General features: G+C 39.3%; 3 protein-coding genes, 3 long non-coding RNA genes and 1 pseudogene across 6 annotated transcripts; 1 reads left to right on the top strand and 6 right to left on the bottom strand.

Moving 5' to 3' along the window:
* Window positions 1-5,037: 5,037 nt before the first annotated feature.
* Window positions 5,038-9,836, bottom strand: LOC103448045 (superoxide dismutase [Cu-Zn], chloroplastic-like; annotated as a pseudogene).
* A 17,605-nt stretch (window positions 9,837-27,441) lies between these two features.
* On the bottom strand, window positions 27,442-28,804 carry LOC139189105 (uncharacterized). The gene is made up of 2 exons (XR_011572628.1): window positions 28,733-28,804; window positions 27,442-27,697 (listed from the first exon to the last, which is right to left on the bottom strand). It is a non-coding gene; the product is annotated as an uncharacterized lncRNA (long non-coding RNA).
* Window positions 28,805-45,603: 16,799 nt separating this feature from the next.
* LOC103448046 (superoxide dismutase [Cu-Zn], chloroplastic) lies at window positions 45,604-49,691 on the bottom strand. The gene is made up of 8 exons (XM_070807375.1): window positions 49,229-49,691; window positions 48,670-48,731; window positions 48,555-48,594; window positions 48,348-48,443; window positions 48,218-48,249; window positions 47,975-48,050; window positions 47,574-47,627; window positions 45,604-45,828 (listed from the first exon to the last, which is right to left on the bottom strand). Exons 1-8 carry the CDS (start codon window positions 49,506-49,508, stop codon window positions 45,803-45,805), a joined length of 666 nt encoding a protein of 221 aa, XP_070663476.1. The 5' UTR covers window positions 49,509-49,691; the 3' UTR covers window positions 45,604-45,802.
* Window positions 49,692-56,274: 6,583 nt separating this feature from the next.
* On the top strand, window positions 56,275-56,818 carry LOC103448047 (uncharacterized). The gene is made up of 2 exons (XR_011572625.1): window positions 56,275-56,413; window positions 56,766-56,818. It is a non-coding gene; the product is annotated as an uncharacterized lncRNA (long non-coding RNA).
* An 810-nt stretch (window positions 56,819-57,628) lies between these two features.
* On the bottom strand, window positions 57,629-59,003 carry LOC139189104 (uncharacterized). Its single transcript, XR_011572626.1, has 2 exons — window positions 58,018-59,003; window positions 57,629-57,901 (listed from the first exon to the last, which is right to left on the bottom strand). It is a non-coding gene; the product is annotated as an uncharacterized lncRNA (long non-coding RNA).
* Window positions 59,004-59,520: 517 nt separating this feature from the next.
* LOC103448048 (protein DETOXIFICATION 16-like) lies at window positions 59,521-63,153 on the bottom strand. The gene is made up of 8 exons (XM_008387279.4): window positions 62,485-63,153; window positions 61,346-61,890; window positions 61,080-61,166; window positions 60,912-60,968; window positions 60,574-60,812; window positions 60,104-60,222; window positions 59,878-59,964; window positions 59,521-59,793 (listed from the first exon to the last, which is right to left on the bottom strand). The coding sequence occupies exons 1-8, from the start codon at window positions 62,764-62,766 to the stop codon at window positions 59,737-59,739; spliced, it is 1,473 nt and encodes a 490-aa protein (XP_008385501.1). The 5' UTR covers window positions 62,767-63,153; the 3' UTR covers window positions 59,521-59,736.
* A 5,758-nt stretch (window positions 63,154-68,911) lies between these two features.
* Window positions 68,912-71,140, bottom strand: LOC139189103 (uncharacterized). Its single transcript, XM_070807374.1, has 3 exons — window positions 71,048-71,140; window positions 70,522-70,762; window positions 68,912-70,384 (listed from the first exon to the last, which is right to left on the bottom strand). The coding sequence occupies exon 3, from the start codon at window positions 70,250-70,252 to the stop codon at window positions 69,077-69,079; it is 1,176 nt and encodes a 391-aa protein (XP_070663475.1). The 5' UTR covers window positions 70,253-70,384; window positions 70,522-70,762; window positions 71,048-71,140; the 3' UTR covers window positions 68,912-69,076.
* Between the last annotated feature and the right edge of the window lie 949 nt (window positions 71,141-72,089).

The raw sequence follows: 72,089 nt of genomic DNA, 5'->3' as shown, positions 1-72,089 counted from the left end.
TTCTAAGTAGTTGATTAGGAATTGTTTTTACATAAATTATGAAAATAGTCATTGAGGAGAACGACCTTGCATGAGCATTTATACTACAACATCCTTGTATTCTTCAAGTATTTCGTGTGATTTTGCCCCTATTTGCATAGAAGGTAAAAATCTTATCTCATAGGGTAGATTGCATGAAGGTTGGATTTGAGTTTTGTATCATAAAGAGACAATCTCTCTCTCTCTCTCTCTAACGGTAATATACATTTCGCACGGTTTATGTGAGGTGTGAATGAAAAAAGGAAAACTTTATGTGAGAACCTTCTCTTAGCAACTTTCTGAGATTTTTTTCAAGAAAACTTCATCACCATTTTCGATTCATTTCTTACCACATAGATCATAGTCTCTGAGATTCTAACATGGCCTCAGAGCCAGGTTTGGTCGCTTAACACTGGGGAATTGAATCTGTGAAGGAAAAATTTAAAAGTTGAAGAAATTGGTTGCGAGATCTGTGTCTAACATGGCAGGATTTGGAGGTGGTGAGTTGAGAACGCTGATCTTCATCGGCGAGAAATATGAGTTTTGGAGCATAAGGATGAAGACTATTTTCAAGTCTCATCGATTATGGGAGTTCGTTGAAAAGGGAGTAAAGTGCTCAAATTTGAAGGGAGCTGATGAATCTGATGCAAAGAAGGAGAAGGAGGAATCGAGTGATACTGCAACTCTCATGGAGAAGCTCATGTAAGATGCCAAGGCGCTAGGGCTGATTTAGGGAGCAGTTTCCAATGAGATCTTCCCTCAGATCTCTCACGAGGAAACCTCTAAGGGGGCTTGGGATATCTTGATGCAAGAATTTCATGGCGACAAACAGGTTAGAAGTGTTAAATTACAAGGCTTTCGTAGAGATTTTGAATATACAGAATATAAGATGATGAGTCCCTGTCTGTTTATCTTACAAAATTGTTTGATCTGATAAATCAAATGAGAAGTTATGGAGATGAACTGTCTAAAGAGAGAATTGTGCAAAAAATGTTAATTAGTTTACCCTCTGCGTATGATCCTATATGCTCTGTGATTGAACACTCAAGGGATGTAGATGTGATTGAGGTTCAAGAGGTAGTTGCCTCATTGAAAAGTTTTACACAGAGATTGAAGAGACATAATGAGAACAAGATTGAGAGAGCATTTGCAAGTCTAAGTGTGAATTCCAAACCTGCCAATTCTTCTGGAAATCAAGGCAATCGATACCAGAAGAATTGGAAACCAAAATTTTAAAAGTGGGATCAAAAGCCTGCTTATCAATTTAGGAAGCAAATTGCAGCTGTAAAAGGTGGTAGAAACCTTTGCAGGCACTGTGATAAATACCATTATGGAGATTGTTTTCTTAAAGGCAAACCGAAGTGTCATTGTTGTGGGAAAATTGGTCATATTGCAAGGGACTGCAATAATAAGAAAGGTGCTCAAGGTGTTCAACAGCTAAATTTTGCAACTCAGGTTCTTCCCACACCAACCATGTTCTATGTAAATAATGCAGTTGACAAGAAGTTTATTGAAGATGGATGGTATGTGGATAGTGGTTGTAGTAACCACATGACTGGCAGAGAAAATGTGCTAGTTGATATCGATAGAAGCATAAACGCAAAAGTAGAAATGGGAACTGGACAATTGGTTGATGTTATTGGAAAAGAAAGTTTGGTGGTGGACACTATGATGGGAATGAGGTATATCAAAGAAGTAATGCTTGTCTCAGGTCTTAAGGAGAATCTACTAAATGTAGGGCAGATGACGGAGCATGGATACTTTCTGATTTTTGGAGATAATACGGCTGAAATTTATGATGACTGCTCTCGTTCTAATATGGTTGCTAAGGTGCCAATGAGAGGAAACAAAAGTTTTCCCTTGAAACTTCACACAGATTTGCATTTTGCATTAAAAGCAAGTGTGAGGAAGTCAACTTTGATCTGGCATAGAAGAATGGGGCATCTGAATGTCAATAGTTTGAAGTTGCTACATGAGAAAGAAATGGTGCTTGAATTGCCAAAAATTAAGAACACCAATGAAGTGTGTGAGGGGTGCATTCTTGGGAAACATTGTAGAGATTCCTTTCCAAGAGAGACAACAAGTAAGACCACTATTCCACTGGAATTGGTACACACTAATGTTTGTGGACCAATGCAAACTGTTACAAAAGCTGGAAATAGGTACTTTCTCACTTTTATAGATGAGTGTACTCGGATGTGTTGGGTTTACTTTCTGAGATACAAATATGAGGTGTTCAATGTCTTTAAGAAGTTTAAGGCTACTGTTGAACTGCAAAGTGGGTATAAGTTGAAGAAACTGAGAAGTGACAGAAGATGAGAGTATACATCTATTGAGTTCAACAGGTTTTGTGAAGAAATAGGAATGGAAAGGCAACTCACTGTGGCATACTCATCACAGCATAATGAAGTGGCTCAAAGGAAGAACAAGACCATTGTGGAGATGGCTAAGTGTATGATGTTTGAGAAGAAGATACCTCTGGAGTTTTGGGCTGAGGTATTTAACACTGCAGTATATGTCTTAAATAGGTGTCTAACTAAGGCTTTGGACAAAAAAAAATCTCCATTTGAAGCCTATAGTGGAAGAAAGCCAGGAATTAAGCATTTAAAGGTGTTTGGTTCTCTGTGTTATGCACATGTCCCAGAACAACAGAGGCAGAAGCTTGACTTGTCTAGCACAAGGTGTGTTTTTTGGGGTATGGAAGCTGTGAGAAAGGTTACAAGTTGTATAACATTGAATCTGGGAAGGTAATTATATCTAGAGATGTAGTATTCAATGAGGAAGCAAGTTGGGATTGCAGTACACAGAAGGAATGTAGTATTTCAGTTCCACTCACTGAGATGTTTACTGAGAAAGAAAATGAGACTGGTGAATCAAGCTTAACTTGAGCTGAGATGTCAGAAATGAATGGTAAGGCACCAAGAAACATTGATGAAACACAAGTCAGAAGTGGTACTACTGGACAAAGTGAAAGTTCAGGTCCACAGGATTTCGATCATACTCCACTGAAATATAAAAGCATTGTAGAAGTGTATGAAAGATGCAATTTGTACATTATTGAACCTAAAACTTTTGAAGAAGCTGTTAAGGATGAAGCATGGCAGAAAGCAATGGAGAGTGAAATTGCAATGATAGAGAAGAACAATACTTGGGAGTTGGTTAGTAGACCATCTGATAAACCAGTAATTGGTGTTAAATAGGTTTACAAAATCAAGTTAAACCTTGATAACTCAGTGCAGAAAAACAAAGCCAGATTGGTTGCAAAGGGATACTCTCAAAAGCCTGAAATAGATTTCAATGAGACTTTTGCACCAGTTACTAGGCTTGATATAATCAAAACATTGGTTACATTGGCAGCACAGAAAGGGTGGAAATTGTTCCAAGTAGATGTGAAATCTGCATTTTTTGAATGAAGTATTACATGAAGAAGTGTATGTTGATCAACCTCCTGGATTTGTGATCAAGAACAAGGAAGATGGAGTTTACAGACTCAAGAAGGCATTATATGGTCTTAAGCAATCTCCAAAAGCTTGGTATGAAGAGATCAACTCTTACTTCACTAAAGCTGGTTTTCAAATGAGTCCTAATGAAGCAACACTATATGTAAGGATTGCATAAAGTGGAATACTCATTGTTTCTTTATATGTGGGTGATATCATATACACTGGAAGTTCACAAGAGTTGATGATGAAGTTCAAAATTGAGATGATGAAACAGTATGAAATAACTAATCTCGGGATGCTGCACCACTTCTTGGGTTTAGGTGTGATACAAACTGACACTTGCATTTTCTTGCACCAGAAGAAATATGCAAAGACACTATTGGATAAATTCGGTCTCAAAGATTGCAAATCAGTTGCTACTCCTCTTGCAGTGAATGAAAATTTGTCTAAGTCAGATGGAAGTGAACAAGCTGATGAAAGCTTATATAGGCAGATAGTTGGAAGTTTGTTATATTTGACTGCTGCAAGGCCAGATATCATGTTTGCAGCAAGTCTGTTAGCAAGATTTATGCATGGTCCTACTAGAAAACATATGGGAACTGCTAATAAAGTACTTAGGTACATTCAAGGCACACTTGATTATGGTATAACATATGAGAAATGGAAAGAAGCAATGCTTATTGGCTACTGTGATAGTGATTGGTCAAGAAGCGAGGATCATATGAAAAGCACATTTGGATATGCATTTAATCTTGGTTTAGGTGTATTTTCTTGGGCATCAGTCAAGCAAAGCAATGTTGCACTATCCACTGCAGAGGCTGAATATGTTAGTGTAGTATAAGCCACTTCACAAGCAATCTGGCTGAGATTTGTTCTCTCAGATTTTGGTGAAGAACAGGTTGACGCTACACCAATTCTATGTGATAATACCTTAGTTATAGCCATAACCAAGAACCATGTGCATCATCATAAGACAAGGCATATAAACAGAAGATTTCATTTCATTCGAGATGCTTTGCAAGATGGAGAGATCGATTTACTGTACTACAAAACTGAAGAGCAAGCTGCAGATATTTTTACCAAGGCATTGGCCAGTGATCGATTCGAATACTTGAGAAGAAAGCTTGGAGTAATCTCAGCTAAACACTTAAAAGGGAGTGTTGAAATATAAGTGTTTTAGCTGAATAAATTTGTATTTAGTTTTAGTTTACAGATTTAAATGTGAGCCATTGGATTACATTCCAATTGGACAGCTAAGATGTAATCTTAGAGTTAGTGATTTATGTTGACACATGTAACTATCTTATAGGGTAGATTGCATGAATGGTTGGATTTGAGTTTTGTATCATAGAGAGAGAATCTCTCTCTCTAACAGTAATATACCTCTCGCACGGTTTGTGTGAGGTATGAATGAAAAGAAGAAAATTTTCTGTGAGAACCTTCTCTTAGCAACTCTTTGAGACTTTTTTTCAAGAAATCTTCATCACCATTTTCGATTCATTTCTTACCACAGAGATCATAGTCTCTGAGATTCTAACAGGTTGTGGTATTGAAAAGAACAAGTTTGTAAAGGGAATTAAAATATGAAATTACCATCGGCATTAGCAACTATGTTTCCCAGGTCACCCGCATGACAGACTTCATCCTCAGGAGCACCATGTGTCAACTGTTTAGGATTGAAATGTGGTCCTAGTAAGGGAAAAAGAAATTCATTAGAATGGCATCAAAATAAAATCACAAATATAACTACATAATACTATAACCATAAAATTTTAAGCTTGAAATGATATAAAGCCCTACCTGTGGATATGCATCCATTTTGTCGTATCACCATACTCATGCTACACAAGAAAGAAAAACACTTAGAAACAAGTTTACTAATCCAAAGATGAAGAACCTAATTCAAAAACACTCACTAAGTGAAACCCATGAGGCCCGGGGGTAAGTCCAGTAATACGAACATTCACGGTTGTAGGACCTGATAACAGTAAAACACAATCACCAGTAAGCAGTCATTACTCCATCAAGATTATGAGTTCAGATAACACAAGATTTTGAGCATAGAATCAGACCACTCACACACAATTAAAGGAACCATTGAAACAGCATTCAACTAAATTAAATATAATCCAAGTTTGGGAAATTTTGAGTACTCACATTTTCAAATTCTCAACTCACAGAAGTTAAAACTAGAAAAAAAGAAAATCTATAGATTAAACTCTTGCCTTGAGTCCAAACAAGCTACTCACTACCCAAAATCCAGAATTCAATTTCAATTAACCGCGAAAATATCGAACAAACACATAATCTTTTCCACATTTCGATTCTCTTAGACATAAAACAATATGAAATTAAACCTAGCAGAGTTGACCATTTAAGGACATAAACCAATTTTTTGAAAACCCATGTCGGAAAAAGGAAACAGATATCGATAACACAATCATTTACAGAAGGGGGTAGAGTTATATAAAGATACCATTGTTTTCTTGGCTCAAGGTGACGACTCATTCGACATTGGAAATGCCCTTGAGGACAGTGACGACCATGGCGAAGCCAAGAATTGACGGGGGGGGGGGGATGGGTGAAGTTAAAAGAGTGTAAGGTTCAAAAGAATAGCAACAACCAAATCATTTTATATAGTAATGTCTTCCATAATTTATCAATTTAAACAAATTACAATTGTTGCCGACTAGGTTTCATATCATGAAAACGTCGCATAATAGGCTCATATCAATAAAAGCAAATACATCTCTGTCTATGTAAACAAGCATGCTATCACTCAACCATTGATCTCCTATTTTGTTACGCAATGGTGTTTTCACAATCTTCATAGCAGAGAAAGCTCTCTCCACAGAAGCGGTTGCAATCGGTAACACCAAAGCGAATGTAAGAAGCTTATACACTAATATGTAGCTTGCACACCTCCCGGTCTTCACCAACTCCTTTGCAAGATCACCAATTCCTCTCAATGATGAAAACTCACTATGCATCTTCATATCGTGAATGTAATTGTCAAGTTGAATTGGAAGATTCATGAGGTCCATACGATCAAAATCTTGAGAATAAAGTTGAGCTAGACGAACAATTTTTGCTTTGTCAAAAGATGCAAAATTATTCACCGGACTCAAACATACCATACAAAGAAGCAACTCGGTGTTTACCTCATTGAAGCGATCATTCAATTCCTTTAATTATGTATCAAGGACTTGAAAATAGAGGTCCACACGATAGTAATGGAAGTTTGTGAGTCTTGGAGCTTTACGCCTTGATTTTCCAGGTACAAAATGCAAATCCTCCATGTTAGGAACAACAATATCATGCTCTTGACAAAACTTTTGTACATCATCAAGCAAGTCCCCAAAGTCATCATCTCTCAAGGATTGTAGTCTTTACTTGCATACTTCCACTAACGCCATTGCATTCACAATATCTTGATCTTTCTTTTGTAATGCTTGTGATAACTCATTTGTAACTCCCAATATGAGTCTCATAAAAAAAAGGTGAAACACAAAATCAAAAGTTTGTATGTTATGGAATAACTGACTTGTTTCACCAAAATTGTCTTGGTTGGTATCTTCTTTAATCCATTCAAGCACCTCCACCACGGCTTCAAACATGACAATAATACTAACTATAGTACCATAATGTGAGTTCCAACGTGTATCACAAGGATGCATGAGACTATTCTCTTGATTTAACCCTCTATCCGTTTCAAGATCACCAATATCAAGAGCTTTCTTAATTTGTTCTTGTTGTTTCTCTCTAAATGCATCACGACGCTTACACGATGATCCAATTGTATTGACCAAAATACCAGCATTGTTGAAGAAAATGGTGACACCCTCAATTCCCTTTGCAACGGCTACAAGAGCTAGTTGAAGTTGATGTGCAAAACAATGAACATAAAATGCTTGAGGATACTTGTTCAAAATCTTTGTTTTAAGGCCATTTAGCTCACATTTCATATTACTAGCTCTATCATAGCCCTATCTTCGTAACTTGGACATATTCAAATTTGTTGTAGCAAAGAATCTCTCAATAGCCTCTTCAAGCGAGCTACTAGTTGTAGAAGAGACATGTTGCACACCCAAAAACTTTTCAATTGCTTCTCATTTTTTGTTCACATAACGCAATACCACCGCCATTTGCTCTTTAGTTGAAGAATCACGTGATCCATCAACCAAAAGAGAAAAAAAATTCACCTTCCATATCTTTAGTGATTGCATTTATAGTTTCAATGGCACAAGCACGAACAAGATCTTTTTGAATATCAGAAGAAGTATATTTAAGATTCTTGGGAGCATTCTCAAACACAACCTTCCTAACTTGCTCATTATGCTTGGAAAAAAATTGCATAAGCTCCAAATAATTACCTCTATTGTTTGATTTCAACGATTCATCGTGACCACGAAAAGGCAAACCTTGTCCCAACAACCATCTTGTGCACTCAAGTGAGGCACTCAATAAAGTATGATAATTATTGCGAGCTTCATCGGTTTGCTTAATCACAAATGTTTCAATGTGTTGTTTTTGTGTCATCAAATCTTTAGCTTGTTGTACAGCTTTATTATGAAGACTTCCAACACCTCCCTCATGGGCTCGAAAATTTTCGGGTCCTTTCCTCTAATTTGTAAACCCTTTCTCAGTGAAGACATCACTTCTAGTGCTACCCATTTGATCGAAATCACATTTGAAAAGATAGCAATAACGACAAAATGCAGCATCTTTTGATATACTATACTCTAACCACTTAAACCTATCAAACCAACCGGTGATAAAACATCTTTTGTTGCTAACTTTTCTTGGCATAATGTGGTCTCTAGGTTGACAAGGATCATTTTGGAGATAGTGTCTACGAATTGCTTCACGATAATTAGGTAGATAATCAAGCATTCGATGTCTATATCCAGGGTTTGCATGAAGATTAGCCATTATTTCATCCAACTCAGTGGGCTCACTTTGTTGTGAACTACTCGGAATATTCGAAAGAGGAGTTCTTGGAATATTTGAAGGAGGAGGAGGATGACTACTTGGAATATTTGAAGGAGAAGGACTACCCGAAATGTTTGAATGAGGATTTAAGCATTGTTTCTTATAGTATCGTTCCATTAAGTAACTGTAAAATGGAAAGAAAAAAAATTCTTAGACTCTTAATCCTAGAGTAGACTATACTAATATGCATAATAACCCAACCAACAATTCAATTAATCAATACCAATAAGCATATAAATTATTCAATAAATAAAAAATTCATTCAACTAATCATATGAATACAACTAATCAAAAATTCAAATTTTAATTTTCACCCTAAAAAATAATTTCATAATTTCATATCAATCAATAATCATAGAATCATATCAATAATCAATAACCAATAACCATATTAGTGCATTACCATATGATTCTATACTAATTAAACAAAATTCATATTAAATAATTAATTAGGGTTAGGGATTATAAATTAGGAATTAAAAAATTTACCTTTGAAATTGAAGGCTAGAAGTTGGCTTAGTAGCTGGAGTGGCTAGTGTTAGCAGCAAAAAGGCAACATAAATCAGCCAATAGGGATTTATTTTCCATTCCATTGGGGTTGGGCGTTGCTGGGATTTTAGGAGCAGCTTTGCACTCTCTCTATCTCTGATTGGCGAAGGGAGAAATTTGGAATGGTAAAGCATGACACGCGGGCTGACTGAATGAAGGAATGGGGGACACGCCACGCGGTCCCCCCAATACATATATTTATTTTTTTGGTTTTTTTCAAACATTGAAAGTTTCATGTGGAGGGGCCTAACTAATTTGAAATAGAGATAGGACATGGAGGGCCTGACTTTGGGACACGCGGGCCAGACTTTAAATTTTTTATTAATTTTTTTTTACCAGGACCAAAACGACGATGTCGTTTTGGCCTAGATTTAAAAAGAAAAAAAAGAACCCAGTCTGCTGCTGCACGCAGCAGAACCAGTTCCGGTGCCAAAATAGACATAGAGGGGCTGGGTTTTCCGGTGAGGGGATGGGCGAAACCTCGGCTGCAGTTGTGTTTTCCGGTGAGGGGAGGGGCGGTCGCCACTCTTCATCCTTCCATGGCTTCGCCACTGGTGACGACTTTCTTGGTTGCGACGAAGACTGTAAGAGGCTTAGGGGTGGTGGCGGAGGCGGCGAAGGACATGGATTGGGATTTGAGTGGGAGCTTGAGGGAGATGCCATGGAAGAAGGAATGAGGAATTGAGTAAAGGTTAGGGTTTTGGAGTTGGGAGAAGAGAGTGGGGGATGAAAGCATCAGTCTGAGCTGCCATGATCGCCAAAGCTGCTTGCATTGTTAGCTTTGGATTGGTTGGTGGTTGGGAGTGGTTGAGATGATAAAGTGAGAGTGAGGAGTTGCCACTCAGGAGCCTTGGTGTTTTATCTGGGACTTTGGTTCCTTCTGTTCAACATTTTTATGAACATTCTGGGTTTAACAGCGCTCTGTTTTCAGCTCTAAAAGTGGTAACCATACTTTTTATTGTTATTTAAAAAAAAAAATTCATATTAAATACCATTTCGGAGTCGATTGTTTTATTTATTTTTATTTTTAATTTTGGGATAGTGAAATCGAATTTTGAGCTTCTGGTGAACACGTCACAATTCTTAACCAATTGAGCTACACTTTATTTGGTCAAATTTTTAGTTTAGATACCCGCAAAAGATTTGCTGCTATGTCTTTATTATGGAAACATAAACTAGTCACACTTAATCAAAGCATGTCAGGTGAATTGTAGTATGAGAATGATAAAGTTAACTTTAACGGCATGAAACAAAACTACAATCTCAACCCAAATGGGCAAAAGCCCTTAACAATCATCCCATAAAGGCTAGATCAATTGTCAAACACTTAAAAAAACCCTAACTGCTCCCTTTTTTCTCTCTTTTACAGAACCCCTAATTTCCCTTGCTTTTGACGCCGACTTCTTCCTTTGGTTAGGGTCGGCAAGCCCCCTTGGTCTTCTTGCTTGTTTTCTTCTTCTCTTTAGTCTTTTGTTTGTGTCCTACATTGCTCATTTTTCTTTGCTATTTCCCATGCATTTTTTCACCGGTTTTAGCTATGAGTTTCCCATTTTGCTACCTTACTTTTCTTCTCCTCCTCCTTTTTGCCCTTGTTTCACTAACTAATTCTATTTCTGCAACCCTTTTCTCTCACATCCATCTATCCCTTTTTCCCTTACCGACACCTCTATCTGCGACCTCTCCTTCACCTCCTTTTATCCTTACTAAAAATCAGATCTTCGAGTTTTGGACTTGATTTGGGATGTAAATCTTTACTTTACTACCTTTGCTTTACCAGCATGCTGGAAATTTTGGGCTAAGTGTTCTACGACTTCCGTCGTATTAAAGGAATTTTACACATCCCCTTGGCCCTCCCCACCCCCGTGTTATGTCAATTTGGTTCTCATTTTATAGGTGTTGTGGTTGGCGGACAGATTTAGATAGTTTGGTCTGTTGCAGCGCTCTAAGATTTGATTTTTGTTGTGAATTTTCTTTCTTTTTTTTTTGGGTTACTTTAGTTGTGCTTGACTCTCTGCGGATCCTCCTTCACTATGTTTCCTACTTGGTTGTCACTTCGATGGTTGCTAGCGAGAGTTTGGCTGAGGCGGGCTGCTTTTCCAGGGTTGATTTAGGTTGTTTTTTTCTTTGTCATCTGTTTTAAGTATCAGGCCTTTGTCATTGTGGGATTGGGTCTCCCACTTTTTGTCTTAGGCTATTGTTGGCTTTGTAATTTGCTTTAAGTTTAATGAATTCTAACTTTATGTCCAAAATAAAAAATAAAAAAAGTTGCCAAACACTTTAAGAGAATAACTTGACATTTAAGTAGGGATCACTCCTCTCCTGAGAGAAAAGGTCAACTACTTCGTCGTAGCTCAGCCCGAAAAAAAACACCCTAACAAGTAGGGGAACGCTCCTTAGAGTGTCCCTAAGGCCTCACACTTTCTTACATAACTCCATGCTAAAGACTACCTCCTTCATTTAGTGTTCAAAATATAGTAAAACATTCATATGTCTCCTGCTAGTCATCCACCAAAGTGAATATTCTTGCACTTGTAGAGGAGATATTATCCACACGTCGGCCTACATAACATATGTTGTTAGACTTCTCCTTTAGTAATAGTCGCGCCATTTTTTCTAAAACGTCTTCTAACTTAGGCATTGGAGGCCCTTTGACAAACATCATATTGATATTAGTCAATTGGTTTATGGGTTATATTTGTACTAGGTTTTCTGGTCAATCTGCTTGGACATAAATTTGCATAATTTTGCATCCCCAAATTGATGCTCTGAGAATTCTTAAAAATATTCAACGCGTGAGTGAAGAAAGTTAGTTGATTAAGTTCTTATTTAACGACTGTTTTTTATTTCTTTTTCTTTTTCTTGTAGACAATCACGAGCAAGACTCACAACATGCGTTTTTCTAAGAACACTATGAGGGCTACATAATAACTTTAGACACGCCCTACGTAGTGCTATTAGAGTCCGACTTTGCCATCCAACAACACACGAACAAGCTGCACTTGCAGCAGGACACGCAACCCAACCTACGACAACAGTGTGACTTGTTGCAAAAGGCCCTACATTGCAGGCCATGATAGCGTAAACCACACAACGCAAGCCACTATAGCTCGTGTTGTCATGACCAAGGTCGTGACACACCTTAGAACAATTAAGGTGCGTTTGTTTACACTTACTAACATTAACTAGACTAGACTGAACTAAACATTAGGATAGTCCCTTGATTGTTTGTTGCAAGAACTAACTTAAATGAGACTAGGCGAGACTCGCCTAAACTAAACGCTTCACTATGCCGTCTTAGGGAAGCCCCTTAAAATCGGGCAAACTACTAAGACCAGATCTTCTTCGCCCTTCCCCACTTCGCTTCTGTTTTCTTCTTCTTGGAAAACTCCTCTTCGTGCGAGGTCCTATAGATCTGTGGTCTGTACAGGCGAAGAACATCAGCAGAAGCTCTTTTCTGCTTGGAAACTCATTTTCTAAGAAACCCATTTCGTAGGTTTGCGTTGAAGATGAGAAGGATCTCGAGATGCAGGATTTTGTCTACTGGGTCTGTGCAGGCAAAGAACATGGCAGAAGCCGTTTTCTGCTCATAAAATTATTTTTTGAGAAACCCATTTCGTGTGTTAGCGTTGAAGATGAGAAGAATTTCAAGATTGGGGTCTTGAATTTGAGGATCATGATTTCAGATTATTTTTTTGATTTGCAGAATGCAAGCCTCCAAAAATGGTTGAAGATTTTCTCAAGTCATCACTTCCCAATGTTTTTTTTTCTCTTCAGTATTACTTTCATTTTGGTTGGTTCTCTGATTGTTTAATTTGTATATTTTTTGTGTTAATCTAATTGTTTGCTAAGAAAAGTTGATGGGAAAGATTGAAAATTCAAGTTTTTGATTCCTTGGTATACTGCGTAATATTGTTTTTATTTATCGAGTGCATTTTAGTTTGTTAGACAAAAAAATGGAAAGTTTTCCCAATTAAAAATAAAAAATAGTCTTATCTAATCCGACACTGCACCAAACGTTTCACAATTCTAGTATTGTTTAGTCTATGCCAAGCCAATCCAGCTTAGTCGCTGAAGCTAGTCCAGTCCGAGATAGTCCGGTGCAAAAACGCACCCTTAGGGGTCGTAGAAGACCTTGCAATGGGTGTTACTATTTTTCATTGCTTTAATTATTTCTTAGTGAGTGACCTTGATATAAAATATGGTGGCCCCGATGCCAAATTGACACCACTATTGTAAAAGTTATGGGAATGAATGTCCACATGCTTTAGCTAAAAGTGAGGAAGACTTGAGAATAGTAGTGTAATTGTTGTTGTATGATGTTTTTGAAAAAGGAAATCGTTTCCTTTTTTTGGTTCTTCACGGATGTGGCTTTATATAAAGAGCACTTTGTGTGTGATCACAATACACAACAAAAGAAAAGAAGTGAAAGCAATAATATGAATATCCCTCCTTCCTCTCTTTACCTGCAATCTTTTTGTATAATAGTTACGAAACTAAACAATGTGATACATTGCACCCTATTCACTCTTATCCCTAGCAAAGGTTATCTCTTTAACTTTTGCCTATTTATAACACGTTATCAGCATGACTCTTTAACCTTAACTAGTTCTTATTTCCCTTTGTCAAAAAATGCTTCCTCCAAGGATCTTATTGTTCTTCTTCCTCCTCTGCCTCACTTGCTTGATGTACCCTTGCCAAGATCTGCTAGCACTGTGCCTGCTTCTAGTTTTCAATATAACAGTTACTTATAATTTTGATTTCTTATTTGGTGTAGCTCTTGATTACTAACCCAATGTTTATTTATTTTAATTTTACTACGATCAAAGATGGTGCGGTACAATCGCCCATCTTGAACTGCATATTTAATTTTACTGCAATTTTAGGTGGTGCAGTGTAATCGCCCACCTTGCTCTACATATTTAAATTTTCCTACTACTTAAGTGGTGCAGTATAATCGCCCATCCTACGCTATATTGTTTCAATGAGAGTGGTGTGGTACAATCGCCTTGCTCATTAATCCAAACAATGTGTCCCTCATAAAGTCTTTGCAATTTTAGGTTTTGTTATCTTGGTTGTCACTGAACTAACTGTCTTTGCAATTTGAAATATATAATCCAAACAATGTGTCCCTCATAAAGTCTTCATGATATTTTGGTGGGTAGTGTACACCATGCCTAGACATTGACAGGCTAATTAAGCAAACCATATGCACTAGTGGTGTTAAATTTATTTTACTCAATTTTTTATGGTGAGTGAGATAGGTGCATTTACTTACTACATAACTTACCAAAAAAGATATAAACCCACTTTTCTAAATGTCTTTCACATGAATTTCACTTTTATAGAGATGTAGATGTATTGAAACTAGCATAAATGATAAAAAAAAATTGTTTATGATAATTTGATATGTATTAGTGATACATTTTCTAACAACTTAACTTCTGGAATATAATGAGCATTTAATATAGTATCAGAGTTGTTTGTACCATACTTAGGGCCTCTGTATTTAGATCTCGCATAAATACTTGGGAGACTCAAATGTAATTATGTAATAAAGGAAGCGGCAAATATGTAATAAGTGAGGAGCCCTTATTTTATAAAAGGACTCCTCACTCTCCTCATTGAGAGAGGCCAATCCTTAGGCCTGACCTTCACCCTCTCAAAGCCTCACATCCCCTCTCATATTCAGAGAAGCTAATCCTCACATAAGGAAGCTCTATCCCCCTCTCAATCCTCTCACAAACAGAGAAATACAATATCAGTGTGGACGTAGCCCAAACATTGGGGTGAACCACGATACATCTTGTGTTATTTACTTTCTTGCAGATTCACGGTCGGATTTACGTTGTTCCAAGACCTCCGGTTTTATGCATCAACATTTGGAGCTATCTGTGGGAATCGACACAAAAAACTATGTCGGTTCTCTTTCATTTTTTCATCTCACCACCATGAAGACCTCACCACACTCCACCGTGAATCTGCACAACCTGAGATCCTACTCTACCTGCAACCAGGGATTTCAGAGAGACCAGAATATGCAGATGCACAGGAGACGCCACAAAGCCGCCAACCAGTTTATCTTCCTTAACAGTCCAGCTAAAACTGAGCACACGTCCATGTGACTTATGAAGGAGGAGAGGACGACATCGGAGCGTTTCCAGCCGAACTCGCAGAGGGCCTGACCCAAATCCGCATTTCATGAAAACCCAATTTTTCACGGGTAGAGGACAACGTCATCGAGGCGGGAAGGCCGCAAGAGCCTAGTGTGGGCTACACCGAAGACTGGGCTCGAAGGTCGTGGCTTTGGTAGCCATTAGGCCTGCAGTTGTGATTATTAAGACCCCGCCGACATGGGCCTTGTCAAAATCAGTAGTGGTGTGATGACTTCGATGGCATAAATTCAAATTCGAGAGAAATTTGGGATAATCTCACAATCCCACGACTTCATCATCTCAAAAAATGTTCACTGGCATCAAAGATCGGAGATGGTGATTATTCAGGAGAACTCTCTCTGCAACTGCCTCCCTCGCCTTATCCCTTCACTTTTCCACCTCCCTTCTTCAAAATTCCCCAGCCATAGCCGGAAATCCCAGAGCCATTGTATCATGGTGGAGCATCCCAAGCCTCAACGCCTCCCGCTGCGCCCTTACCAACGCCGCGGACCACCACGAACCGCTGTGGACGACTGCGTAGCTCAGCTTCAGCAGTGACCGTGGAATTCGGTACAATTTCGCCTGCGTTTCAATGGCGAAAAGGGAGAACAAAGGAACGAGTTTTTGCCGACCTCGGCTCAGCTGTTGAAGCATCATTTGGCTACTCTCGCATGCGTGCCAAAAAACGGTGCGCTATTTGCTGTCGGAGCCGTTGCTGGAGCCACCGCTGAGAGCGTCACGGCTCCGCTTGACCGCATCAAGATTCTTATACAGGTTTTCTGGGTACTGGAAAGGCAACCTTCCTCAGGTTTTCTGCTGGTTAAATTTCTCATTTAGTTACAAATTAATTTTGAAAATTCGCCAGAAAAGCCGAGAAAATCATTCACCATGGGAAGCAAATTGGGAAGGAGGATAGTCCACTTCGCTAACCCTTCGATTCTCCATTTTTCTACGATCCATGATCACTCACCTCAAATACAAGCTCCGTTGCTCAAGCTCCGACTTCGGCGATCTCTCTGGTGAGCTTCACTATTTTGCTCGGTTTGTTTCTTCTTCTGGTGGTGGGCCAAACGACGTCGCATTTAGGCTTCGGTCCACACGTTGTAGACGTCAACATTCTGCTGCCTCTCAGAATGACTCGTTCGGTCGAGTATCGGCTCCAGGGGAGTGATGATTGCTTCAAATGGGTATAGATGGAGGAATGATGGTTAAAAAGCAGTGAAGGTAAAGCAGGTTCCTTTAAACAGCTGGAAAGTGGTCCGGCACCACGATGATAAAGGAATTCATACATAATGATGCCAAGCTGTTTGTCATCCCACTACAAGGTCCCAACACCAACCAGGCCGAAAGCAAAAGAAAAGAGAAAGCAAAAGCAAAAGCAAAGCAAAAAAACAAAAGCAAAAGTGGAAAAGCATGGCTACCCACTAAGACAATGGCAGAAAGCTAAAAAAAAAATAAAAAATTAAAAAAAAAAGAAAAGAAAAAGAAAAAGCAGACGAGGTGATGACATAATTATGAGCGTGACCCATTAAGCAGGCCCTGCCCCCCGCAAGCACATGTTATCCCACTACCCAACCATCTGCTATACCCACATTCTACAGCAGCTTTTTATTTTTGAATGATGTAATTTATTTTTCTTATCTTTCGGAGACATCTGTATAAACCCCATCAGAGGGTAATAAAAATAAAAAAAATAATAAAAAAAAAAACGGCAAGCCCAAAATAATGGGCTGCAATGTCATGTGGAGGGTGAAGGCCCGTATGCCTAAAAAATTCAGGCCCTCTATTATCACCAACCAGGTAATCAAAAGTACGCCCAGTACTCCAAAATTATTGGACAACCTGCCGTTATTATCACCAACCAGGTGATCAAAAGTACGCCCAGTACTTCAAATTATACATGAGCATTACTCATGTCAATCATACATAAACATTCATGAGCATTACTCATATCAATCATACATAAACATTCATGAGCATCACTCATGTCAACATTCATGAGCATCACTCATGTCAACATCCATGAGCATCACTCATGTCAACATCCATGAGCATCACTCATATCAATCAACATAAACATTCATGAGCATCACTCATGTCAATCAGCTTCAAAAGCTTCATTTACAAAAGCTCTAGCTTCAAAAGCTTCATTTACAGAGCTCTAGCTTCAAAAGCTTCATTTACAGAGCTCCAGCTTCAAAAGCTTTACTTGCAAAGCTTCAGTGCAAGGTATACAAATACCACCTCCAAACAACCGCCACTTCGGCCCTTACATGGATTGAATTTGAAGTCTCCAGCTAACAGACTCTATTGACCGAAGACTTGGGGGACTACATTATGTACCATATATTGGGCCTCATGAAAAATACTTGGGGGATTTAGCCCATTATTTATGTACTAAGGAGCGAGCCCTTATTTTATAAAAGAGACTCTCTCACCTTCATTAGAGAGCACCCATTATTTATGTACTGAGGAGCGAGCCCTTATTTTATAAAAAGGATTGCCTCACCTTCATTAGAGAGCATCGCCGCGAGCATCACTCCTAACCCATCACTTATGTATTGAGGAGCGAGTCTTTAGTTTATAAAAGAGACTCCCTTACCATCAGTAAAGAGTATCTCCGCCTGCTGAGCAACCGCCTCGCCGCGAGCATCAACTCTTAGCCCATCACTTATGTAATGAGGAGCGAGCCCTTATTCTATAAAAGGGACTCCCTCACCTTCAATGCCACAAGCCGAGCCGACCAAGGCAACACAAGCAGAGCAGCCTCACAACATGTGCTACTTCTAGTTGAGCATCATTTCAGATTGGGCATCGCCTCATATCGAGCATCAGTTCTAGACGACATCTAGTTACTTCGGCCCACACATGGACTGAATTTCAAGTCTCCAGCCAAAAGACTCTCTTGACTGAAGGCTTGGGGAACTACTGTTTGTACCATACTTAGGGCCTCCGTATTAGATCTCGTATAAATACTCGGGGGACTCAAATGTAATTATGTAATAAAAGAATAGGCAAATATGTAATAAATGAGGAGCCCTTATTTTATAAAAGGACTCCTCACTCTCCTCATTGAGAGAGGCCAATCCTTAGGCCTGACCCTCACCCTCTCAAAGCCTCACATCCCCTCTCATATTCAGAGAAGCTCATCCTCACATAAGGAAGCTCTCTCTCCCTCTCAATCCTCTCACAAACAGATAAATACAATATCAGTGTGGACGTAGCCCAAACATTAGGGTGAACCGCGATACATCTTGTGTTATTTACTTTCTTGCAGATTCACGGTCGGATTTACGTTGTTCCAAGACCTCCGATTTTGTGCATCAACAAGAGTTTTGCTTGCAAATAACTCCAACCTCCCTGATCTCCCACACATTTTTTATCATTTTCTTACAAAATGGGGTTTTTATCTATATATGTATTAATACAAAAACTAGCTCTTTTTCTGTGTGCACCTTTTATTTTACTTGACAAATCTTAATTATAGTCCAAATTAATTACTTAAATCTAGCTAATTTCGCCAACACTGCTAGAATAATCCAGCCGCCACTAGTTATGACGTAACTATATTTTAAAGATCAAGAATAGTAGGGCAACGACTCTTGGCACGGAAAGATTTATGTGGCCAGTTGGCCGAGGTACGTAATGCAAGGGGGGCAAATGCATGCAGCCATTAATTTGGTGCTGTTGCGATTGGATGGTGGAGGAAAGCAAAGCATGCATTCTTGATCTGTCCAGTTGGAGGATGGCATAATTCAAACCTGATCAACTAATTTCGCCAACACTGCTAGAATAATCCAGCCCGCACTAGTTATGACGTAACTATATTTTAAAGATCAAGAATAGTAGGGCAACGATTCTTGGCGCGGAAAGATTTATGTGGCCAGTTGGCTGAGGTAAGTAATGCAAGAGAGGGGGGGGGGGGGGAGGCAAATGCATGCAGCCTTTAATTTGGTGCTGTTGCCATTGGATGGTGGAGGAAAGCAAAGCATGCATTCCAGTAGGAGGATGGCATAATTCAATCCAAGCCGCAGAGGCGATGTTAGTGGAGGTCCTGCTTCGAGATAATATATATATAATTTACTCAGACTCAGACTCTGTATGGTTTCTGTTTTGAACTTTAACCTATTTTTGCAGGTTCCACACCAAACAAATGGGCATGAGAAAAAGATAAAATCAGCAAAAAAGGATGACCTTTATTTTGCATCCTTCTGATCCGAGTTCATGTATTTAATTATCTGTTTGGTGATTGGCATAAGATGCGTGTTTGAGATGATTAAAGAGACGACTTATGTAGGTAGTGATGCAGTAGCTAGTTTAGAAGTCAACATTTGATTAAAACTTGATTTTAAGTTCTCTTAGCTTAATCAAGGTTTAAAACTTCTTATAAGATAGTTTCAAGATACGATTAGTTAGGACTGAAAAAAAAAAGTATAAAGATGAGAAGAAGGTGAAATGAATAAGTTTGTTTTTTTATATACAAAAAAATGAATAAAACTATAGATAGCTTGCTAATTAAGTAATTACTCAAAGTGTTCGGATGCAAATTAAGTCATAAACTAAACAAGTTTTTTTAGGAGTTGGCTCGCAATGCTAGGAAAATTTAAGAGTATCAGATACGACTCATGGTAAAACAAAAATATTAGGTAGGAATTGTATCATTTTTACCTATACCAAAAAGGAAAAAAAAACATATATCATCTTCACAATACATTAATTATTTTTTTTGAGAAAATGAAAAAACAGAAGAAAATATTCAATGGAGATACGTATTGCATGCAACTACTAACAAATTATTTTGATTACATCCCAACGTCACGAAAGATGACCCAGTGCAGCAATACGGTATTTGACAACACACCAGCCAAAACCCTAATCAAAGCTTTAACGGTGCCAAAAGCAATCTGCCAAATCAGATCTCTCTCTCTCTAAACTCCCTTTCTGGTTGAGTAATTCGTGGGACTAGCAATAGTGATGATTTAGTTTAGTACTACTCTACTCAAAGTCTAGGTGTTTGATGGAAGTTATAACTAATGCAACATAGCAAAGAAGATTATAATCATAATTAATCATAAGATAAGGAGAATAAAATGAGTTGATCAGGTTTGATTAAAAAAAAATGAGTTGATCAGGTTTCTCTCTAATCACAACCACAAGGAATTTGTTTGTGCCAAACTTATATCTTATATTAATTAGGCCCTTACATACATATACTTTTATATAGTTCTATTCTATTATCAGAACCTTTAAATAGTCTTATTTGAAGGACACTTAATGGGATTCATTATTTATCTTTTTAAGATCTGAGCTATTTTATATTTAACTTATCATCTTTAAAAAATGTTAGATAAATATGAAGCCATTTAGACATTCAATTGCAGTGTAGAAAATTGTTGAATATAATGCTTCCAAGAAACCCTAAAATGACTAATATTTAACCCTCATATAGTTTCCGATTTGAGATATCTGTTGTGGAAAATATATTTAATGAAAGACTTAAAGATAGATAGTTTAGAATGTTAAAATACAACTAAAATAATCTACAAGATTGTTCCTCAAATAAGCTTCCATATTTGAGAAATTCAACTAAAGCTCACTAATACTTTATGTTTTATTCTGCTTCGAGTACTACACTCTTAAATACAAATTGTATATTTGTACCTGCCTCATTTCATGATTTGACCACTTTGCCCAACCATAAAACAAGTAAATCCTAATCACAGTCCAACACGTTAATGGGGGGAAAGTAGTCTGAAAAATGAGTTTGATCTTCTCCATATTTATGATCTTTGTGTGGATTAGGCTTATTGACACACCCCGTCCCGAAGGAGGGCATGCTGGCCGTCACGTGAGAGTGACGTAACCATTTGCACAGTACAGAAGCTTTAAGATACAATTTATAAGTTGATACACCCGAAGGTGAGTCCTAATTTTGTCCAATCTGTCAGAACACCGTCAAATTCCTCGTAGTCACCACACCTTTGTGATTCCTGAACCTGGAGGGGCGCAAAACCAAAATTGAGTGGGTCAGTAAAACAATTCTTTTCAAAATCCAAACATTTCTCAAAACGTTGTAACCCCTCTCCGTAAAACATGTATACTTTCCCAGAAATGTAAAATATAAATATACATATATATTCTCAAGACTTCAAGTCATTAACTCAACATTTTCATCATAATTATGCCATGCCACATCATCTCAACATTTCTCATATTAATTATGCCATGCCACATCATCTCGACAGTAATAAGGTATGAATGCATCAACATAAATCATATCAGGTGCAATAAAGTAATCAACCGGAGGCCCTCTATTAGCCCGGTTGAACCTAGAGCTCAAAATCTATCACTCTCACACTCTGCCGGAGTCACTCCGCGTGACCTGTACGGCCTTCTGCACATAAGTTACGCTCTAGTGCTTCTCATAAATCATCTGTGCACATAATCTAAGGTCACCCACCAGTCGGAATCTCACTAACACTCTCGCGACTGGCCTGTCGTACCCACTCCGCGTGGACTGTACGACTAGCATTTACTTGGATCCAAGACGAGCGTGCGATGCGGTGAATACTATAAGCACTAAACTATGGTGCAGGATTTGAGCTCAATATACATCAACATCATCATAACAGAAATAAATACTCACCTGTGCGTCCACCGCACAATTTCATACATATGCATCATAAATCAATTCTTACCTGTGCGTCCACCGCACCAATTCATACATATGCATCATATATTAATTCTTACCTGTGCGTCCACCGCACCAATTCATACATATGCATCATATATTAATTCATGCATGGCATTTCAACTCACATTTCTATATACTTTTCATATCAATTCTATGCATGGTATTTCACTTTCCGTTTTTCCACATAACTCATATGCATTTCATTTTAAACATATTTTCATTTCAATTCAATTTCTGGGAGACGTCAAGTATATATATATACGGAAAACAAAACTGCCCACTCACAGAATACATCGACGTGTCGAAGGTCCCTGAGCCTCCCTTAGCCATGCCCAACGTCCGTATAATCCTCGCCTATACGAGAAGTAACCAAATTAACGTTATTTAACGCATAATCCCACTCTTAGCTAATAACTCCTCATATATTGCTCAAATTGGGTATATGAATATACCACTGTGACCTACACGACGTCACGAACCCGTACATATTTTTAGAAATAATTTTGGACCATGCACGCGCCTCCACGCGCCGGCGAGGCCACGGGTCTACGCGCGGCCCACGCGCAGTAACCCTAACGGAAATCTTTACGACGTCAGGAATATTCCTCAGAATATTCCGTTAACTTCTAACGGTAACCGTTAAAACTGACTAACGGCGTCAGAATATTCCGTCAACCTTGACGGAATATTCCGTCACCTTCAACCTTCAGCTCCGGCGACCGTCGCCGGCGCCGGAAACTGGGTAATCTTTCAAAACCACTATTCTCCTTCGTTTTTCGTCCATTTTTCATGTAATTTATACCAAATTGAAGCATTTAACATGTACAATCACGATGGAAGGGTTTTAAACACTAAAAACCACGGGATCATACCTTCCAAAAATTCCAAAAATCGGCCAAACGTTGAACTCAACGATCCCGACGTCAAAAACTTCCAAACGTTACACTCCGAGCATCCTTGGAACTTCCTTAAGCTCACTGTGATCTTAGTTTGGCCTAAAACAAAGCCAATTTGAAGTTCGTGAACAGTGCAATATTACGGTGACACCGAAACTAGGGTTTTCCGAAGCAAAACTTACCTGAAATGGATATCATCGTGATCGTGGAAGTTCCAGGATTCCAATGGTGATCTCAAACTTGACGTTGGTATAGATTTAGGGTGGTTTTGTGGTGGTCCGTGTGAGTTCGAAGGAGAGGGAGAGAGAAAGTGAGGTCTGAGGGAGAGAGAGAGTGAATGACAGTATACGGGAAATGGGGAGGGTTTTGAGGGATGTGGGGATCCCACTTTCAAACTTTAACATGTTCCTGAAATTCTTGGTCTAAGTTTAAACCCTAAAACTAGTTTAAGAACTTTAGGTTAAACTAATGTCACAGTTATGCACCTTAATCCCGTTTAAGGTTGTATTGGTCATTTCACGTCCTCGGAATTAATAATTCCGGGACGGGCTGTGACAATCTTCCCTCCTTATAGAATTTCGTCCCCGAAATTCCAGCAACCAACTAAATCAACCATACTCCAACAATAGCTTCGAGTAAATCTCTCTCATCCGATTCTCTTTCTCCCACATAATTTTCTACTAAATGATTTCCTTCACAAAGCTTTTACTACTTACTCTGCCTTAATTCTCAGGACCTTCTTTTTCCAATCCAAAGTCGACATTAGTTCCTCACCAATCAGATCCGGCTTAATTCTCAATAGTTGCACCAAAGTCCCATGTAACGACTCTGCCACTTAGTGACAACGCATCGAACACAAAATACATTATGTGCCTTAGCCAATTCTGAAGGCATCACAAACTTGTATGCAACTTCGTCGATTCCTTTAGTGATCAAAACAGACTGATGTTTTCAAGGCTTATCTTGTCTTCCTTTCTGAATCTTACTATTTCTGTTCATGGTGAAATTCCAAAAATATCAAACCATTTACCTTACACACTCGATTAGTGGCATATCCATCTGTTGATCTCTTTTGCCATTCCTGGTTACTTCAGGTTAACTTAATCACCTGAATACTTTGAGGAGACTCATCCATAGTCTCAGGATCTACTAAAACTCTTTCTTGATCGAATCTTTCTCTATTCAGAAGCATTCCATTCACAAGTCAACAAAAACCGACTCACCTGACACATTTCATGGTCCTTATGGCGTTACTTCGGAAACTGCACAACCAACATACTTAAGAAACTCAGCAGTTCCGTAAACCAATTCTTCTTTCCATTTCCACTGCGAACAGAAAATAGTTATCTCAATCCAAAGGCTTATCTCTTTATGCCTCAATCTACTGACCAAATAAAATTGTCGAATGGTATGATAAATCTTATTACTTTCGGAATATTGCAGAAGCTAAACAATGTACTTCGTCCAAAATTGCTTACTTTAAATCCTTAGCATTAGGCACATACTTTTTGTTTTCTTGTATCCACATACCATTTGATTCACGAATCATGTACTCATTCTTTTTCCCTTCTTTCTCTGCCTTGGTTAATTCTTAAATTTCCTCGTCAAACATTTAAGTTTCGAGTACGACCTTACCAAACAGGCCTAACTTGAAAATTAACAAGTATAACTTCTTCTCGATCTTTCACTCTTAACTTTTCTTCCGTTGGTTTTCAATCCACAAGATGATACTCTTGGCAACGTGCCAGACATAAATCTTCTGCAATCTTTTCACCAAGTGTATCAGCTACAACAATTCACGATCACCCTGATCGTACAATCATAATCACTAAGTAATTCAATCCACCTTTGTTGCCTCATATCAAAATCCTTCCGAGTAAACAAATATTGGAGACTATTTTGATTTGTAAAATCTTGCATTCTTATCAACATATAATGTCTTCATAACTTCACAGCAAGAATGGTAATCATGACTTCCAAGTCACCCGTAGGGTAATTCATCTCATGAGGTTCCATTTATCGTGAAACGTATGCAATCACCCTAACATTTGCATCAACATGCCTCCAATACCATTCAAGAAACATCACTAAAAATTTATGATTACCACTATTCTCTGGGAATACCAAAATACGTGCATGAGTGAGGAAATACTTCAGTTGTTGAATCCTTTGCTCACAATTTCCTTCCCACTCATACATAACCTCCTTTCTCAACAGTCTCGTCAATGACAAAGCAATGACTAAAAACTCTTTCACAACCATTCAAGATAGCCTGGTAAGTTAAGAAATTCCAAATCTCAATTACGGCTCGTGGTTGTTCCAAATTCTCAATTTCTGCTATCTTTTAAGGATTCACTTGAATACCTTAAGCAGATATAACAATTCTTAGAATGCCACTTGATTCATTTAACTTTAGCCTTTGCTAAACTTAGCATACAACCAACGTTCTCTCAATCTTTGCTTCATCGACTTAATACGTTTACATGCTCTGCTCTGGCTCAGAATGTACCAGAATATCGTCAATGACAAATGATAACAATTTATCACGACATTCGTGGAATACTTCATCCATAAACTCCTAAAACAGCGTGAGTTTTCTTATAGCATCACCAAAGCTCATAAAAGATCATAACAAATCCAGAAAACCATCTTATGATCAATGTCGCTCAAAATCTTCAATTGGTAATAACCAGACCTCAATCAATCTTTGAAATTATACAAACATCTCTGAGCTTATCAACTAAACATCAGTACACTATCATGGATAACGGTTCTCGATCGTTACCAATTCCATTGTCTTTAATCAATGAACAATCTCTAAGTCCATTTTCTTTCTCACCAACAAACTGGTGCTCCTCAAAAGTGTTGTACTAGGTTGAATAAAACTTTTATCAACCAATTCTTTCAACTGAATTTCCAATTCCCTTAACTCATCATGAACCAATCTTTAACATAAATTTATACCTGGCAACAAATCAATAGTGAATCTCATATCTCTGCCTGAAGGCAATCCAGGTATACTTTCAGGGAAGACATCAAGAAAAGTCTAACCCTTTCGACATTATTCACACTACTCCAAACAACATCATTTAGCACCACATGAACTAAGTATTTTTGGGCAGCCTTTCAAAACAATATCTTTGCTTTCACAGCATAAATAATGGCTGAACTCACTTCACTTTGCATGCCCACTCATTAAGGTAACCTCTGATCATCCAGATCGATGGAAAGTGACTGGTTTCCCGTAATAATCCATCTAGTCACAATTATAACCAACCAAACTAATGGAAATAAAATTAACTGACCCAATACATACTTAATTATTACTGAACATTCTAAATAAGTACAACACTAACATAAAATAATCTACCGGGTTGCTTGCTTAACGAATCCACGAATGAGTTATTAATATTACGGTCTGCAGCCCGCAATACTGATAAATCATCGTTGTCTCGATAAGTAGGCAACCACTCTCAAAGATATAACATACATAATAAGAAATATATCAGCCGAAGTCAACTAGAATGATCAATACGGCTGATTCAACTCTTATCTCAATAATACGTCGGCCGGATCCACTCCGCGTGGTCGGTACGGCCGAGCCTATAACTCACCAATTTCTCATGTGTCAGTCGAATCCACTTCTCATGGTCTGTACGGCTGAACATATAACTCATCAAAGCTCTCTGTACTCACGGTCAATCCGACCAAACTACTAAGTCCATAACTCTGCTGAATCGACACTATGATATCATGGAAAATTGTTGAGTACAACTGATTCTAGGGACGATTCACAATTCTGTGTCCCCTCTGTTCACATAAACACATTCATTAATTTCACACTTCCCAAAGTGTTAATTTTGTACTTGCTGCACAAGGTACATTTCCTTTACTCGAGACACCTTGTCTCAAATATCTGGGATTACCAGTATATCCATCACTTTTACTCTGACCAGCGACATTAAAACCTCAGCTGGAAGAATTAACTCTAGCTTCACTTCTTTCGAAGCTCTGAATCTTTCTATATCCTTGATATGACGAATCATTAACTTTATCGTCTTCTTTTAATTCCCATTCATTTCTTATTCTTCTTTATTCTCGTTGCTCATGTTCTCAGAGTCCTCAAGACTCAACAGCATCTCGTATATTCCTGGTAAGAAGTACAATGGATAGTGGTCACCCAAAATACCACTTCCCTTTTTGCCACCCAGCTTAAAACAACATAACACCTCCACCAAATTAACAACAATATCTGGATGGAATGAGGCAAGTCTGAAAACTTTCTATAATATCCCTCGATCATCACCTTCCTTGTCTCATATTTGTAAACTCTTGTTTACTACCATCGATAAATGCCGGAGGGATAAACTTTTCCTTAAACAAGTCCTTAAACAATTCTCAATCGACTGTTCCTCCGGTGACAACAAATCATACTCCTGTTTCCACCAGGATACAAATTCATAACCAAAACCAGGTAGTCGTCTCGACCCCCTGTCAGAAGGAAGATTCCTTTGACTTGCATAATCTGAAACATCTTTTCCAAATGGTTAAACCGTTATTTCGTTCCCTCGGGTTCATCATTTCATAAGGTGATTCAAATTCAACTCATAACCCGTCTTAAAATGTCCATTTCGATAATATACTGAATCACCATAATAATAGCTTCCCCTAACTACGTGGTTGGCTACGAGGCGGTGTAGTTCTGACAGAATTCACTAGAAACTTCTCAAGATGTCCAAGATTGCAACCATGCTCTGATACCAACTGACACACCCCGTCCCGAAGGAGGGCATGCTGGCCGTCACGTGAGAGTGACGTAACCATTTGCACAGTACGGAAGCTTTAAGATACAATTTATAAGTTGATACACCCGAAGGTGAGTCCTAATTTTGTCCAATCTGTCAGAACACCGTCAAATTCCTCGTAGTCACCACACCTTTGTGATTCCTGAACCTGGAGGGGCGCAAAACTAAAATTGAGTGGGTCAGTAAAACAATTCTTTTCCAAATCCAAACATTTCTCAAAACGTTGTAACCCCTCTCCGTAAAACATGTATACTTTCCCAGAAATGTAAAATATAAATATACATATATATTCTCAAGACTTCAAGTCATTAACTCAACATTTTCATTATAATTATGCCATGCCACATCATCTCAACATTTCTCATATTAATTATGCCATGCCACATCATCTCGACAGTAATAAGGTATGAATGCATCAACATAAATCATATCAGGTGCAATAAAGTAATCAACCGGAGGCCCTCTATTAGCCCGGTTGAACCTAGAGCTCAAAATCTATCACTCTCACACTCTGTCGGAGTCACTCAGCGTGACCTGTACGGCCTTCTGCACATAAGTTACGCTCTAGTGCTTCTCATAAATCATCTGTGCACATAATCTAAGGTCACCCACCAGTCGGAATCTCACTAACACTCTCGCGACTGGCCTGTCGTACCCACTCCGCGTGGACTGTACGACTAGCATCTACTTGGATCCAAGACGAGCGTGCGATGCGGTGAATACTATAAGCACTAAACTATGGTGCAGGATTTGAGCTCAATATACATCAACATCATCATAACAGAAATAAATACTCACCTGTGCGTCCACCGCACGATTTCATACATATGCATCATAAATCAATTCTTACCTGTGCGTCAACCGCACCAATTCATACATATGCATCATATATTAATTCTTACCTGTGCGTCCACCGCACCAATTCATACATATGCATCATATATTAATTCTTACCTGTGCGTCCACCGCACTAATTCATACATATGCATCATATATTAATTCATGCATGGCATTTCAACTCACATTTCTATATACTTTTCATATCAATTCTATGCATGGTATTTCACTTTCCGTTTTTCCACATAACTCATATGCATTTCATTTTAAACATATTTTCATTTCAATTCAATTTCTGGGAGACGTCAAGTATATATATATACGGAAAACAAAACTGCCCACTCACAGAATACATCGACGTGTCGAAGGTCCCTGAGCCTCCCTTAGCCATGCCCAACGTCCGTATAATCCTCGCCTATACGAGAAGTAACCAAATTAACGTTATTTAACGCATAATCCCACTCTTAGCTAATAACTCCTCATATATTGCTCAAATTGGGTATATGAATATACCACTGTGACCTACACGACGTCACGAACCCGTACATATTTTTAGAAATAATTTTGGACCATGCACGCGCCTCCACGCGCCGGCGAGGCCACGGGTCTACGCGCGGCCCACGCGCAGTAACCCTAACGGAAATCTTTACGACGTCAGGAATATTCCTCGGAATATTCCGTTAACTTCTAACGGTAACCGTTAAAACTGACTAACGGCGTCAGAATATTCCGTCAACCTTGACGGAATATTCCGTCGCCTTCAACCTTCAGCTCCGGCGACCGTCGCCGGCGCCGGAAACTGGGTAATCTTTCAAAACCACTATTCTCCTTCGTTTTTCGTCCATTTTTCATGTAATTTATACCAAATTGAAGCATTTAACATGTACAATCACGATGGAAGGGTTTTAAACACTAAAAACCACGGGATCATACCTTCCAAAAATTCCAAAAATCGGCCAAACGTTGAACTCAACGATCCCGACGTCAAAAACTTCCAAACGTTACACTCCGAGCATCCTTGGAACTTCCTTAAGCTCACTGTGATCTTAGTTTGGCCTAAAACAAAGCCAATTTGAAGTTCGTGAACAGTGCAATATTACGGTGACACTGAAACTAGGGTTTTCCGAAGCAAAACTTACCTGAAATGGATATCATCGTGATCGTGGAAGTTCCAGGATTCCAATGGTGATCTCAAACTTGACGTTGGTATAGATTTAGGGTGGTTTTGTGGTGGTCCGTGTGAGTTCGAAGGAGAGGGAGAGAGAAAGTGAGGTCTGAGGGAGAGAGAGAGTGAATGACAGTATACGGGAAATGGGGAGGGTTTTGAGGGATGTGGGGATCCCACTTTCAAACTTTAACATGTTCCTGAAATTCTTGGTCTAAGTTTAAACCCTAAAACTAGTTTAAGAACTTTAGGTTAAACTAATGTCACAGTTATGCACCTTAATCCCGTTTAAGGTTGTATTGGTCATTTCACGTCCTCGGAATTAATAATTCTGGGACGGGCTGTGACACTTATGTGTTTACATTTTAAGGTGATTTCCAATTAATATATTTAAAAAGGTAAAAAGATGGAAATCCCCATCTTGTGCACGTCACGTGCCAATTCCATCAATCTAAATTGACAAAATAGTAGACGTGTCGTTAAGTAAACTACAGTCACAAATTTGCCCTAAAATCATAAAGACTCGAGTAAAATTTGACCTGAACTACTAAGATCAAAAATGAAATTTAACCAATTTAAATTAAGGAAAACTAATGAAAAGAACTTGAAAACTTTAAGTTTTAACGATAAGGACAAAATAAAGGGTAAAGTGAATAGTACCAAGATTGATTTTTTAGTGTAAAAATGTGATTTTTCGTTAAAATGAACAGTACCGAGAGTTTTTCGTTAAAGTTCTCAAATTAAAACACCAGGAGCTTTTCTTTAAATTATTCCGTGATGCCTAAGCAAGATAGCTAGGTCGGGCTGTTCCTATTGATGAGATGTTTGTTGGATCTGGTACAGGTGTAGTAGTTTGTTGGCTACACTTACCAGAATGATGGCATGAATCAGACCAGTCGCCACTCACCGGCTACGTGTTGTTTAAAAATACTGGCTTAATTTGCCTACTAAGCCTACTGTGTCTGTTAGTTTAGGAACTCAGGTGTAAAGCAACTCGTGACTAAAGTTGACTAATCACTATCAACAACAACAGGGTTGGATAGGGTTCGGGGTTCACAATGGAACTACGAAAAGTTAGCATAGCCACAACAATGCTAACATTGTTCAGCTTGTAGCTCCGGTAATTAAAAACATTAATTTACTTTCATATCAGAAGCCTTGAGCTCAAATTTACCAACGTAATTTCACATAAACACATGTTGTTGAAAATTTTGAGTAAAAAGTTTATTGTCCTACATTGGTCATCACTACCAAAATGTTCTTTCACTTTATAAGGCTTTGTTTTTTATAGATAGTGATTAGAGTAATGGATCATGAAAAATGAATTTGGGCTCAACCTTGGGGGTTGGGCTTTGGGGTGTACTAATTAATTTTATATACATTAGCATATGGGCACACACAAAATGTGTGAGAAAATTTTTTGTTTTTGGTTTTTGAAATAGAATGAGAGATGAAGAGAGTGATAGAGAATGTGAGAGCGAGAAGTTTTTAATTTTTTTAATTTTTTTTAATTAGAGATATGTTAGGATTACATGTAGGTGATGTTTTGAAAAAAAATAGCAAAATTTGGTTGTGTGAAATTACATTTCTACCCCATATTTCTTATTCATGTTCTGTTTTAATTAGAGGGTTAAACTGGTAATTTCATAGAATTTTGGTTGACAAAGAGTGTTTTATTAATTAGTAGATATATATATAATTAATTATCAAAAGATGGACCATGGAGAATGAATTTGAGCTCAACCTTGGGGTTCTACAATCCCAAACCTTCTTACTGAGTGAACCACAGAAAATTCACTAGAAGTCAGTTTAAATATTAATTCGTTGTGTTCATATTTTGTTAATTTATTTGTTCACATTTATTATTTATTAGTGTTGATGCACAAAATTAGTGAGGACTTTGGTACAATAGAAAGTGTTAAGTTTGTGACCTTCTCTAGATTGCTCTGGTCACTAGTGTGGATAAGTATGTTAATGGATAGAGATAGGGAAGCAAACACAAGATGTACGTGGTTCACCCAGATTGGCTACGTCCACGGAGTAGAGGAGTTCTCATTAATTTTGAAGGGTTTACACAAGTACATTGGTTCAAGCTCTCCTTTTGTGTGTACTAGTGAATGATTTAGTACAAATGACATTCGGAAATATTGTGAGAGAATGATCTCTATTTATAGAAGAGAGTTTCTAGTTTCACTCTGACATTGACACGTGTCGTGTTGTGATTGGCTTCTGATGTTGACATGTGTCGCGCTATGATTGGCTTCTAATGTCGACACGTGTCGCGCTATGATTGGCCTCCTGGTTGGAGGGAAACTTTTCTGGGTCCTTGACGGTATAACGTTGACCGGTGCTCAGTAGTTTCAGTATTGGTCAAGTATGATATAAACAGTGCTCCCCTAAGTTCCCGAGTGAGGGAAGCTCCTCGGTTGGGGACTTGCAAGATCCAAGCCATTGAGTAATCACGAAACTTCTAAGTACCGAAGTGTGGTATCATTTTCACTTGCCTTATATGTCTCATATGTAGATGTGGCATCTTCTCTGGAAGTACTTTTTCTCCATCCAGGGGTGGTATCTTTAACTAATGAAGATGCACAAGGTAATGTATCAATTTCACTTGAAGCTTACTTATAGTTTCAGGCTTGGTCAAGTGCGATACAAACCCTATAATAGGACTCCCCCAAGTCGCCGAGCCAGGAAATTTGCCGAATGAGGTAACAAAAAAGGTAAGCAATCAGACTTCCAAGCAAGCAACCTGGATCGAAGGTTCGACTTCAGCTTCCGGTTGATTATTCTCCTTCTCCTTGTGTCGTAAACAGCAACAAGGATAAGGAGAAGCAAATGGAGAATAGATGATATGAGATACTTTTGCTTTTGAAGAAGTAACTTTCCACATGCTTATTCTTGAACTGGGCAAGAGTGTTTTCTGGTTTCTTCCAGAGTATAAGGCCAACTCAAGAATTTGAGGGTCAAAACAAGTCCATCAAATCTAAAGTACATTCGACCCTGATGATATGGAATACTTTTGCTGTTGACAAAGTAGTAGATGTATCGGCAGGTGTTCTGTTACGTTTGTCTCCACATGCTTCCTTGTATCCTTCTCACTTGCTCTATATGTTCCTCAGGCAAATGTGATATCTTCTCCGGAAGCATAAGATGTTGAAGATGAGTACTCGAGAGCAATGTCAGGTAAGTAATCAGGCAAGGGGTTCTAAGCAGTCAGTTCCTGACTAGAAGCTTGATTCCAAGTGCTGACTGATTGCTCTCTTTCTTTTTGTCTTGCAGGTAAGAACAAGGCCAAAGGAAAAGACAGGGAAAAAGCATGATATGAGATACTCTTGCTTTTAACCATGATGATATGAGATACTCTTGCTCTGGTGTGGCTTGTTTGCAGAGGTATTATCAGGGGGAAAATAAGCTGAGTATTTCGAGAGACTCTGCTGAGAGTGCCCTCTCGAATGTGAAGAAAAATTGAGCATTTTTTTTTATTTGCAGGTATGCCTGGCTATGGAGGATGAAGGTTGATATATATAGGAATTGTCCCAACAACGAGTGGTAACGCTGTTCCTTTACCTTTCTCGGTCATAGCAATGTAGTGGGAGCTGCAAGATTCACGTGTTTTAACTTTGTCAGAGCACTTTGAAAAAGTGGTCTGTGGTATCTGGAAAGCTGATGTTGTGTGTGAAGATTACAGATAAGCTTTATCCAAGGAAATCTGGCTCTCGAAGTTCAGAGAGCGGTGCATCTTCAATTTTCAAGCAAGCAATCATGTCGGGAACCTGGCTCTCGAGATTCGGAGAGCGGTGCCTCTTCAATTTTTGAGAAAGCAATCCTGTTGTGAGTCTGGCTCTTAAGATTCGGAGAGTGGTGCCTTTTCGATTTTTGAGAAAGCAATCCTATTGGGAGTCCGGCTTTCGAGATTCGAAAAGCGGTGCCTCTTCGATTTTTGAGAAAGCAATCCAGTTAGGAGTCTAGCTCTCGAGATTCGGAGAGCGGTGCCTCTTCGATTTTTGAGAAAACAATCATGTTGTGAGTCTGGCTCTTGAGATTCGGAGGGCGGTGCCTCTTCGATTTTTGAGCAAGTAATCCTGTTGGAAGTGTTTTCTCGAATGTGAGTAAAGGTTGAGCATTTTTACCAGTCTACCTTGTCACGAAGCATAGAGGTTGACACATATAGGGACTTTCCAATTATCAACCAATGGTGTTATTCCTTTACCCTTGTGGGTAATAGTAGGGTAGCTGGACCTTCAAAATTTATGTGTCTAAACTTTGTCAGAGATCTTTGGCAAAGTTATCTGTGGTACCCGAGAAGCTAATGTTACGTGTGGAGAGTGGTGCCTCTTCGAAATCCGAATAGTGGTGCCTCTTCGATTTTTGAACCAACGGCTATGTTGCCCTTTCTTTTATAAGGGCATCAATTGTGTGCAAGAAGTACATTCAGAGAGTTATTGCTTGTAGGAATTTTCCCTTTATTTTTGTACTTCAGAGATTTATTGCACCTCATTTCTCCTTCATCATTTTTGAGAATGTCTTACACATTCGACCGTCATTTTGACTTAAACTTTGGTGAAGAGGTAGCCATGCCTTCTCAAGACAACATATGGTACCCATCCTTTTTATCCCTTACCGGTCCTCTTACCGTTGGGGACTCTGTAATGAAGAATGATATGACCGCTGTGGTGGTGGCCATGAACCTTCTCACTCCAAAAGATAATAGACTACTTTCTAAACGGTCTGATGAGTTGGCTATTAAGGATTCTCTAGCTCTCAGTGTTCAGTGTGCAGGTTCTGTGTCTAATATGGCCCAACGCCTATTTGCTCGAACCCGCCAAGTTGAATCATTGGCAGCTGAAGTGATAAGTCTCAAACAGGAGATCAGAGGGCTCAAACATGAGAATAAACAGTTGCACAGGCTCGCACATGACTATGCTACAAACATGAAGAGGAAGCTCGACCAGTTGTAGGAATCTGATGGTCAGATTTTACTTGATCATCAGATGTTTGTGGGTTTGTTCCAAAGGCATTTATTGCATTCGTCTTCTGGGGCTGTATCGCGTAATGAAGCTCCAAATGATCAACCTTCGGTGCCACCTTCTTCTGGGGTTCTGCCTAGTACTGAGGCTCCGAATAATCATCCTCTGGAGCCTCCACTTTCTGGGGCTCTGCCGACTGCTGAGACTTCTCATGAGCAACCTTTGTGGCCTCTTGTTTGTTTATTTTGATTCATGTATATGTACACATTTGTAACTTATCAAAGATATCAATAAACAAGTTTTGCTTCATTTTAACGTATTGTGTTAAATACACCAAGGCCTTCTTCACTAAGTTCTTTGAATTTTTCCTTTTGTTGAAGCTTGTATGTTGAAGCTTTGTGAGTGAAGCATGTAGGTTGAGGTAGTGCTCCCTTAATTTCCCGAATGAGGAAAACTTCTCGGTTGGAGACTTGAAAAAATCCAAGTCACTGAGTAGTCGTGAGACTTCCGAGTATCAAGGTGCAGTAGCATATGGTAGGAGTCCCCCAAGTCTCCGGTCGAGGGAGTTGACGAATGAGGTGTCTTGCTAGTAGCCAAGTTTCCAAAGTAACAAAACTTCACCATTTTCCTTTCTAAATGGTAGCCCAAAACTTCTCCTTCATATATATTTGTTATGAAAGTTGTTAGGCCCAAAGAAAATGAGGCCTAGGAATTTTTTTTTTTTTTTGAATTTTCGATTTTTTTTTTTTAATTTTGAATTTTATTTTTTGAATTTTCGAATTTCCAAAAAAAAAAAATATATATATATATATATTTATATTTTAAGCTTTATAGGTGAAGCTTTGTAGGTTGAAGCTTTATTGGATACCATGAATTGATTTTGCTTCACACTATCCTGATCAAGATAGTGTGAAGCTTTTATAGGTGAAGCTTTTGTGTTGAAGCTTTTGTAGGTGAAGCTTTTGTGGTGGGTGAAGCTTTTGTTGGTGAAGCTTTTGTGGTTGGCGAAGCTTTTGTGGTGGGTGAAGCTTTTGTGGGTGAAGCTTTCGTTGTGGGTGAAGCTTTTGTGGTGGGGGAAGCTTTTGTGGGTGAAGTTTTTGTGGGGGAAGCTTTTGTGGTGGGTGAAGCTTTTGTTGGTGAAGCTTTTGTGGTGGGTGAAGCTTTTGTGGGTGAAACTTTTGTGGTGGGTGAAGCTTTTATGGGTGAAGCTTTTGTAGGTGAAGCTTTTGTAGATGAAGCTTTTGTGGGTGAAGCTTTTGTAGGTGAAGCTTTGGAGTTGAAACTTTGTAGATGAAGCTTTGGAGTTGAAGCTTTGTAGGTGAAGCTTTGGAGTTGAAGCTTTTGTTGGGTACCATGAATTGATTTTGCTTCACACTATCTTGATTAAGATAGTGTGAAGCTTTTGAGAATTTGTAGTTGTCCTTCATTGATGAAGTTTTTGTTAGTGAAGCTTTTATGGGTGAAGCTTTTGTGGTGGGTGAAGCTTTTGTGGGTGAAACTTTTGTGGTAGGTGAAGCTTTTGTGGGTGAAGCTTTTATGGGTGAAGCTTTTGTAGGTGAAGCTATTGTGGGTGAAGCTTTTATGGGTGAAGCTTTTATGAGTGAAGCTTTTGTAGGTGAAGCTTTTGTAGGTGAAGCTTTGGAGTTGAATCTTAGTAGGTGAAACTTTGGAGTTGAAGCTTTTGTTGGGTATCATGAATTGATTTTGCTTCACACTATCTTGATCAAGATAGTGTGAAACTTTTGAGAATTTGTAGTTGTCCTCCATTGATGAAGCTTTTGTTGGATTTCCCCTTTTTTTTTTTTTTGGAAACTAGAAATTTGAAAATGTGGGAGAGACAACATATGCAAATTTTACTTCCACACTGTTGAGCAAGAGATTGTGATGCAAGCCACACCTTGTAGTAGTCGAAGGTTTGGATGAACCATATAAATTGAATTTTCTTCGAACAGTCTTGAATTTGCTTCGAAGGTTTGAGAATTGTAGTTGCCCTCCATTGATGAAGCGCTTGTTGGCACCATAAATTGGTTTTTCTTCACATTGTCTTGATCAAGAGTGTGTGAAGCTTTTGAGAATTGTGGTTGCCCTCCATTGATGAAGCTCTAGTTGGCGCCATAAATTGGTTTTGCTTCACACTGTCTTGATCAAGAGTGTGTGAAGCTTTTGAGAATTGTGGTTGAACTCCTTTGATAAAGCTTTTGTTGGCACCATAAATTGGTTTTGCTTCACACTATCTTGATCAAGAGTGTATGAAGCTTTTGAGAATTGTGGTTGCCCTCCATTGATGAAGCTCTTGTTGGCACCATAAATTGGTTTTGCTTCACACTGTCTTGATCAAGAGTGTGTGAAGCTTTTGAGAATTATTGTTGAACTCCTTTGATGAAGCCTTTGTTGGCACCATAAATTGGTTTTGCTTCACATTATCTTGATCAAGAGTGTGTGAAGCTTTTGAGCATTGTGGTTGAACTCCTTTAATGAAGCTCTTGTTGGCACCATAAATTGGTTTTGCTTCACACTGTCTTGATCAAGAGTGTGTGAAGCTTTCTACGAGTTGTAGTTTTTGCATTGTTACAGAGGGGAAATGTCTGAAGCAGATGTAAGAGGGCTGAATAGCTTGATCTTCGTATGCTATGCACTGACGTTGTTGTTGGCTTGTAATAAGACTTTGTTGGCGACTATAACTCTTGTTGGGTATAAGTGCTCCCCTAGTTGAGTTGTCAAGCTTGAGGGTTTTTTATTATTTGTGAATGCTAGGAGTTCATATGTACAAGTTGTACCACTCGTCTTTTGGTAGGTGGAATGAATGGTGAGTTGCTTTTATCACTTGGTTGGTGGTACGAAGGTGAGTTCCTTTATCACCTTTCATCACATTTCATCACCTGGTTGGTGGCACAAGTTTGAGTTCATTCTTCACCTGGTTGGTGGCATGAATGGCAAGTTGCCAAATGATATTAGAGTACGGGTTATACATTTCATCACCTGGTTGGTGGCATGAAGGAGATTACGGGTTGTACATTTCATCACCTGGTTGGTGACATGAAGATGAGTTCCTTCTTCACCTGGTTGGTGGCATGAGTGGCAAGTTGCCAAATGATATTAGAGTACGGGTTGTACATTTCATCACCTGGTTGGTGGCATGAAGGAGAGTACGGGTTATACATTTCATCACCTGGTTGGTAGCATGAAGATGAGTTCCTTCATCACCTGGTTGGTGGCATGAAGATGAGTTCCTTCTTCACCTAGTTAGTGGCATGAGTGGCAAGTTGCCAAATGATATTAGAGTACGGGTTATACATTTCATCACCTAGTTGGTAGCATGAAAGAAAGTACGAGTTATACATTTCATTACCTGGTTGATGGCATGAAGAAGGGTATGGGTTGTACATTTCATCACCTGGTTGGTGAGAATAAGGGCAAGGTGTCTAGGCACATTGTAGCAAGTGTCGAATGACACAAAGTATGCAAACCCTTTCAAAGCACAGTTGGCTTATGTATGAATGTGTTGGAATGTATGATTGAACGAATATATTGTGAAGCTGTTCGTTTATTTGTATAGTCTTGTTGACATATACTTAGACTTTGTTTCATGTTGAAGCTTTGAACCTGAGTGTTTCATTGCTAGGAATGTAAGAAGATTAGGACCGAGTTGTCTAAATCACCTCTTTATTGAATTCATGCCAAATAGTCTTCGTTACATAGGATGCCGAACGACTAAAGCTTAACACTTGTACAATGTGAGTTTACTTGTAATAGTACTTCAAATGATCAGCGTTCCATAGATGGCCAATGGTCTTGCCATCGGAGCTTCTAAGCTTGTAGGAGCCAGGGCGACTGATGCCAACAACTTCAAAAGGTCCATCCCAGTTTGGACTAAGTGTTCCTTCACTCGGGACTCTGTCGCAGAGTAATCTTTTCTTCAATACCCAGTCCCCAACTTTGACAGAACGAGGTTTGAACCTTGAGTCATAGTAGTTGGAGATGCGCTGCTTGTAAGCGACATTCCTCAAGTGAGCCTGGTTTCTGTGTTCCTCGACTAGATCTAAGTTGAGGGTAAGTTGTTTGTCATTTTCGCTTTACATGTAGTTCTGGACTAGGAACGTTGCTTGCTCAAGCTCAACTGGGACAACTGCCTCTGTACCAAAGGCAAGTGAGAATGGGGTTTCTCCTGTTGATGTCCGATACGAAGTGCGGTATGACCAAAGAACTTGGGGTACAAATTCTGGCCAACAACCTTTAGCCTTGTCCAAGCTGGTTTTCAAAGTTCGCTTGATTATTTTGTTGATGGCTTCAACTTGTCCATTAGACTGGGGATGAGCTGGGAAGGCAAAACATAAGTTGATGTTGAACTTAGAGCAGAACATCCTAAACTTATTGTTGTCAAACTGTCGCCCGTTGTCAGTGACTATCGCATTGGGAATGCCGAATCTGCAAAGGATTTTCTTCCATACGAAGTCTTCTATTTTTACCTCAGTAATGGTTGCCAAGGGTTCTACTTCGGCCCACTTTGTGAAGTAGTCAACTGCAACGATTGCATAGCGAACCTTGCCCTTCCCTGCAGGCATTGGGCCGATCAAATCAAGTCCCCATTGGGCCAAGGGCCAAAGGTTGATCATAGAAGTGAGCGGCTCGGGAGGGGAGTGAGGAATAGTTGCGTAGTGTTGACACTTATCACATGAGCGGAATATTCTGATGGTATCTTGGTGGAGTGTTGGCCAGTAATATCCTTGGCGAAAAGTCCTGTGTGCTAGGGATCGAAATCCAACATGATCTCCGCAGACTCCTTCATGTATTTCCCGAATGACAGTTTCCACTTCTGCAAGCGTAAGGCATCTTAGGTATGGTAGGTTAAAACCCCGCTTGTAGAGTTGGTCATTAATGATCAAGTAAACGGGTAGCCTTGTATCGAATCTACTTAGCTTGGACTTTATCATTTGGAAGGGTGCCATGAGCAAGGAATCTATAAATCGGGGTAATCTAACTATCCCCTTGTTGTAAGTTGCACACTTCCGCAGCCATAGTGATTAGTGCTGCCAACAATTCAACCTGAATTTTTCTCCCAATCTTGTCTTCCATCGCTGAGGCGAGGCGAGCCAAAGCATCTGCATGACTGTTTTCCACTCGAGGAATTTGGGTGATCTGGTAGTGGAAGTGCTTGAGCAACAATTGTGTTTGTGCCAGATATGATGCCATTGAGCTATCCTTAGTGTCAAAGTTGTTGGTGACCTAGTTAACCACCAATTAGGACTCACTGAAGATATCAATTCATTTAACCTCAAGGTGTTTGACCAAACGTAAGCCTGCTATGAGGGCTTCATATTCGGCCTCATTATTTGACGCCTTGAATTTGAAACGAATAGCATACTTCATCGCTACTTTGTCAGAGGTTGTAAGGACTAGTCCTGCTCCACAACCCTGTTGGTTGGACGAGCCATCAACATATAGAATCCATGATGGGACTGTTGGTTATATTTTCTGAGCTTCCGAGGGTAATGAAACCACTTCTTTAGGCGTAGAAACAATGTCAACAAGATATGTGAAGTCAACGATGAAGTCTGCCACTGCTTGGCCCTTCTCAGTTGGCTTTGGTTGGTAGGAGATGTCAAACTCACCTAATGCTATCGCCAATTTGATCATTCACCCGGAAGTGTCAGGACTTTGGAGTATCTATCGAAGAGGATGATTGGTAAGCACGATGATGGAGTGTGCTTGGAAGTAAGGGCGAAGTTTTCGAGCAGATATGACCAATGCTAGAGCCAATTTCTCAATGTTGAAGTATCATGTCTCCGTATCTTGTAAGGCTTTGCTAACATAGTAGACAGGCCATTCGACATTACCATATTTCGAATGAGAATGGAACTTACTGCTGAAACCGACACCGATATATAGATAATGAGAGTGTCACCAACCTATGGTTTGAAGAACAGATGGGCTTTACTCATGTAGTCTTTGAGGTTCTTGAATGCCTCAGTACATTCATCAGTCCATTTAATGTACTTCTTACTTCCCTTAAGTGCTTTGAAGAAATGAGCACATCTGTCTGTGGTCTTAGAGATGAACCTAGTTAAGGCTGCCACCTTGCCAGTAAGGCTCTGGATGTCTTTTGAAGTTACCGGTTCTTTCATATCGAGGATTTCTTTGATCGTCTCGGGATTAGTCTCAATGCCTCGTTGGCTTATTATGAAGCCTAAGAATTTGCCATAGCCTACGCCGAAGGCACATTTGTTGGGGTTCAACCTCATTCGATACCTCTTCAGAATGGTGAAAGTTTCAGATAGGTTGGTGATGTGTTGGTCACGTTTGCTCTTGACTAGCATATCATCAACGTAAACTTCCATGCTCTTTCCAATCTGTTTGGCAAACATTGAATTGACCAGTCTCTGATAAGTTGATCCTGCATTCTTTAGGCCGAAGGGCATGACTTTATAGCAATATAGTTCCCTGTCAGTAGTGAAGGCTATGTGTTCTTGGTCTGGAGGGTTCATGAGGATTTGGTTGTATCCTGAGTAAGCATCCATAAAACTCAGGAGCTCACACCCTGCCATAGAGCCTATAAGTCTGTTTATGAGAGGAAGAAGAAAGCTATCATTCGGGCATCCTTTGTTTAGGTCGGTGTAATCGACACACATTCTCCACAAGACCTTTTGAAGCAGAAGACTTTCCTTGGTCAAATTTTTCTTAACAAAGACAACATTTGCTACCCACGTTGGATAATTGACTTCGCGGACGAAGCCTATGCCTTTGAGTTTTTCAACGTCTGCCTTCATTGCCTCGTACCGTTCAGCGTCATAAGATCTTCACTTCTATCTCACTAGCTTGGTTTTGAGGTCAATACTTAAACGATGACAGATGATATCGGGAGAGATGCCTGGCATGTCCTCGTATGACAAGGCAAAGACCTCGGTGTTCTCTTGCAAAAAAGAGATCAATGCCAACCGAATGGGTGGTGACAAGATGGTGTCAATCTTCACCATGCGATCCAGATAATCTTTTGAGATAGAGACCTTCTCCAACTCTTCAGTGGGTTGTGCTTACTGGGTGAAAGAGTTATCTCGAGGATCGTCGAGTTGACTGTTGCCACCGTGAAGATCCAAGTTGGCTTCATCTGGGCTGGTCTTTATAACTTGGTCATGTATAAAAAAGGTTTCCTTGGGTACAGGCAGATGTTGTTGCTTGACCGAAGTGTTTTAACATGAACGTGCACTAAGTTGATCTCCTCTGATGTAACCATTGCCATAGCGGGTTGGAAATTTCATCAACAACATATGTGTAGATACCATGGCCTTGAGATTATTGATGCATGTGCGTCCCAAGATGACATTGTATGTCGTTTGGCAATTAACCACCAAGAAGTTAGTGGTAATGGTAGCTGTGTAAGGGCCTGTACCAATGATGAAAGGTAAGTGTATGCTTCCTAAAGGTTGCACGATATCACCAGAGAAGCTTATCAGATGAGAAATCGAGCGATCGATCAAGTGTTCAGCTACATTAAATGTCTTGAAAGCTTCATCAAACATGATATTGACCGAAGCTCCCATGTCTACCAAGATTCGTCGTACTTCAAAGTTGGCTATGCGAGCTTACACGATCAATGGGTCGTTGTGAGGGTAGATGATACCTCTTTCTTCCTCAGGGTAGAAACATATTGGATCCCAGTTAGGCTTTTGATACTTGCCTCCCCTGATGTCTTCCAAGTGAAACATTTGGTGGCCAGACCTTAAAGCACGTTCATATTTTTCATGGCCCTGTTGGAAGATTTAGATATGGGTGTGCCACCACTTATGGAATATATCACATTCACCTGGCGTTGGTTACGGTTACCCTTTAGAGGGTGAAGGAGAAATTGATCAATTTTTCCTTCACGTGCCAAAGCTTCAATATGATCACAAAAGGTGATACACTTCTCGCCGTCATGGCCGTTATGCTCGTGGTAGCAACAAAACGTGCATGTGTTCTTCGTGGGCTTGTAACCCGACTGCCTCGGCATTAGCTTTGGTATCAGGTGTGTTATGCTGGGGTAAATGGCCACGCATGTGGCATTCAAAGGTGTGTATGTCTCATACCTCGGGGTAAAGCCTGTCCTAACACGTGCTTGGCTCACTATGTTGACCGCCTGGGGGCGGGCATTATCGTGGCGATACCCTTGGTTATCGCGATAGTGTCCCTTACTTTTTTTACTAAAATGAGACTGGTGAGGATGGAAATCTTTCCTTTTGCCCTTAGATTGATATATCTGTTGACTTGGCGAAGTATTAAGTAAGGCAGAGGAAGGAACCGCTGCCCTTTGGAAGGTCGAGGTCTTCTCATTTGGTTGGATCTGGCTTCCACTCCCTACTTGCTGATAAGGGGTGGCTGTGTGGGGTTTCCCTTGGTATGTCCTTGCCTTAGCGGAGGCATGGTTATAAGCCTAGGCCATCACCTCAGAGTAAGTCTTCCAAGTGTTGGCATTGATCATGTACTTAAAGAAACAGTCACGTAGCCCTGCCGTGAAGGCTTTGAGGGCAGTCTTGTCGTCTGCCTCAGCACAACGGGAATACTCATGGCTGAAGCAGCCAACATACATACGTAATGACTCGTCTGGCTTCTAGCGAATAGTGTACAAGTTATCCACAAAGTGCAAGCAATCGGTCTGGAAAATGTGTTGAGAAACAAACAATTTCCTCAATTCCTCAAATGAGTTTACCGTCTCAGGTGGAAGACGGCAATACCAGTTTAGAGCTCCACCAGAGAGGGTAGAGGGGAAGAGAAGACATCACTTTTCGTCCGTGTGTATCAGTATGCCATGGTGGACTCAAAAAGGTTAAGGTGTTCAATCGGGTCCTTCTTTCCAGTATAGAGTTGCAAGCCAAGCTTCTGCTTTGTCTTTGCTTGGAGAAGGTGTCAAGGATCCTTCTTGTAAGAGGGCCAGGCCTAGGTTGGTTCCAATCAGGTATCTCAGCTTGTCGTTCGACCTTCAACTTGTTTACTTCCTTAAAAAGTTGTAGGACAAAAGGGTCATGAGTGGAGTCATGTACCACTGGAGCTTTCTTTCATAAATCTCCATCTCCTCTTGGAAGTATGAAGGTTTGATCAAGACCATGTGATTTTTCCCTGGACTCGCCGTATTGACTTCTAAGGTAAGTCTGTCGGAACATCTCTAAGTCCCCTATACCTTCGTGTTTCTCTATGACTTGTTGCCCTTTCCCCAAATTAGTAGCCGGCCTGGGACATGGGAGGGTACCGAGTCTTTTAGAGACCCTTGGGTCATTGATCTTCGAGCTTACATGGATGGGATTATCTCGACGTTGCTTTTAAAAGTCTCGACAGTCGCGAAAGACGACTTTCGATCCTTCCACTCCTTCTGTAAGGAGGTGTCTTCCTCTTCTCCTCCTGCTTCGGGTCGAAGCAGCTGGGTTGAGAGAAGTCTCATGTTGGTTGCCATTTCAATGAGTAGCTCGCTCCTCAACGGGAATACCCATGTCGAGGGCAAATAACCCTCTGTGTTGGGGGGCACCCAGTTGATAGTTGACTTCCACAAGGGTTATGAGCTCGTGTGTTTTAGTATATCTAGCCTCGTGGAGCATCTCGAAAACCTTCTCATACTGCTCTTGGAGGATCTCATTCTTCATCGTTATCTTGTTGTTCTGAGCCTCCAGCTCATCGACTTTAGCTTGAAGAGCAAACTTCTTTTGTTCCTTTTTTCGTTGCTTCACACCAGGTGTAAGAGGGGTGTTATTCTGTGTGTTGTGGCTTCATTCACTCCCCATGTTGGAAAGGGATGCCTGGTCAAAAGAGAGTGTACGAATGGTGAAAACCAGTTTAACAAAGCTGAAGAGAGTGGGAATAAGTGTCGTTCTCACAAACGGCGCAAAATGTTGATGTACAAAATCAGTGGGGACTTTGGTACAACAGAAAATGTTAAGTTTGGGACCTTCGCTAGATTGCTCCGATCACTAGTGTGGATAAGTATGTAAATGGATAGAGACAGGGAAGCAAACACAAGATGTACGTGGTTCACCCAGATTGGCTACGTCCACGGAGTAGAGGAGTTCTCATTAATTGTGAAGGGTTTATACAAGTACATAGGTTCAAACTCTCCTTTTGTGAGTACTAGTGAATGATTTAGTACAAATGACATACGGAAATATTGTGAGAGAATGATCTCTATTTATAGAAGAGAGTTTCTAGTTTCACTCTGACATTGACACGTGTCGTGTTGTGATTGGCTTCTGATGTCGACACGTGTTGCGCTGTGATTGGCCTCTTAGTTGGAGGGAAACTCTTCTGGGTCCTTGACGGTATAACGTTGACTGGTGCTCAGAAGTTTCAGGATTGGTCAAGCATGGTATAAACAATTAGCATATATAAATTTGTCATTGATTGTTGATATTTATCCAACACATGTAAATATTAGGTTTTTCACGAATTTAAGTTACTTGGATTTGTTAGTTTAATGGATTTCTCTTGAGAAAATCAACGGTACACAGTACACAGTTATTTAAACTTATGTTTACTGTTAAAGAATTTAATGTGGACTCCATTATGAGTTGTGACGAACTGCCGATGAATCTTTGACAAATTGCACCTTTGTCAAGCAGCTGAACAGATTGTTATGCCACTTGAGGTGCCAAGAAGTAAAAACTTCAGCCTCCTTTGGTTGTACCTTTGAACCAAAAATAGAAAAAACAAAGTGCAAAACTGAGCCTCCTGCCCTTTTACAACTCTTCCCTTGTCCAAAATAGAAAGGCCAAAAAAAAAAACTAACCCTCCCTCCCTTTCATGTTTCATCTTTTCCTTGTGCCAAACTAGAAAAAAATAAAACGCAGGCTTCTAGCAGTTAGGTTTTCATACTCGATTCAATGACTAGCTACGCCATTCACAATCTAAATCCGGTGAACTGCGGAAAGAACACTATAGACTTGCGCTCAATCTTGTCGAACGGAAGTTCATTTATACATCCTCCGTGCACTTGGACCATGAAAATCTTCCATGTGCCATTCTAATTTTATCGAATGTGCACATAGCAACTTCAATCAACAACGCATACTTAACTCAAGAATTGTGCTCAATCTTATGGATGAAGGAACATTATAAATCCAATTTAGCTGCTTTCAAAAGTCAATTGCATGTTCTTCATTCATATTGTAACCATAGCAACTCAAGTTTATTGAGATCAAAATACTCCACAAATGGTATGATGAATTTGTCCACAATGTTACATTACACTCTCAACAGATTAAGCTCTATATGAGAAACTCTAGAACCATAGCAGCCAATTCTTATAGCAAACTGATTGGAAAGGACCTTACACCGGTGTCAAACCAACCACGCCTGCACACACAAGTTCACAACGAAAAGTGAAAATTGAGAATTTAATGAAATCATGGAAACAAGCAAGAATATAGTGATTTACGTTTTGACACCTCTTGGCACTTGAAGCAGTATACATCTGTAGAACTAAAGCAACTTACGTTTTGACGTTCTAAGCACAAAGGGTATCCAGAAAAACTCAGAAACTATATTCCCAATTATCATCTAGTTAACCATACTTCATCCTAATTAAGTAGGATATGACTGAAATACATGTGTCGCCCTGGATATTTTGATGAGGGAATTGGTTCCATAACCTGGAGCAAAACTAATAGTACATTTAACTTGGTCCATAAAAGCATTGTCCCCCTGGGCAATGACATTCACAGTACAACGGACAAGCCCAGAAGGTAAGGAGCAGAAAACCATATACTAGTTCCTTTCTTCCAATGTTGAGCATAGCTGTTGTATGCCTAATGTAAAGCCTCTCCATTATATGTGCAACGGCAACGTTGTTACTAAAGCCTATCATATAGAGCACTAACCGATGGAACAAATAATGAAGGCTAGGCTGCCGTTACTATAACCAGAATGAAATGCACAAGATACTCACTCTCAACCCAATCCCCCTTGCACCCTTTGTTTACTAACTATTTACTAGAACTACAATTTAATTGGAGAGAGAGGACTAGAGAGTGATTCTCCAAATGGTTCTCAAAACCTCCTTTATAAGGAACAATGAGAGAAATTAATCCTAGGATTTGATGAACCATTACCAAGACCATTACATAAGCAGAACAGCTTCATGAATGCACCCATTAGGATCTAGCCATTTATCAACATATAAGTATCTCAGATGACCTATACACAAACTATTTTCCCCAAACCCATGCCCGAGTGCCCAACAAAAGATGTCATATTTGAAGTCACCTTATCAATTGGATTATGTCCTTCCAGTATTATAGACTGCAACAGCCATCCACATGTTGGGCCAAATAACAATTTCCACCCGTAAGTTGGGACAAAAAGGAACTGGAATTCATCATTCTCACGTTTTTAATTATATTACTTTATTGACTATTGAGACAATTACAAAATTTCAGATATAATTCAACAGAAAAATATGACCAGTATATCTTTTTGTCTATTTATTTAGAATTATTTATATGTGATGCTAGTTCATCTTCACATTAGAGTACAACATACTAAACTCTCATCATCCATATATACAAGTATAACAGCGATTGCAAATAATATCAAGGCTTCTCAAGACCCTTATTAAACATAGAAAATGCTTAGAGGTCTTGAAAGAGTTACTAATGCTATATTATAGTATATACACACACAGAAATACATGCATAAATTATACCCTGAATTTACCCAATAAAAATTTAATAGAAGATAAAATGTTTCCTGAGGCTCTCTGCATAACAAACTTGTTGATCACAATTTCACATTTTACAGTACCTTAACACAGGTAAGTCATGGACATTTTCTTTTTGTTTATCTTTCATCATAAATGCATACATTAGAGGAGAATTTAATGTGTTACATCTAATGAAAAAATTACGCACAAAGGCCCATGTATAATGAAATATTACCCTATTTCCTGAGAAAACGATTCCTCATCACCAATATATCGTAATCTTCCAACACAAACTAGATAGAGGATCAACACACAGCATAGAATCTTTTTTCAAACAGTAAAACAGAAAAGGGATTAAAAGAAAAGAGAAATAAATGTGAAATCAAATTTTCTTGCTTACCACATGCCAATCTTCCACCTGCATTGCCAGTGCTTAGACTAAGTTCGTGTCCACCTACAAGTGCAAACCAAATGTGATTGAGGAAGTAAATAAGAATGAGAAAGAAACATCAAAGCTAGTAACTTGCTTCTCTGCATTCCCCAACAAATAAAAACGGAGGGGAGGAAACAAATGTTTCTTGTTAAACTTTCTTGTCATTACCCACCCACATGCTTTGCTCAAAAGGATAAGAAGAGTTAGTTTCTAGTTCCAACCATGCACAACCATTGCATATAAAATTTCTCCACTCGTGCTTAGCCGACCCCACTTAGTGGGAAAAGGCTTTGTTGTTGTTGTTGTTGTGCTTTAAATTTACTAACAAGTTTCTTCGACAAGTTGATTATAAATTACTTAGTACTTACCCTTTCCAAGGTCATCCTCAAGCTCATGAACAACAAGTGCTCTTCCAATTACAGCATTAGGACCAGTTAATGGTATCTACAAATTTTAGCCAAAACCAAAATATGAGTAATCAAATACTACTAAGGTGAATACAGTACCAAATGAACGTAAAAATGTCAGACACCAAACTAAAACCTGTATGAAAACATGCCCTGAAGGTACACACATTCTTATGGGAAAGCATTGCCCAGCTCAATGATTACCTGGTTATCCACAATTGTTGCCTCTGCCACCCCTGTGGCCCCACAATATATCTCTTAGTAGTTAGTACATTAACTGGGTTGTGCTATTGAAAAGAACAAGTTTGTAAAGGGAATTAAAATATGAAATTACCATCGGCATTAGCAACTATGTTTCCCAGGTCACCCGCATGACGGACTTCATCCTCAGGAGCACCATGTGTCAACTGTTTAGGATTGAAATGTGGTCCTAGTAAGGGGAAAAGAAATTCATTAGAATGGCATCAAAATAGAATCACAAATATAACTACATAATACTATAACCATAAAATTTTAAGCTTGAAATGATTTAAAGCCCTACCTGTGGATATGCATCCATTTGTTGTATCACCATACTCATGCTACACAAGAAAGAAAAACACTTAGAAACAAGTTTACTAATCCACAGATGAAGAACCTAATTAAAAAACACTCACTAAGTGAAACCCATGAGGCCCGGGGGTAAGTCCAGTAATACGAACATTCACGGTTGTAGGACCTGATAACAGTAAAACACAATCACCAGTAAGCAGTCATTGCTCCATCAAGATTATCAGTTCAGATAACACAAGATTTTGAGCATAGAATCAGACCACTCACACACAATTAAAGGAACCATTGAAACAGCATTCAACTAAATTAAACATAATCCAAGTTTGGGAAATTTTGAGTACCCACATTTTCAAATTCTCAACAAACAGAAGTTAAAACTAGAAAAAAGAAAATCTATAGATTAAACTCTTGCCTTGAGTCCAAACAAGCTACTCACCATCGAAAATCTAGAATTCAACTTCAATTAACCGCAAAAATATCGAACAAACACATAATCTTTTCCACATTTCGATTCTCTTAGACATAAAACAATATGAAATTAAACCTAGCAGAGTTGACCATTTAAGGACATAAACCAATTTTCCGAAAACCCATGTCGGAAAAAGGAAACAGATATCGATAACACAATCATTTACAGAAGGAGGCAGAGTTATATGAAGATACCATCGTTTTCTTGGCTCAAGGTGACGACTCCTTCGACACTGGAAGTGCCCTTGAGGACAGCGACGGCTTTCTTGGTGGCGGCGACGACAGTGAGAGGCTTAGGGGCGGCCGCGGAGGCGGCGAAAGACATGGATTGGGATTTGAATGGGAGCTTGAGGGAGACGCCATGGAAGAAGGAATGAGGAATTGAGTGAGGGTTAGGGTTTTGGAATTGGGAGAAGAGAGTGGGGGATGAAAGCATCACAGTCTGAGCTGCCATGATCGCCAAAGCTGCTTGCATTGTTTGCTTTGGATCGGTTGGTGGCTGGGGGAGGTTGAGATGATAAAGTGAGAGTGAGGAGCTGCCAATCAGGAGCTTTGTGTTCTATCTGGGACTTTGGTTCCTTCTGTTCAACAGTTTTCTGAACATTCTGGGTTTAACCGCGCTCCGTTTTCTGCTCTAAAAGTGGTAACCAACCTTTTTATTGTTTTTTTTTTTTTTTTTTAGATAAATTACAAAAAACTACCTTAACTATTAGGTAGGGATCGGCAATGGTTATGGCCAAGGTATTAAATATCGATGATATCGAAAATATCAGTAGTCCGAAAACACGGAAATATCGATGGAAATATCGGGATAATATTGATATCGATAAAAATAATATGGAAACCACGGAAATTGTAAGAAAAACTTGGAAATTTTTATTGAAACTTTGCAGGATGTTTATTTAGTCAATTATCTATAAGTTTATCATAAAAAATTGGAAGGAAATGCATTGCATGGTGGATTTAACATTATCAAGTTGATTATATAGCGAGCTGGCAAACATTGTGAGTGTAGAAAATATGTAGTAAGTAATGAAAGAAGTTTAAACACACCATAATTATTTATATATAATGATTTAATACAATATTTTACACTTTATACATTGCATGGTAAGAAGATATATGAGTAACTTAATACCACAAAGAGTTCCTATGAGGTTCAAATTTTTCACTATCTTCATCGTCTCTATGTGTAGAGTGAGTGTATTGTGAAGAGTAGTTATCAAATGATAAATCCCCAAAATAGTTTTGCATGTAATTGTTAACATGCCACCCATATAGATCCGAGATTGGTTGACCTTGTCCATAAGCAAAATCATTTGAAGATTGAGTCTCGGATTGTTTCCATGATTCGCTCGATTCCATCCCAACAGAAATGGGATATGAAGGGTAGGGAAATGGTTGGTTATGAGTATAACCATAGTTACTACTTCCCACTCCAACAGAGTCCGAAGTTATAGATAACGAGTCATCTTCTTGACTTGACAAAATCCCCTTGCCTCTTTCTCTACGAGTATCGTCCTTCCCTATGGCACCAATTCCTGGTCCTGCCCACCTACTGCCATGGTCCTTATCCTGTGTTGCATGCGTGAAGTTTGCCTCACCAGTGAAGAGGCTCATAAATCCGGGAGGTGGTCCAACATAGTTTCCATATCCACCACACTACCTCCAGCTCCACTATATCCTTCATCATTCCCACCTCCGGTGGTAGGTGAGTCTCCTCCTGATCTTGTACTAGAGCTATCATTAGTATCAGCACGATGTTGTGGTTGTGTAGGATTGGAAGAAGGTGGAATTCCAGTGTTTCTTGGTCTTGGGCGCAAAAGTTCTTCCAAAGAGTCAGCGCTGCTAGATCTCACCTCCTTCGCTAATACTCTTTCTACATTTATCCCTTCATTACGTGCTTCTTCAGCAACTTTGGGAGCTGGGTTGCCTTCATCATCATCTAAATGAAGAGGTCTAATCCATTGATAAAGTTGGTTACCCTCTGTATCATCATCTTCAGCAACAATATCAAACACATCTAGTGGGTCACCACGGTCGACATGATCTATTTCTGCTTCCTTATCTCGAATTTGAAGTTTCATGTTGTAGTAGCAATAAACTAATTTTTCCAACCGATTATGAGCCAACCTATTTCTTTGCTTTGTGTGTATGAGTGCAAATGTGCTCCAATTTCTTTCACAAGCAGATGAGGAAGTTGTTTGTGAGAATACTTTGATTGCTAACTTTCTCACAGTTGGTGCATCAGTCCCATACATGATCCCCCATTCAGCTACAATGAAAAACAATGTTGATAAGCCTAATAACTCCAACAAATTCTATTATAAACTTATCGTGAAATATGTTTACACTCACTAGGAGACATTTTTGTTCGAGCGGCAACTGATGTTGGTTCTCCAAAAGTTCTTCTTGCATCTTTAAACTATGTTAGCTGAAATCAATCAATCGTGTTAGTTTAATCCAACAAAGTAATTATTATAATTTAAGTAATTGTGTACCTCATTTCCAAATTGGCCAACTGCTGGTGATGCAGAGTCTAATTTAGAGTATACATTATGTACAGCACATATAAGGGTACCATCATCTCCAACACTGGGTCTGTATTGGTATCGAGGATTCAAATAATATGTTGTTCAAAGAAACACATACTCTAATAAGAGAAATAATACTTATGCAACTAAAGAAATGAATTGCAAATTATGACATAATTTATACCTGCTGCATGCAAATCGTGGTATAATGTTTTATACCATCGGTCTTCAATTATCTTTATGACCCACCTTGCATCATGTTTTCTTTCCAATTCATCCTTCACTACACGCATCAACTCATATATTGCCCCCATAGTAGGATACACTTTTGTGTCAACGATCCGTAAAACTTTGTAAAGAGGTTCAAACACTTGGCACACATGTTCTGATTGTGTCCAAAAAGCATGATCAAGCATTATACTTTCCACCATACGACCTGCATTTGAGCGGCTCAAATTGTCTCAACGGCCCTTGACGAAATTCATCATCTCAATTCAAGAAATACACCTCAACGACCCTTGAAGAAATGTTTCGTTCAAGATCAAGCCTCTACGGCCCTTGAAGAAGCAAGCTAATTCAAGATTAAGTCTCAATGACCCTTGAGTTAAAGCATTCACATTGCAGGACTTCAAAACATGTTTCCTGCATGTGACAAGCACATGCCTACAACCCACCTTGAAGTTAGGGCATTTGTAGACATATAAATTTCGTTGCATACAAATAATGCATCACAAAGCTCCACGTGGCATATGACTCATTGCAAATGGACAAGCCATTAATGACATGTGGCACAAATCAAGCAAAGGAAGTGTAAAACATTCCCAAAATTCGGAAAAAGGGAGAAAATCCCCCTTAAGATCGACAATGGGCCCAAAATCTCTCAAAATCGGAACGAAAGCCAAAGCATCTTCACAAAATAAGCAAGAATTGAAGATTGCTCACAAATGAGCAACAAGGCCTATAAATTTCGGCCAATATGAGGAAATTGGCTGAAATTAAGACACAAAACATGCCTAAATTCTCCCATGAACGAATCAAGACACAAATCAAAGCCAAATCCATCCAAAGGCATGGCTTTGGAAGTTTATAAATACAAGAATCCAAGACACACAAAGGGGTCAAAAATTACACATTGAGATGAACCTCTGCACAAATCTTTAAAGACTAATACGCTACCAAAGCTCTCTTCGCAGAACGCGCAATCAAAGCCGAAGTTTTCTTTTGACCAAAGCCGAAGCAATCCCCTTGAAGAATCAACAAGCACTCGTGATGATTCCTTCAAGACTTTATTCCTAGCTCAAAACTTGTAACGACGTTCGATTCAAGATCAAGTCATCAAAACCCTTGAATCAACGAAATCTCACATCTACACTACCTTTTGCCGCAGCCCTAAACCTGAGGTTAAGACTATCCATGCATTGTTTCAAGCTCAAAACTTGAACTAATCGATCAATCGTTCGTCCGAGATCAAGTCATCGCAACCCTTGGATCAACAATCTACACCATCTACATCAAATTTGAAGGCTGAATCAGAGGAAAATTGTAAACAGAGATTGTAACCCTACAAATTCAAATCAATACAAATCTATTTCATACACGTGTTCTCGTTTCATTCGTTACAGAATTTTCGTGTTTACACCCAAAAAGACTTAAATTGCCTGAAACAACTAATAAACCACGAGGTATGCTCTCAATCAAATTAAGGCGATCATTATATAGGCTTAAACAATCTGGCAAATGTAGTATAATCGTTTCAGTGAGTATTTGATCAAAGAAGGATATACCAACAATGTTATTTGCCCTTATGTGTTCATTAAGAAATCAAATTCTGGATTTGTTATAGTGGCAGTATATGTCGATGATATGAACTTAATTGGAACCTCTAAAGAGCTCAATAAAACTGCTGAATATCTGAAAAGCGAATTTGAAATGAAAGACCTTGGGAAAACAAAATATTGTCTCGGCCTGCAAATCAAGCATTGTGCTAATGGAATTTTGGTCCATCAATCAACTTACATTGAAAAAATTCTGAAGCAATTTGGCATGGACAAGGCTTTTCCACTCAGCACGCCAATGGTCGTTTGTTCTCTGGACATTAAGAAAGATCCATTTTGTCTAAAAGAAGATGATGAAATGGTCATTGGTCCAGAAGTACCATATTTTAGTGCAATATGTGCTTTATTGTATTTAGCACAATGTACTAGATCAGATATATCTTTTTCAATCAACTTGTTAGCAAGGCATAGCTATGCTCTAACAACTCATCATTGGAAGGGAATCAAAGATGTTTTACAATACCTTCGTGGGACAACAGACATGGGTCTTTTCTACTCAGAGAAATCCACAAACGACCAGAACCTTGTTGGATATGCAGATGCTAGTTTTCTCTTCGATCCGCATAAAGCTTGCTCACAAACTAGATATGTGTTCACTAATGGAGATACAGCGATCTCCTGGAGCTCAACAAAGCAAACGTTAGTTGCTACATCTTCCAATCACTTGGAAATACTTGCTTTACATAAAGCTAATCATGAATGTTCTTGGTTAAGATCAATGATTCACCACATCCGGAATTCATGTCATCTACGTTTAAAGACAAACACTCCAACTGTCATTCATGAAGATAATGGAGCTTGTGTTGCCTAAATGAAGGAAGGATTCATCAAGGGCAATAAGACTAAACACATATCTCCAAAGTTTTTGAATGCACATGAGCTTCAAAGGGTTAAAGTTATTGAAGTCAGACAAATCCATTCCAATTAAAATCTGGCAGACATATTCACTAAATCTCTACCAAAGTGCACGTTTCAGAAGCTAGTGCATGGTATCAGATTATGTTGACTTACCAATCAGTTAAATTTGAAGAATGCGGAATCAGGTGGAGCATCCATGATACATGCGTGTTGTACTCTTTTTCCGTCGACTAGGATTTTTTCCACTTAGTTTTTCCTATCAAAGTTTTAATGTGGCAACATAAGCATATTTAACACTATATCAACAATCCAAGCAAAGTTGTACTATTTTTCCTTCGCTACGGTTTTTTCCCACTAAGTTTTTCCGAGCAAGGTTTTAACGATGCAACTGATATTGATATGTGGGCATCCAAAGGGGAGTGTTGTAAAAGTTTTGGGAATAAATGTCCACATGCTTTAGCTAAAAGTGAGAAAGACTTGAGAATAGTAGTGTAATTGTTGTTGTATGATGTTTTTCAAAAAGGCAATCATTTCCTTTTTTTGGTTCTTCACAAATGTGGCTCTATATAAAAAGCATTCTGTGTGTGATCACAATACACAGCAAAAGAAAAGAAGTGAAAACAATAATATCAATATCCCTCCCTTCCTCTCTTTACATGCAATCATTTTATGTTATAGTTACGAAATTAAACAGTGTGATAAATTGCATCCGCTTCGCTCATGTCCCCAACGAAACTTATCTCTATAACTTTTTCTATTTATAACAACTACCATGATATGGGGCTCTTCGAGGGCTTTTAACCATGCCAAGATCGCTCAAACAGTGGTTGGACATAAAAGTAGTCGCTGAACTAATTTTAGTGGATCACGGGTCAAAGTCACCCAAAATGGATCATGTGTTCGGACTTTCTATTTTTGGTAAGTATGAGATTTTCTTCTATTTATAATATTTTTTGTCAAATTACAAAGATGCCCTTAAATTTAAAACGATTGTAACTTTTTTATAACTCCTCTTCATTTGTAAAAGTATCAAGATTGTAACTTCATTATAACCCAGTTAAACACCCACCAATTAGAAATGATGTTAAATGGCATTGATTACACTACTTTTGTGATATCGTGCTAATATTATAAGAACATATATTTAATTTGGTTTCGTGTTGTAAACAATGAATATGTTTGCCTACATGTATACAGTAAAGATTTATATGTTAAATAGTGAAGTTTTTGTAAGTTTTCAAGGTACTTTCTCTATAAATAGAGCACTACGGGTGTTCAAAACGCACGGATACAAAAAGCAATAAGAGAAGAAAAATAAGTTAGAATATTTTCTGCATTCTCATATTCCTTATTTACCTGCAATCATTCTGTTATAGTTAATAAACAAAACAGTATTATATCTTACATCCATTTTACACTCGCTCTTAACAAATGTTATTTCTCTAACTTTTATTTATTTATAACACTTCCCTGATTTTCATATTTGAATTATTGATACCAAACGCTGCGACATACAAGTTTTATTGTAGTCGGGGGACCTCATGTGTATTACAAATTTACAACTTTGTGTATCCTCGCCGAAACCCAGAATCCATCTGTCTCTCTGTTGTCAATGGAAGTCCAAAGAAGCCAAACCAAATAACCAGAGTCCCTGGAGCTTCCAATTTGTATCCATGGGCACCCCAAATCCAAACCCGTCATCCATACGGACCCTAGTCCGCCCACCTCCTACACCCACCACCACCACACGGTCCACACCCACTTCCTATTCACCCTCCCAAACCCTTCCGCTTCCCTCCTCCTCCCCCTCCTCCGACCCTCCCCCTTCCGATGGTGTTGTCGTCGTGGGCTTCATTGGCTGAAGCCCCTATGACTCTGCCCAACTCACCAACCGGATTATCGACTCCAACGTGTTTGGGTCGGGCAATTTCGATAAAAGCCTGTGTCTTGAGAAAGAGGAGCTCAGGAACTGGTTCAGGTGGTGAAGAATCAGTTACTTCCATGAGCAGAAAAAAGGCATTCTCTTTTAGCAGTTCTGCTCTACCCGGTGCCCCGCCTTGGATGATGGGTCGTCAGATTCTGTGTCGGGTTTTGACTCTCCGGTGGAAGAGCACGAGTTTGGGGACCTTCAGGCGCTGCTCTTCATGTTCTCTGTAAGTTGTTCTTCTTTGTTTTTCTCCCTTTTTCTTAGAAGCAGTATTTTTAGTCCAGATATTGGGATTTTGATATGTCATAATGTTATATAAAAATGAGCAGAAATCGATTGTATCATTATGTAAAAACGTAGAAGTATTGCGAAAAAAATGTGTGAAAATTTCGCTGACAAAGAATTTCCATGGGCATTATACTGTATATAGTTACTAGTACAAGAACTTAGCTGTACTCAGTATATGACCAATTTTCTTATTTAGGCAGTTAGAATTTTGAAAAGGAAGTTTTGGGGTTTCAATCTATAGGGGATGTGAATGGTTGATTTAACTGTGATTAACCCAATGAGTAATGCAGGTTTGCCATGTAATAGTATATATTATAGAGGGATCGCAATTTGATTCACAACTCCTGCAAAAGTTTCGAGTGTTCCAAGCGGCCAAGAATGATTTGGCTCCGTTTGTGAGATACAGAACTGTGCAGCCAACACCGTCCAGGCCACCTTCATCATTGTCATCCTCACGGCCTACTACATCCTCTAGCTTCACTAGCAAATCTTCTCAAGGTATAAGTGGTGGCATCTTGACTCGCAATGCTTCTGCCATTTCGCTTATGTCAGGTTTCGGTTCCTACACTTCTTTGTTTCCAGGACAGTGTACGCCAGTCACACTGTTTGTTCTCACACACCCCATTTTACTTCTCACACACCCCTTAATAATTTCTGTCCGTTGATCTTCTTCAATTCATCCGATCCGACAGTTGAAAATTAAAAAGGTGTGTGAGAAGTAAAATGGGGTGTGTGGATATCACACCCCTGTTTTTATTGGTGATCTCTCTGATGTGCCAAATCCCGGTTCTAATCTGGAGGAGTCGGTTCATACATCCTCACTTAATCAATTGTTTAGTGTGAGCAGTTTAGTAAGGCCAAGCATGCCTGTTAAAGGTTTGGGTTCAGTGGTTGTGCTTGCACGCCCTGTGAGCAAATCTGAGAGTAGTTTTAGGAAGAAACTGCATTCATCCCTAGAAGCACAGATTTGTTTTTTAATTAAGAAAAGCAGAACACTCTCAGGTTCTGAAAGCAGTCATGGGGGGTCAAGAAGTGGGGGTGCAAATTCTGCACCTTTACTCTCCCTTGATGCATCAAGGGCTGTTCTTTTGTTAGATAGGTCTACAAATCAAAGAGGTGAATCCCTTGAATTTGCCACAGGACTCGTGGAAGATGTTTTGAATGGGAAGGCAACATTAGATTCTCTTCTGCTTGAAAGTCATGGTCAAAATGCAAGCAAAGAGGATATCATATCAGTCAAGGATTTTATTTACAGACAATCTAATATTCTATGAGGTAGGGGGATCGGTAAATAATTCTAGTAGTGGTTCAGCTGCTGGTGTTGGTATGGCTGCTGTTGCTGCTGCATCAGCTGCATCTTCATCTGCTGCACCAGCGGCATCTTCATCTGCTGCACCAGCTACTTCTGGAAAGCAGATGTCTACTCCTGAACTTCCAAATTTCCAAATTTGGTTATCTTCCAGTCAACAGATTCTTCATGGAATTCTTTCTGCAAAAGGTGGGTGCTTAGATGAAACTGAAACTAGCAAAAGAAAACCTCACCTAAGAAACACAGTTCCACAGCAGGCTGAAGGAGTTTCTTCAAAAGGTACGGATCTTGTAAATTTGATGCCCAATTTGCAATTGTTTCATGCAAATAAGGGAGTTTCAAAATTACCCCAAGTAATTATAGGACATTGTATTCTGTTTAAAAGTTTGAAATTACAACACTAACTGGGAAAACATTCCACACAAATCCGGTACAATGTCATCTGAGATTCATCACCTTCAGTTTTCTGATGTGGCTTGAAATGTCTTCTTTAAGAAGAGAGAATGCTTTACAAAATTATGGATTAGAACCTTCATTTTTTTATTAAAAAAAAATTCTACATATTTTCGCCTTCCCATATTATTTCTTTCCCTTAAAGGACGCAATCTGAAGGGATGGCGACTTCTGCTTCTGCACCAGCTTTACTATGACCACTATTCTAAAAATTCCCGCCTAGCGCCGTCTTGACGCTAGACAATTGGTTACTGTCCCGATTAATGCTTAGATATTTGAAAATTAAGAAAAAAGATCTAGACCAACTGAGGCACTCGCCTAGACTGCCTAGGCACCCGCCTAGCCCGCCCAAACCTGCCTAGGCACCTACCTAGGTTGTGACTCACTTAAAAAGAAAATAAATAACTTTCAATTTGCATTTAATTTTTTTTTTTCAATAAAATGTTAGAGACTTGTTGATACTTAAATGAGCACACACTATATGTTTGTTCCCCATGTTTTCATTATGTTCAAATACTTCATAATACATATGTCATTCTATTTTTAGTTTATGATGAAATTATATATATTAAGTATAAACAGACACTTATTTATGGGAAATTTGGAAAAGTAACCAAATTTTGGATCCCATATAGAATTATAGCCATCATTTTAGATTTACGATAATTATAACCCAAAATTGATATAAAAGTACTAATATACCCTTTGATACACCTTTATAATTTTGTATCAAAATAAAAACTCAAAAAATGGACAATTAAATCCCCTTCTACTACAAGTTCAGAGACAAAACATATCGAAATCAGATAATGCAGAAGAGAAATGCCAAATGAAAACTGATACAAAATTTGCAATGGACAAAAAGCAGCTAATAATAGGTAATGATCTTCTTTTTCATGCTTGCTAGATGCCCCAAACTTGTAAAAATCAAAAATTGCTAAATGTAAACGAATAAATGTGTGTGGTGTGGGGCAATAAATATATATATTGACATGTTCTCCAAGTGATCTTAGCCATGAGTGTTCATGTCTTCCCAGACCATGCTCTTCGGGACTGGATTCAACAAAAGACCATTTTTGAACGACAATAAATAAATTTTTCTTATCACACACAAATCAAACCGAGAAAATTCTTTTGTTCACACGGTCTATTTTTTTTCTTTGGAACCCAAAAAAAGAACTCGGTAAGACATTGGGATAATCTCATATTTGATTTGGGTTTTTTGGATTTGTTTTCAAACTCTCTCCTTATCTCTCAATTTCTGTTTCAAGTGTATATTAGTATTTATCAATTTTTAGTTATAATTATCATAAATTTAAAAGAGTGGCTATGGTTCTATATGGGGTTCAAATTTTGATTATTTTTCCAAATTTCTCCTTATTTACACGAAATATAATAGATTTACTTAAATCCGTCTAGTCCGCCTAGACCCCACCTAGGCGCCCGTCTAGACCCAAGCCCGCCGCCCGACTAGCGCTTAACGTCTTTTAAAACCTTAACTATGACATATCAGCCGAGGTCATTGTGTTGTACACTCTGTCAGAAGCGTTCTTCACCTACAAAAGGAATGAAAAATAGATCATGAGATGAATGTAAAATCAGACTGACTAAACAAAACATAACATGACAAAGTAGCTTACTTCTTTCTCCCAATCTGTGCATATGATTATGATCGAAAGACATAGTGCCTGCACGAATAGAGCCACGATAATTCCAGTCCAAAGACCCTGTGAAGAACATAAACGTTAATTTGAAATTAATACTTGTGTTATATGTCCATAAAAGATTGAGAAAGTAGAGAAACTAAAACTAAAAAAGTAGGGAGGGGGGTTTAAAAAAATAGAAGGATAAGGACTATGATGTTACCTTCCCTCCAATGTGCAGGACAAAAGCTAATAATACTGCAACAGGAATGCCCATAAAATAGTAAGCTCCCAAATTAACATACGCCCCAACCTTTTGCTGCCCACTTCCTCTTATGACCCCTGAAATTGTAAATTAGTGTCACTTCTCTTCCGTAAATATCGGCTACAAAAACTTGGAAAATTGGCTAAAATGACCAGAAATCAAATCATAATTTTGAATTGATCAAAATGAAATATCGACCACATATTGAATGATCATATATCAACAACATAGAGATAAGATATCAACAACACATTCAGTATATATGAGTTGAATGAAATTCAAAATCCTTGCGACAGAAAAAAACGTAAAGTTTTGACTTCAGTTTTAGCAGTAGGTTATGCTGGTATCACATAAAGTTTCCGAAATCCAAAATTAGAACAGAAAAATCTATTGCTATGAGAGAAGAAATTGTGCAAACCGGAACAAACCTGAAAGCACAGATTGAAGTCCATCAAAAAAGTGAGATACCGCAACCAAAATCAACATTTCTCCCACATAATTCACAACTTCAGTTTCATTGCTGTAACAGTAGCCCCAAACTTTTCGACCCAATATCAGGACAGCACCGATCAAAAAGCCTTCAATAACCACAATGGACAGTGCAACACGTACTGCTAGAATTGCGAGTCGTGGTTGACTGGCACCCAATTGATTTGAAACCCTTGTGCTGTTATGTATAAGTAATTAACAGAAAAGAGTTTTTAAGACAAGTATCCAACAATAGAGGCATAAACACTTCGACGCGAATTTAGGGTCTTAAACTCACCTTGCTGTACCACTGAATGCCATTGGAATCATGTACACCATTGAACATGTGTTAAGGCTGAAAATGTAATCAATCCGTTAGTAATTTCGCTGTTTCAGCTTCATCTTTGTCAGCTGTATATAAGAGTTTATATTGCTCCTTGCTCAGTAGAGCATAAATATTGCAAACCTGATTGAGAGGACTGAGGTTTCTAGCTTTGGATTAGGAAGGAAACCGGATAAGAGGACCATCAATTCGAATGACCAAATCTCCAAGCTGTTCACAGACATAAAACCAGCAACCAATTACACTAGGTGCTAACACTTCATAATTGCAAATTTTCTGCTGAACAATTATCGTTACAGAAGAAGGAATAGATAGTTTTATAGATAGCTTCACTACAGAATGCGTCGACAAATGATTACCCGATCATTGCAGCAGAAGGAAATGATTACCTGATCATTACAGCAGAAGGAATAGCTAGTTTTATAAAATCGGGAATTCCACGGAAGGCCTCCTTTGAGAATCCAGTCCATGTGTGTTTACAAGAGGGAGAGACTCTAACATAAATTACTAACAACAATGCATTGATCCAATATGAGATGGAGTTTGCCAACGCCGCACCTCTATATCCAAGGCTAGTCTTGTATACCAGAAACCAACAGAGAAACAAGTGCAATAGCGTTGCTGTGCCTGTGCTAGCAATCATGGGAACCACATTGTTTTGAGTTTGCAAAAATCTAGAATGACATTGTTGGATTGCATATGCAAAAAGACATGGAATCAGGAAACGAGCATAATTTCCAGCAGCAGCTGCTATTTCAGGATCTTGACCCAAGAATTTAAGAATATGACCAGCATTGAACCATACAGTTGCCAAAGGAATGCAGACCAGGCCAAGAACAAGCATTGCTCTCTGTAAGTGTATACCAAGCATGTGATACTGTTTTGCACCATAGGACTGGCCGCAGAATGTGTCTAATGCACTCCCCATTCCTATCTGTTCAACAAATTAAGGTTGAAATGAGAATAGTATCATAATATACATATTGAAATTATTTGGAGGGATAATCTGATAGCCTGTACTAGACCTGTCATTTTAAACCTGACTTGACCCACCCCTTAAAATTAGTATTTGGACCTTCATGTTTAAAATATTGACTAAAATATGTGTAACTTGTATTGGAACGCAAAAAGAAACAAAAAAGAAGTTGTTAACGGGTGAAACAGATGACCAATTAGCTTAACATGTTGGGTTTGAATGTTGTTAGCTTAACGGTCGGTTTCGGGTGACCCGTTAGCCTAACGGGTCGAGTGAAACCGATCCAAACCTAATAAACCCAACCTATTTACAGGTCTAGCCTATACGGCACACTCTGATTTGTATTTCAATGATCTGAACCGTCTACTTTCAAGGTTCTCTCTTTATCTCTTTGTTTTGTAAGTGCGAATTTCCAGAATAAAAAGCAAAAAGTTATCCCACTACAGTTGTCTATTATATACCATATGATGACTCGTGATTTAATTACTAGTAAAATCAATAAGAATATAAATTATATCAAATAATCTGAAATAAGTAGAGAAGCCATCTTACTATCAAGCTCAAACCAGTGACTGAAGCAAATGAAGTGGCCATGGAAGCACCTGCAAGTGCCAGCTCTCCAAGGTGACCAACATACATGACCGAAATCACCTGCATACCAAATAGCAAGAAATTTGAGGACACAAGTGGCCCAGCCAACAAAAGCTGCTTCTTTACTTCCTTGATAACCTCATCCTTGCTCAGCGGTCCTTGTTTTCTTTGTACTTCAAGTTCTTGAGGAAGAACTGGAATCAAGGGTGACTCGAGACCCGCTGTTTGTACTTCAGGATCCATTTGGGTATTTTGTTTTGTTTCTTTTCTTCAGAGGGCAAACGTGTGAGAATGCAGCTAAGACCGAGTCCAACCCTTAAACTAATATTCAATTTTTATGTTCTAAACCTACATTCTCCAACCGTTGAGTCAAACATAAGTTTTAACCCAAAATTTATTTTTGGGACAAATGTAGTCAATAATTCTCCTAGATTATTGGGCTAGACCATGTATTTTTTTTATTTTATATTTATAAATTTATTAAATCCTATGACTAATATCTAATATGATCAAATCTAAACAACAACAACAACAACAAAGCCTTTTCCCACTAAGTGGGGTCGGCTATATGAATCCTAGAACGCCTTTGCGCTCGGTTTTGTGTCATGTCCTCCGTTAGATCCAAGTACTCTAAGTCTTTTCTTAGGGTCTCTTCCAAAGTTTTCCTAGGTCTTCCTCTACCCCTTCGGCCCCGAACCTCTGTTCCGTAGGCACATCTTCGAACCGGAGCGTCAGTAGGCCTTCTTTGCACATGGCCAAACCACCGTAACCGATTTTCTCTCATCTTTCCTTCAACTTCGGCTACTCCTACTTTACCTCGGATATCCTCATTCACAATCTTCTCCTTTCTCGTGTGCCCACACATCCCACGAAGCATCCCACGAAGCATCCTTATCTCCGCTACACCCATTTTGTGTACGTGTTGATGCTTTACCGCCCAACATTCTGTGCCATACAACATCGCTGGCCTTATTGCCGACCTATAAAATTTTCCCTTGAGCTTCAGTGACCTACGACGATCACACAACACGCCGGATGCACTCTTACACTTCATCCATCCAGCTTGTATTCTATAGTTGAGATCTCCATCTAATTTTCCGTTCTCTTGCAAGATAGATCCTAGGTAGCGAAAACGGTCGCTTTTTGTGATCGTCGCTAGATTGCTCCGGTTATTAGTGTGGATAAGTATATAAATGGATAAAGATAGGAAAGCAAACACCAGATGTACGTGGTTCACCCATATTGGCTACGTCCACGAAATAGAGGAGTTCTCATTAATTGTGAAGGGTTTACACAAGTACTTAGGTTCAAGCTCTCTTTTAGTGAGTACAAGTGAATGATTTAGTACAAATGACATTAGGAAATATTGTGGGAGAATGATCTCGTAATCACGAAACTTCTAAGTTCCGGAGTGTGGTATCGTCTTGACTTGCCTTATCTGTCTCGTAGGTAGATGTGGCATCTTCTCTGGAAGTACTCTTCCTCCATCCAGGGGTGGTATCTTTAACTGGTGGAGATGCACAAGGTAATGTATCAATTTCACTTGAAGCTTACTTGTAGTTTCAGGCTTGGTCAAGCGCGATACAAACCATGTAGTAGGAGTCCTCCAAGTCGCCGAGCTAGGGGATCTGCTGAAAGAGGTGACAGACAAGGTAAGCAATCAGAGCTCCAAACAATCAGTCCCAGATCAGAACTTTGATTTCGAGTTCCGGCTGATTGTTCACATTTTCCCTATCTTGCAGGCAGCATGAAGGATAAAGAGAAGAAAAATGAGAAGAGATGATATGGGATACTTTTGCTTTTGAAGAAGTAACTTTCCACAGGCTTATTCTTGAACTGGGCTGGAGGGTTTTCTGGTTTCCTCCAGAGTATAAGGCCGACTGAAGAATTTGAGGTCAAAACAAGTCCATCAAATCTATAGTACGTTCGACCCTGCTGATATGGGATACTTTTGCTTTTGACAGAGTAGTGGATGTATCGGCACGTGTGCTGTTACGCTTGTCTCCACATGCTTCCTTGTATCCTTCTCACTTGCCCTATATGTTCCTCAGGCAGATGCGGTATCTTCCCTGGAAGCATAAGATGTTGAAGATGAGTACTCGATAGCAATGCCAGGTAAGTAATCAAGTAAGGGGTTCCAGGCAGTCAGTTCCTGACTGGAAGCTTGATTCCAAGTGCTGACTGATTGCTCTTTTTCTCCTTGTCTTGTAGGTAAGAACAAGGCCAAAGGAAAAGACAGGGAAAAAACATGATATGGGATACTCTTGCTTTTAACCCTGATGATATGAGATATTCTTGCTCTAGTATAGCTTGTTTGCAGAGGTATTATCGGGGGGAAAGAAAGCTGAATATTTCGAAAGGCTTCTTTGGGAGTGCCCTCTCAGATATGAGGAAGGGTTGAGCATTTTTGCAGGTCTGCCTGTCTGTTGGGGATGGAGGTCAACATATATAGGAGTCTCCCTAACAACAAGTAGTAATGCTATTCCTTTACCCTGCTTGGTCATAACACGGTAGTGGGAGCTGCCAGCTTCACATGTTTTAACTTTGTCAGAGCACTTTGAAAAAGTGGTCTATGGTATCTGGAAAGCTGATGTTGCGTGTAAAGATTACAGACAAGCTTTATCCAAGGAGATCCGGCTCTTGAAGTTGGGAAAGTGGTGCCTCTTCGGTTTTCGACCAAGCAATCCTGTCGGAGATCTGGCTCTCGAGATTCGGAGAACGATGCCTTTTCGATTTTTGAGAAAGCCATCCTGCTAGGGGTCTGGCTCTCGAGATTCGGAGAGCGGTGTCTCTTCGATTTTTTAGAAAGTAATCATGTTGGGAGTCTGGCTCTCGAGATTCGGAGGGCGGTGCCTCTTCGATTTTGGAGCAAGCAATCTTGTTGGGAGTGTTTTCTCGAATGTGAGAAAAGGTTGGGCATGTTTGCTAGTCTATCTTGCCACGAAGCACAGAGGTTGACACACAGGGACTTTCCAATTATCCAGCAGTGGTATTGTTCCTTTACCCTTGTGGGTAATAATATGGTAGCTAGACCTTCAAAATTTATGTGTCTAAACTTTGTTAGTGCTGTTTCTTTGCTATTCTTTTACCCTTCTTGGTCAGAGCGGTGTAGTGGGAGCTGCAAGCTTCACGTGTCTCAACTTTGTCAGAGAACTTTGGCAAAGTTATCTGTGGTACCCATGAGCTAATGTTGCGTGTGGAAAGTGGATGATTGAACAGTAAGATTCATGTGCTTTCTACTTCACCAGAAATCTTCGACATAATGCCCATAATTTCCGCAAAGCTGACAGGTGCTGACAAGGCTGGAAAAGTAGGTGCCTCTTCGATTTCTGAGATCGACCCTCGTGGTCTCTGAGTAGCCTAGCTTTTGAGAAAGCAAGCGCATCTTCGATTTCTGAGATCGGCCTTCGTGGTCTTTGAGCAGCCCAACTTTTGAGAAAGCAAACGTCTCGTGGTCTCTGAGCAGCCCAGGTTTTGAGAAAGCAAACGCCTCTTCGATTTCTGAAGCTCCGTCGAGTGCAGATTTTTATAGAGGCTGGCATTAAGTTCCAAAGCACACTTGAATCTCCACCAGTAGAAGCTCCATTCTTGCACTTCTAAGATCTTGATTTGTCCGACCTCTTCTCTCTTCAACACCTTTGAAAATGTCTGGCCCCTCCGACCGTTGTTTTGACTTGAACCTTGTTGAAGAGGCAACCACGCCTTCTCCAGACAACATATGGCGCCCATCCTTCGTCTCCCCTACTGGTCCTCTTACCGTTGGGGATTCCGTGATGAAGAATGATATGACCGCTGCGGTAGTGGCCAGGAACCTTCTCACTCCTAAAGATAACAGACTACTTTCCAAACGGTCTGATGAGTTGGCTGTTAAGGATTCTCTGGCTCTCAGTGTTCAGTGTGCAGGTTCTGTGTCTAACATGGCCCAACGCCTATTTGCTCGAACCCGCCAAGTTGAATCATTGGCGGCTGAAGTGATGAGTCTCAAACAGGAGATTAGAGGGCTCAAGCATGAGAATAAACAGTTGCACCGGCTCGCACATGACTATGCTACAAACATGAAAAGGAAGCTTGACCAGATGAAGGAATATGTTGGTCAGGTTTTACTTGATCATCAGATATTTGTGGGTTTGTTCCAAAGGCATTTATTGCCTTCTGGGGCTGTACCGCGTAATGAAGCTCCAAATGATCAACCTCTGATGCCTCCTCCTTCTAGGGTTCTGTCCAGTACTGAGGCTCCGAATGATCCCCCTCCAGTGCCTGCTCTTTCTGGGGCTCTACCGACTGCTGAGACTTCTCCTAAGCAACCTTTGTGAAGGCTCCCTCTTGTTTGTTTATTTTGATTCATGTATATGTACATATTTGTGACTTATCGGGGATATCAATAAATAGCTTTCCTTCATTTCAACGTATTGTGTTGAATACACCAAAGCCTTCTTCGCTAAGTTCTCTGAATTTTCTTTTGTTGAAGCTTGTATGTTGAAGCTTTGTGAGTGGAGCATGTAGGTTGAGGTAGTATTCCCTTAATTTCCCGAGTGAGGAAAACTTCTCGGTTGGAGACTTGGAAAATCCAAGTCACTGAGTGGGATCGGCTATATGAATCTTTGAACGCCATTATGCTCGGTCCTGTGTCATGTCCTCCGTTAGATCCAAGTACTCTAAGTCTTTGCTTAGAGTCTATTCCAAAGTTTTCCTAGGTCTTCCTTTACCCATTCGGCCCTGAACCTCTGTCCCATAGTCGCATCTTCTAATCGGAGCGTCAGTAGGCCTTCTTTGCACATGTCCAAACCACCGTAACCGATTTTCTCTCATCTTTCCTTCAATTTCGACTACTCCTACTTTACCCCGGATATCCTCATTCCTAATCTTATCCTTTCTTGTGTGCCCACACATCCAACGAAGCATCCTCATCTCCGCTACACCCATTTTGTGTACGTGTTGATGTTTCACCGCCCAACATTCTGTGCCATACAGCATCGCCGGCCTTATTGCCGTCCTATAAAATTTTCCCTTGAGCTTCAGTGGCATACGGCGGTCACACAACACGCCGGATGCACTCTTCCACTTCATCCATCCAGCTTGTATTCTATGGTTGAGATCTCCATCTAATTCTCCGTTCTTTTGCAAGATAGATCCTAGGTAACGAAAACGATCGCTCTTTGGTATTTCTTGATCTCCGATCCTTACCCCTAACTCGTTTTGGCCTCCATTTGCACTGAACTTGCACTCCATATATTCTGTCTTTGATCGGCTTAGGCGAAGACCTTTAGATTCCAACACTTCTCTCCAAAGGTTAAGCTTTGCATTTACCCCTTCCTGAGTTTCATCTATCAACACTATATCGTATGCGAAAAGTATACACCAAGGAATATCAACTTGAATATGTCCTGTTAACTCATCCATTACCAACGCAAAAAGGTAAGGACTTAAGGATGAGCCTTGATGTACTCCTACAGTTATGGGAAAGCTTTCGGTTTGTCCTTCATGAGTTCTTACGGCAGTCTTTGCTCCTTCATACATATCCTTTATAGCTTGGATATATGCTACTCGTACTCCTTTCTTCTCTAAAATCCTCCAAAGAATGTCTCTTGGGACCCTATCATACGCTTTTTCCAAATCTATAAAGACCATGTGTAAATCCTTTTTCCTATCTCTATATCTTTCCATCAATCTTCGTAAGAGATAGATTGCCTCCATGGTTGAGCGCCCTGGCATGAACCCGAATTGGTTGTCCGAAACCCGTGTCTCTTGCCTCAATCTATGCTCAACGACTCTCCCAGAGCTTCATTGTATGACTCATTAGCTTAATACCCCTATAGTTCATGCAATTTTGTACGTCACCCTTATTCTTGTAGATAGGCACCAAAGTGCTCGTTCGCCACTCATTTGGCATCTTCTTCGTTTTCAAAATCCTATTGAAAAGGTCAGTGAGCCATGTTATACATGTCCCTCCCAAAACTTTCCACACTTTGATTGGTATATCGTCTGGGCCTACTGCTTTTCTATGCTTCATCTTCTTCAAAGCTACAATCACTTCTTCCTTCCGGATTCGACGATAAAAAGAGTAGTTTCTACACTCTTCTGAGTTACTCAACTCCCCTAAAGAAGCACTCATTTCATGTCCTTCATTGAAAAGATTATGAAAATAACCTCTCCATCTATCTTTAACCGCGTTCTCTGTAGCAAGAACCTTTCCATCCTCATCCTTGATGCACCTCACTTGGTTTAGGTCCCTTGTCTTCTTTTCCCTTGCTCTAGCTAGTTTATAGATATCCAACTCTCCTTCTTTGGTATCTAGTCGCTTATACATATCGTCATAAGCCGCTAACTTAGCTTCTCTCACAGCTTTCTTCGCCTCTTGCTTCGCTTTTCTATACATTTCACCATTTTCATCGGTCCTATCCTTGTATAAGGCTTTACAACATTCCTTCTTAGCCTTCACCTTTGTTTGTACCTCCTCATTCCACCACCAAGATTCCTTTTAGTGTGGGGCAAAGCCCTTGGACTCTCCTAACACCTCTTTTGCTACTTTTCGGATACAACTAACCATGGAATCTCACATTTGGCTAGCTTCCCCCTCTCTATCCCACACACACTGGGTGATTACTTTCTCTTTGAAAATGACTTGTTTTTCTTCTTTTAGATTCCACCATCTAGTCCTTGGGCACTTCCAAGTCTTGTTCTTTTTTCTCACTCTTTTGATATGTACATCCATCACCAACAAGCGATGTTGATTAGCCACGCTCTCTCCTGGTATAACTTTGCAATCCTTACAAGTTATACGATCCCCTTTCCTCATTAGAAGAAAATCTATTTGTGTTTTTGACGACCCACTCTTGTAGGTGATCACATGTTCTTCTCTCTTCTTAAAGAAGGTGTTGGCTAAGAAGAGATCATATGCCATTGCAAAATCCAAGATAGCTTCCCCATCCTCGTTTCTCTCCCCAAAACCATGGCCACCATGAAAACCTCCATAGTTGCCTGTCTCCCTGCCCACGTGTCCATTTAAATCTCCTCCTATAAATAACTTCTCCGTTTGAGCAATTCCTTGCACCAAGTCTCCAAGGTCTTCCCAAAATTTCTCCTTCGAACTCATATCCAACCCTACTTGAGGTGCGTACGCACTAATCACATTGATAAGTTCTTGTCCTATTACAATCTTGATTGCCATGATTCTATCTCCTACCCTCTTGACATCTACAACATCTTGTGTCAAGGTCTTGTCCACGATGATGCCAACACCGTTTCTCGTTCTATTTGTGCCCGAGTACCAAAGTTTAAACCCTGAGTTTTCTAGATCCTTTGCCTTAAGACCAACCCACTTAGTTTCTTGTAGACACATAATATTTATCCTTCTCCTCACCATAACTTCCACTACTTCCATAGATTTTCCCGTTAAGGTTCCTATATTCCACGTTCCTAAACGCATTCTACTCTCCTGAACTCTACCCTTCTGTCCTAGCTTCTTCACCCTCCCCCGTCCAATGGAATCAAAGTACTTCTTTTGTGTGTCCCGTGTAAAGTTGATAGGTGCATATGCTCCCAAACAACTTTGAGTGGAGTCGTTCGAAAAGAAGTTTCTATGGCCCCCTTGCTCATTTAACACTGCATCCGGGTGCCTATGGAGATACAGCGACCCTTGCTCACTTATCACTGTGCTCGGGCCACACAGCGCGCCACTTACGGGTGACGCCCTAGCTTTAGCGCGATTTCGTTCTGAATTCATTTTCATAAGGATTATTTATCATAATCTAAATATTTTTAAGTTAAAATATTCATAAAATTAAATTAGAATGATGTACATAATAATTGAAGCAGAAAAACTATTTATGAGTTAAAACCTAAATTTTCTAATTTAAGTACTCTTATATTTATGTAAAACTCCGCCTATGTAAGTTTATCTTACATTGCCGATCCCAAGCCCGGGTAAAGGAGGAGGGGGAGGGCGTCAGGTAGTCGACAGTCGGCACTCCACAGTTACGTCGAATCCTTATGAAGTACTTTTATTTTAGTAAACACTAGTAATATGATCGCGCGATGCTGCGGGACTTGAATGCATCAGCCTTAACTAAATGAATAAGACAAATTTAACCTGAAAAACATTCAATATAATCATGAACAAACAAAAATGATAAAAAACACAGAGTCCACTGTTGCTGCCTTGGCAGCATCTTGAACGGGAAGAATACCAATTAACCCCTTCTGTTCCCGCTGCCATAACTCATGCTGCACCAATTTGACACTACAAATCAAATTCCCCAATTTTATCAATTCGATAATCTACCAGTTAGAAAAATCCAACTTACAAACCGCATAACGATCAATTACCTAGAAAAAGGAAAAAGGAAAGTTGGCATTTAAAATTAACTCTGGCAAAATTGAAGAACAAAATATGCAAAATTTTTGCAGTAAAAAGTAATAACGTTTGATTCTTCAATGTTTCACCCATAAAATTCCAAATCTATCAATGTTTCACCATAAAAGTCCAAATTTATAAACACAAAAACGAAGAACAAAGAAAAATTACCTATAAAACCATGTGCGTGGGCATGCTTCACTGGCATCTTTTATCAAACATGTAGCGGGCATTAAGCATTCAATTTGACATAATCGAGTTCATCTACACTTGTTTATCCATTGAACAAAAGAGACACTATGAATGTAAATGTTGTTTTGAAACTCGAATCAGACGCGTATAAGTACTCTTAACATATTTCGGAAATTTTATTTCATCAAGTGATTTCAAAATTCAACAAATTGAATAAATCAGCACACAGAAGAAATATGAAAAATTACATTTAGAAGAACTGGAAGACAAATTTACATTTAGAAGGAATAATACCATCCCAATTAAGAGGACCCCATAATTTATCAATAAACAAATAAGCATTGTTAAAAACCCAAAATTACCCAATTGGAATAATGATAACAATTGGACAAGGCAGAAGAAACCGTAGAGAATCAACAGTTCAGAGTCCACAACCTGATACTTTTACTGAGTTCATACAGCTAAAGGAGCAGTCCAATTACTAAATTGCAAAGAAAAATCTTCAAAAAATAGCATCTAATAGCACATCAGATAGTAAACTTGGAATTAACTACAGATTCTGCAAGACAGCATTTAAGATAGATGTGTAAACAATATGGAATCAAATCTCCACCTAAATGGGTTGTTGGAGAACCTGCAATCCTTGAAAATTGTTGTAATTCAAATCCAAGTGGTTAAGATGCTTCAAATGGAGCAAAAAGGATTTATCTTACCACCCAACCAAGTATTACCGTTGTCGAAATCCCAATCATAGAGGTGGAAATCCTACTGAAAATTGGGATTAGTGAGGCGAAGTTGAAGGATCTTGATATGTCAAACGACAATTTAAATGAAGATATATCCGATATGTTTGACAGGACTCTTCCCAGTTCAATATCAGGTCTCATCCCAGTTTAACAGGACTCTTCCAGAAAGAGTTGGGCAACTTAAATTGCCAATTAAATTAGATATATCTCATAATTCAATGAAAATTAAACATACCAGGTGAGCAATACCAGACATTCCTGCCTTCAAGCAACCG

This window comes from Malus domestica, chromosome 11, assembly GCF_042453785.1.
Source record: "Malus domestica chromosome 11, GDT2T_hap1".
In the NCBI taxonomy this organism is placed as follows: domain Eukaryota; kingdom Viridiplantae; phylum Streptophyta; class Magnoliopsida; order Rosales; family Rosaceae; genus Malus; species Malus domestica.
Note: the sequence above shows the minus strand (reverse complement) of the source record. Positions and strands in the feature narration are given on the sequence as shown.

What these genes read in the sequence shown, in the direction of transcription:
- LOC103448048 (XM_008387279.4), bottom strand. Translation starts at nt 62,766, where the DNA reads ATGGATCCTGAAGTACAAACAGCGGGTCTCGAGTCACCCTTGATTCCA. An exon ending in ACTTCAATCTGTGCTTTCAG is followed by an intron (nt 60,223 to 60,573) that starts GTTTGTTCCGGT and finishes TTACAATTTCAG; the next exon opens with GGGTCATAAGAGGAAGTGGG. An exon ending in TCCTGCACATTGGAGGGAAG is followed by an intron (nt 59,965 to 60,103) that starts GTAACATCATAG and finishes TGTTCTTCACAG; the next exon opens with GGTCTTTGGACTGGAATTAT.
- LOC103448046 (XM_070807375.1), bottom strand. Translation starts at nt 49,508, where the DNA reads ATGCAAGCAGCTTTGGCGATCATGGCAGCTCAGACTGTGATGCTTTCA. An exon ending in GGCCTCATGGGTTTCACTTA is followed by an intron (nt 48,595 to 48,669) that starts GTGAGTGTTTTT and finishes TTTCTTGTGTAG; the next exon opens with CATGAGTATGGTGATACAAC. An exon ending in AAATGGATGCATATCCACAG is followed by an intron (nt 48,444 to 48,554) that starts GTAGGGCTTTAA and finishes TCCCCTTACTAG; the next exon opens with GACCACATTTCAATCCTAAA.
- LOC139189103 (XM_070807374.1), bottom strand. Translation starts at nt 70,252, where the DNA reads ATGAAAATGAATTCAGAACGAAATCGCGCTAAAGCTAGGGCGTCACCC.